The 72,089-nt window shown below is 38.2% G+C and overlaps 1 protein-coding gene and 1 long non-coding RNA gene across 2 annotated transcripts in view; one reads left to right on the forward strand and one right to left on the reverse strand.

Annotated features, from left to right (window-relative positions):
• Positions 1-26,306: 26,306 nt before the first annotated feature.
• LOC131395471 (5'-3' exoribonuclease 2-like) lies at positions 26,307-50,102 on the reverse strand. The gene is made up of 12 exons (XM_058527334.1): positions 50,051-50,102; positions 49,860-49,967; positions 45,704-45,748; positions 44,126-44,257; positions 39,520-39,635; positions 36,994-37,129; positions 35,379-35,486; positions 35,198-35,287; positions 34,460-34,532; positions 29,840-29,923; positions 28,542-28,639; positions 26,307-26,414 (listed from the first exon to the last, which is right to left on the reverse strand). The coding sequence occupies exons 2-12, from the start codon at positions 49,920-49,922 to the stop codon at positions 26,307-26,309; spliced, it is 1,053 nt and encodes a 350-aa protein (XP_058383317.1). The 5' UTR covers positions 49,923-49,967; positions 50,051-50,102.
• A 10,735-nt stretch (positions 50,103-60,837) lies between these two features.
• Positions 60,838-72,089, forward strand: part of LOC131395277 (uncharacterized) — a 13,323-nt gene continuing 2,071 nt past the window's right edge. The window contains exons 1-2 of the long non-coding RNA XR_009216350.1: positions 60,838-61,018; positions 70,760-70,864. This is a non-coding gene — a long non-coding RNA (uncharacterized LOC131395277). The remainder of the gene's footprint in view (positions 61,019-70,759; positions 70,865-72,089) is intronic.

The following is a 72,089-nucleotide window of genomic DNA, read 5'->3' on the forward strand; positions in this document are numbered from 1 at the left end:
AAATTGACATGTTTTTTCTTTTGCTTGAGGAAGACGGTCCCTGAGCTCACACCTGTGCCAATCTTCTTCTACTCTGTATGGGATGCTGCCACAGCATGGCTTGATGAGCAGTGTGTAGATCCATGCCCAGGATCTGAACCCGAGAACCCAGGGCCGTGGAAGTGAAGTATGAGAACTTAACAGCTGCGCCAACAGGGTGGCCCCCAGAAATTGACATTTTTAAAGTGCAACTTACAATAGCAACAAAAATCATAACATATTTAGGAATAAATCCTATAATATGCCTGTAGAATCTCTATGCTGAAAAATACAAAACACTGATGGAAGAAGTAAAAGAAAACTTCAATAAGCAGGGAAATGGTCTTAGTCTATTCGGGCTGCTATAAAAAAACCCACAGACTGGATAGCTTATAAACAAGAGACATTTATTCCCCACAGTTCTCGAGGCTGAGAGTCCAAGATCAAGGCGCCAGCACGGTCACATTCTGGTGACAGCCTGCTTCCTGGTTCATAGCTGGTGCCTTCTTGCTGTGTCCTCACACGGTGGAGGGGACAAGGGCTCTCTCTGGAGCCTCTTTTGTTATAAAGGCACTAATCTTGTTCATGAGGGCTCGACCCACATGACACAAGCACCTCCCAGAGGCCCCACCTTCTAACACTCTCAACCTTGGGGGTTAGGATTTCAACATGTGAATTTTGGGAGGACATAAGCATTCAGACCCCAGCAGAAATATACAGTGTTCGTGGATTGGAAGACTCAGTATTTTAAATATTAATTTTCCTTAAGTTGATCTATACCAATTACAATTCCAGCATATTTTTGGTAGAAACTGTGAAGTTGATTCTACAATTTATTTGAGTAGGCAAAGTAATTAGAATAGCCAAAACAATTTTGAAAAAGAGAAACAAAGTTGGAGGCCTTAAACTACCTGCTTTCCAGACATATTATAACATTACGATAATCAATAGTGTGCTGGTGAACGAATAAACACACAGATCAGTGGAACAGAAGAGAGAATCCAGAAACAGAACCACACATGTATGAGCAATTGATATTTGACAAAGTTGCTAAAATAACTTAATGGAGAAAGAATGGTATTTTAAAAAAGAGGCACTGGAAAAAATGAATATTCATATGCAAAAATATCCACCATAATATATAACTCAAAACAAAACAAAACCCCAAAATCCTTGGACCCATGTCTCACACCACATACAAAAATTAACTCAAAGTGAATCATAGCAGTAAGTGTAAAATCTAAAACTATAAATCTTCTAGGAGAAAATATTCATGACCTTGGATTAGGCAAAGATTTCTCAGGTATGAAACCAAAAGCACACCCATAACAAATTTTGTTTAGTTAAACTTTATCAAAACTAAGAACTTCTTCTCTTCAAAAGACACTGTTGAGAGAAGGAAAACAAGTCAAAAACTGGGAGAAACCATTTATGCAACACACATCTGTGAAGGCTTTTTATTCGGTGTGTATGAAGAACTCTTCAATCTGAATAACAAAACAAACAACCTCGTAAAAAATTGGCAAAAGATTTGAAGAGGCACTTCAGCAAAAATGATACACAAATGGAATGAAAGTACAGGAAAAAATGCTCAACATCATCAGTCATCAGAGAAATTCAAATTAAAACCACAAAGAGATACATGTGTGCACCTTTCAGAATGGCTTAAAAAATTAGCAACAATATCAAGTACTGGCAAGGATGCAGAGCAACCAGAATGCTCGTACACTCCTGCTGGGAAAGGAGAATGTTTCAACCATATTGGAAAACATTTTGAGAGTTGCTTGTAAAGTTAAAGAAATGTTGACCATGTAATCTTTCTGATCCAGTAATCTTATTCTTGGATATATGTCAAAGAGAATCAAAATGTTACGTTCCCACAAAAATCTGTATGTTGATGTTTATAGCAGACTTATTCACAATTTCCAAAAACTGGAAACAACCCAAACAGACAAACTGTAGATATAAATGTTCTTGAGCTAGTAAATAGGTGGCACATCCATCCAATGGAATATTATTCAGTAATGAAAAGGAATAAGCATTTTATATGTGAGACGAAATGGATGAATATCAAATACAATCTGCTAAGTAAAGAAGGTAAAGCTCAAAAAGTTGTTACATAGTGTGTGATCCCATCCCTGTGAGATTCGGGAAGAAGCAGAACTACTGATAGGGAGCAGATCAGTACTAGAGATAGTGACATTTTATAATGATGAAGTGGTCAATAGTTCAAGACATAACAATTAAAAACATATATGCATCTATTAATGGAGCATTGAAATACATGAAACTTTTAATAGAAATGAAAACAGACAATTCAACAATAGTTGAAGACTTCAATACCCCACTTTCAATAATGTATAGAACAATTAGACAGAAGATCAACACGGAAATAGACGACTTGAATAACACTACAAACCAACCAGATCTAACAGACTTCTACAGAGCACTCCATCCAACAACAGAAGATACATTCTCAAGTACATAGGGAACATTCTCCAGAACAGATCAAATGTTGGGCTATAGAACAAACCCCAATAAATTTAAAAGCAGAAAAATAATACAAAGTATGTTCTCCAACCATAATAAAATAAAATTAGAAATCAATAGTAGGAATAAATCTGGCAAATTCATAAATATGGGGGAATTAAACAACACATTCATGAATAACCAATGAGTCGAAGAAGAAATCTAAAGGGAAATCAGAAAACGCTGGTTCTTTGAAGAGATCAACACAATTGACAAACCTCTGTCCAGTCTGACCAAGAAAAAGAGAGAAGATTCAAATTACTTGAATCAAAAACAAAAGAGAGAAAACAACACTAAGATATCACCTCACGCCCGTTAGAATGGCTATAATCACCAAGCCAAAAAACAACAAACACCGGAGAGGATGTGGAGAAACAGGAACCCTCGTACACAGCTGGTGGGAATGCAAACTGGTGCAGCCTCTATGGAGAACGGTATGGAGATTCCTCAAAGAATTAAAAATAGAGATGCCCTATGATCCAGCTATCCCACTACTGGGAATCTATCCAACGAACCTGAAATCAACAATCCCAACGGCCTTATGCACCCCTATGTTCACTGCAGCATTATTCACCATAGCCAAGAAGTGGAAGCAACCTAAGTGTCCCTCGACTGATGACTGGATCAAGAAAATGTGGTATATATATACAATGGAATACTACTCAGCCATAAAAAAAGACAAAATCGTCCCATTTGCAACAACATGGATGGGCCTGGAGGGTATTATATGTTAAATGAAGGAAGCCAGAAAGAGAAAGACAAACACTGTATGATCTCACTCATATGTGGAATATAAACCAACACATGGACAGAGAAAACTGTATTGTGGTTACCAGGGGCAATGGGGGTGGGAGGTGGGCACAAGGGTTGAAGGGAGACATATATATGGTGATGGACAAACAAATATGTACAACCAAAAATTTCACAATGTTAAAAACTATTAAAACATCAATAAAAAAAAAGACAAAACTGAAGGGAAAAAAAAAAAAGACAGGACAAGATTACCAACCTTACAGAATCAAAAAGGATTATAAACAAATACTATGAATAATAGTACACAAATTAGATAACTTAGATGAAATACACAAATTACTAGAAAAACACAAACTACAAAAATGACTCAAGATATTCTGAATAAACCTATAATAAGTGAAGAGATTGAATCAGTAATCCACAAACTATGCACAAAGAAAAGCCCAGGCCTAAATGGTTTCACCGCTGAAATCTACCAAACACTCAAGGAAGAATTAATACCAATTCTTCAAAAAAAAAAAAAGAGGAAGAAACACTTTCCACCACATTTTATGGGGCTAATATTACCCCGATACCAAAATCAGACAAAGATGTCACAAGAAAGCAAAACTACAGGGGCCAGCCTGGTGGCATAGAGATTAAGTTTGCACGCTCCACTGTGGCGGCCCAGGGTTCACAGGTTTGGATCCCGGGTATGGACCGATGTACCGCTTGTCAAGCCATGCTATGGCGGTGTCCCATATAAAAAAAAATAAATAGAGGAAGATGGGCACGGATGTTACCCCAGGGCCAATCGTCCTCCGCAAGAAGAGGAAGATTGGCAACGGATGTTAGCTCAGGGCTAATCTTCCTCACCAAAAAAAAAAAGAAAACAAAACTACAGACTAATATCTCTTACCAACATGGATGTAAAAGTCCTCAACAAAATACTAGCAAACTGAATCTAGCAATATATAAAAAGAATTATACACCATGACCAAGTGGGATTTATCCTAGGGATGCAAAGTTGGTTTAACATCCAAAAATAATTAATGTAATACATCATACAAATAGAATGAAAAACAAAAAATCACAAGACCATCTCAGCAGATGTAGGAAAAAGCATTTGACAAAATCCAACATGCTTTCACGACTTAAAAAAAAACTCAATAAACTAGGAACAGAAGGGAAGTTCCTCAATATAAAGGGCATCTACAAAAAATCTCCAGTTAACATCATACTTAATGGTGACATACTGGATGGTTTCCCTTTAAGATTAGGAACAAGACAAAGATTTCCACTCTTGCCATTTCTATTCTAAATTGTAGCGGAGGTTCTAACCAGGGAAATTAGGCAAGAAAAAGAAATAAAAGGCATCTATATCGGAAAGGAGGAGGTAAAACTATCTCTATTTGCATGAAGTGATCCTGTATATAGAAAACCCTAAGGAATCTACCAAAAAACTATCAGAAGTAATAAATGAGTTCAGCAAGGTTGCAGGATACAAGATCAATATACAAAACCCAATTTAATTTCTATACATTTGCATTGAAAAACCCAAAAGTAAAATTAAGAAAACAATTCCATTCACAATAGTATCCAAAACCAGGAATAAATTAAACAAAGAAATCCAAAACTCATGCTCTGAAGTTGATTCTAAATTCATACGGAATTCTAAGGCAACAAGCTACAACTAACAAAACAATTCTGAAAAAGAAGAATAAATAGTGTAAGACTCATACTTCCCAATTGCAAAAGTTACTACAAAGCAACAGTTGTCAAGACAGTGTGGTACTGGTACAAGGACAAACATACAGATCAATGGAACAGAACTGAAAGACCAGAAATAAACCTATACACCTATGGTCAACTGATTTTTCACAAGGGTGCCAATGGTGCCGTGACAATTGAATAGCTATATGCAAAAGAATGAAGTTAGACCCTAACCTTATCCCATAAGCAAAAGTTTACTCAAAATGGATCATACACTTATATTGAAGAGCTAAAACTATAAAACACTTAGAAGAACACACAGGCATAAATCTTCATGACCTTGTATTTGGCAATGGACTCAGATCTGACACCAAAAGCAGAAGCAACTAAATAAATGAATAAATAAGTTAAACTTCATCATCAAAATTAAGGAACATGAGAAATGTAAAGTTCCTGCTTTAAAATTTCATCAGGGGCAAGCAACTAATTCAAATGGAATGCAGTCATCTAAAGGACATCTTTTTAATGAGAAATGCTATTACTAAAGGAGACTTGGGCTGTTTGAAATGATATTTAGCCCAAAGCAACAAGGGAGGTATTGCTACTCTGTCTCCCTGAGTCTCCAAACTTTTCTTTTTTTAGAAAATTTGATCCTGTCTCACTTTTAGATACTTGATGCTACAGGAATCTGAGAAGAAAAACGGGGAGAATTTTTTTCGTCTTGTAAGGTCAACTAGTTCCTGACCTTGAAGAAGGAACTCTCTCCAACCTTTGTTTTTCTTTTTATTCTTAGAAATGACCCCTAATTGTTCTCAACTTGGCAAAAATAAATTTTCCAGAGACTGTGAAGTCCAGGTGAGTTTCACACCATCATCAACTTGTGGACTGGGCATGAAAAGGGGAGACAGAATATACTTAAGTCTCTTGCAACATTTTTGAATATGTTGTGTGGTAGATATTTTTTCCAAACACGAACCCAAATGTACCATCCTTATTTATTCATTAGATACCCGCTAATTTAAAATACGACTTTTCAAAATGCAATATGATAAGTAAAACGTGGTGAGGCATGTATAGGAATTCTGTGTACTCTTCTGCAATTGTTTTGTGAATCAGATAGAGAAGTGACCATTAGCCTTATTGCACCCCTGGAGCTGGGCATCCCACACACACATGGATTTAGTTCTTACACTCTCTGCTCTCTTCATTTCACCTATTTGCTTATTTCCCTATCAGGAACAACATTTTTAGTTAATGCAGCTTTATATGTTTTAATAACTCATAGGTCAAGTCATTAAAATTTCATGTTTTTCTGAATCTCAGTTGAACATGCCTTTCTTTAATACTAAGTATGTTGAATGTCACAAAATATCACTCAAGTTGTCAATTCAGATACTAAATCTCTTATGACTGATTTTTTTTTTTTACATATAGACTTGGCCTGAGAAGACCTATTGGAAAATTGTACTAACTCTCTATAAATGCATAATTAGCTTTAAGTCAATGTCATGGTCACATGAACTCTCAGCCACTCAAAGTGTTGTCTGCCCAAGTTAAATACACATATTTCTATGAAGCCCAGATCTCTGTGGTATAAAGAAAATGTCCAAATCACCTTTCTTATGTGTGTTTTTCTAGGTGAATTCCACAAATTATTGGAATAACAGTAGATGGGTTTGCTCTGACTTAGGAGGCTCTCACATAGGTGTGGAAATGGGAATGCAACACTGTCTTTAAAGGTTTGAAATCCTTTCTAATATTTTAATATCTTTTCATGCTTGGTGATTCTCAAACTTGACCAAACATTAGAAAGACTTGGAGGGCTGTAAAAAATGTACTTATACTGAGTCTTGGTTGAATCAGAATCTGTGAGGGTAGAGCTCTATTGTCTGTATTATCTAACTTGCCAGATGATTCTAATGCACAAGGTGGTTGAGAACTATTACAAATGGCTCCTGGGATTTCCTCTCAATCCTCTGGATAGCAGGCCACATCACTGGAATCCTAGTTCATTTTTGAAGAAAAGGGGAGCACATACAGAATAATTATCCAGATCACTAATAAGACATGAGGTTCAGAGAATTTTTCATAATTAAAACTGTTTCCAAAAGAGGTCTCTGAGTGTACTGAGGATGGTATGCTTCTCTCTCCTTCCACCCCCCTTCCCTTAAAAGCTCCTCAACCTAGAATCCCACAGGCTTATATGTATTTTGCCTAATTCATTAGGTAAACAGGTGAAAACAGGTGTCCTTTGCTGCCCCAATACATGAAGTCACTGATATTTCACCAGATTCTTTAACCATATTGATTAACTCTATTCATTTTACTATATTTTTGATATAGTTGTTGTTTTACTCAATTGGTTAACAATGGATCTTTACAGTAAGAGAATAAAGGACAGAAGAAAGAGAATGGGAACAGGAAAAGCAACACATACAGGAAAAATAATGACAGAAAAGGTAGAATGTGGGACAGGAAGGCAGAGCAGCATTCATCCCTAGTTTTTCAAGAAGTGATCTGACACCAGCAGAACAGAGTTACTTCCTACCAGGTTTGAAGAATTGCATTGATTTCCCAAGCATTCACTTGCAATGCACCTATCATCTTGATATGTAGAAAGACAAGCATCCCCAAGGAAGGTGTTTGTTTAGTTCCAAATGCTTTAGAGAAAGATCTGGGCACAGAATGAGCAGTTTCAGACATCTCTTTCCATTTCCTTAGTGACATTATCTATATTTTATGGCAGGGGATAGCTAATTCTTTTGATCTCCTCACCAACATTACCGCCCATGGAACTACCTGAAAGAAAGAAGAAATGGCTGTGGTGGTAACTCTGCATCTTCAGAGCGTTCAATCGGCAGCATACAGTGTGGCTCAGAAACAAACCACAGAGGGCAGACGGAGGGTAGAGACACAGTTTATGGGTAAGCCCACACCAGTCACGCTTCCTCGCAAGGCATCTGCTTGAATGTATGTATTTCAAAATGGGTTGTCTTTGCAAAAAGAAATTCACGGCCCGCAATTAAAATAATAATCTTTCAGAACCTACACAGGCCAGGATTCCTGGATCATCCACAGAGTGTTACTTATGTCCTAGAATAATGAAATCATGGGTGGAAGGATTGTCACTGGTCACTCTCAGTCTAACCACATATCTAACATTCTTTCTGGGTATTTTCCCAGTTCATATTTCAATGGGGACCCTCAGCTGCTATCCTGGGGGGACTTATAACTTATCTAGTGCATGGTTTCTTGACTTTGGCGATATTGATATTGGGGCTGAAGCATTCTTTGTTGTGGGGGCTGCCTTTGCATTATAAAACAATTGGCAGCAAAATGGTATCTAGATGCCAGAACCAACTTTCTCCCCACCCCGACATCATGACAAACCAAAATATCACCAGATAGTACCCAGTTTTCCCTGAGGGGCACAAATAACACCTGGTTCAGAAGCACCGATATGGAGAAATAAGATGTGAGTACATGAAATAGTACCCTTACATGGCAGACATTATAATCAGTGTAAAAGGACTTTATTTCCCAGAGGATGGAAATCTTACTTTCAGGTAGGGCCGCCAAAGAAACTGTTCAATAAGATCAGAATCAAGGATGTGGTTAAGGAGGGAGAGGAGAAGGAAATACCATAAAAAATAAACTGACCCATCATGCAGTGATTGATGGATGGATATCTGCATAAATAAGTGATGAAAGCCATATAGAAGAATGTTAGCAACTGTAGAGTCTGGGTGGTGGGTATTTGGGTGTTCAGCGTGCAATCTGCCTGACCATTTGTGATAAAACGTCAGGAACGTATATATATATTTTTTTTTTTTGTGAGGAGATCAGCCCTGAGCTAACATCCGCCAATTCTCCTCTTTTTTTTTTGCTGAGGAAGACGGCCCTGGGCTAACATCTGTGCCTATCTTCCTCCACTTTATATGGGACGCCGCCACAGCATGGCTTACCAAGCAGTGCGTCGGTGCGCGCCCGGGATCCGAACCAGCGAACCCCGGGCCGCCGCAGCGGAGCGCGCGCACTTAACCGCTTGCGCCACCGGGCCGGCCCCAGGAACGTATATTTTTAAATAAAGGAAAATACCAGTAAAACAAAGCCGATTGCAAAAGTTACTGGGCTCAAGGAGTTTGTAATCTGATTACACATGAATGTAAGATAAGTACACAAATAACAACTCCTTGACCACAAGACAAAAGCATTTTAGAACTAGGAGTAGACCATTGTACCTTATTTCCAAGGTGAAGCACATGGTTCAAAAGCTTTCACCAACTCTATCCAATTTGGTCCTCATGACAGTCCTGTAGAGTGAGCAAGGAAGGTACTGCATTTTACAAGTGATGGAACGGATTCAAGGAGGTTGAGATTTAATCACTATGTGATACGCTACTAAAGAGGAAAATTTGGGACTCATTCTCAGATCCTCCTGCTCTGGATCCAATGCTGTTTCCACCCTCTTTGCCACAAGCCAGTTGCCGTTATGACCTCTCCAGCGCAAAGAAAAGGCTGTCATCTCAGGTGGCTGCAGCTGCTGTCACCTAGAATTGGGCCTCCAGGTATTTCTGATGCCCAGACACTGGCTGCTTCTCTCATGGAGCATCTTTGGCACTGATCCCGCAAGAGACCTGCAGGCAACTCATGATGCCCCAAGGCCACTCCCCCAGTTGGCATCTTAGAACCCTCCCCTCAGCCTCTGAGCTACTGGAACAGGATCCTCTCATCCTGGGAGGAGCTCTCTGGAATGAGGTTCCTTTCAACATGGGCTCCAGACTAGCTCCCATTTGCAGATCTGAATCTCCTTCCCTAGTACTCTGCACCTTTGCATCATGATTCCACTGCAGTACTCTTTATTCTGCTATTAGGCAATGGAATCTTCTGTCTCAACGAGGAAACACTTTACACTTCTCTAGGTTATTGTGAATAATGCCTCAATGACCTTGGGAGTACACATATCTCTTGAGATCCTGATTTTGTTTCTTTTGGATGTATACCCAGGAGTAGTATTGCTGGATCATATGGTAGTTCTACTTTTCATTTTTTAGGGAACCTACATACTGTTGTCTTAATGCCATATCAATTTATATTCCCCACCAACAGTGCACAACGGTTCCCTTTTCTCCACATCCTCACCAACAGTTCTTACCCTTAGGGTTCCATTTTCTTTTTTTAAATAATAGCTATCCTAAGAGGTGTGAAGTAATACCTCATTGTGGTTTTAAATTGCATTTCCCTGATTATTAGCGATGATGAGCACCTTTTCATGTACCTCTTTACTATTTGCATGTCTTCTTTTGAGAATTGTTTGTTCAGGTCCTTTGCCCATTTTTTAATTGAGTGATTGGGGTTTTTTTTTTATATTGAGTTGTAGGAGTCTCTTATATATGTTGGATATTAACCCCTAGATAAATGGTTTGTAAATATTTTCTCCTATACAGTAGGTTGCCTTTTGTTGATGGTTTCCTTTGCCACACAGAGCTTTTTAGTTTGATATGGTCCCACTTGTTCATTTTTGCTTCTGCTGCCTGTGCTTAGGCGTTAAATCCAAAAAAATCATTGCTGAGACCAACGTCAAGGAGCTTTTCCCAATTTTTTTTCTGGGAACTTTATGGCTTCTGGTCTTATGTTTAAGTTTTAAACTATTTTGAATTGATTTTACTGTATGGTTTAAGATGAGGATCCAATTTCATTTTTTTGCATGTGGATTTCTAGTTTTCCCAGCACCATTTATTGAAGATACTATCCTTTCCCCGTGTGTGTCCTTGGTGCCATTGTCAAAGATTAGTTGACCATATATCTGTGGGTTTATTTCTGGGCTCCCTATTCTGTTCCATTCGCCTATGTTTCTGTTTTTAGGCCAGTACCATACTGTTTTGATTACTACAGCTTTGCAGTATACTTTGAAATCAAGAAGTGTGTTGCCTCCATCTTTGTTTTTCTTTCTCAAGATTACTTAGGTTATTTGTGGTCTTTTACAGTTCCATAAGAATTTTAGGGTTGTTTTTTCTGTTTCCATGAAAAATACCATTAGAATTTTGATAGAGATTAAATTGAATCCGTAGACTGCTTTGGGTAGTACGTACGTTTTAACAATTTGATTCTTCTAAGCCATGAACATGGGATATCTTTCCATTGATTTGTAATTCTTCACTTTTTCCAGCAATGTTTTATAGTTTTCATGTACAGGTCTTTCACCTCCTCGGGTCCCCAGAGGCTGGCCTGGCACTGAGGCAGGTCTGAAGCCTATGTTCACACGGCTAGCCTTGTGCTGGGGACCACTGGTGCAGGCCTGTAAACCAGGTCTGCGGGGGCCAGCCTGGCACTGGGGTTCACTGGGGCAGGCCTGGAGCCTAGGTCAACAGAGAAGTTGGATGCTCATTTGACTCTCTTTTCCTCAAGAAGAGCTCTGGTGTGGAGGGGATCTCTCTCAGCTTTTTGGTGCAGGGGCTTGGGCAATGGGTGACCCAGGTAGAATGGAACTATCCTTCCTACCTTCTTCAGTGCATCTTTTCCTGTTTCTGTGCTCCAGTCGGGTGCTGTAATCTCTCATCTGGAATCAAGAGCTCTGAGAAAGGTTTTGCATGCGTGGTTGGTTCCTTACATCAGTTTTCTGTGAAGGGACACTGGCTGGAACTTCCTAGCCCATCATCTTGTTGGTGTCCCTGCTTGATATTTCATACATTTTTGATCTGATGATCTAACTTTGTTTTTGTCCATCTGGATTCAGCCCCTGATTGCTAATAGTCTTATCTAATAAATTCTCTAATGACTGCATAATTCTGGCTCTGCTTTTTTTCTAAACTGGTCTCCTTAGAGACCTCGTTAATCTGTCTGCTTCATTCCACACAGGAGCAGTGGTCTTTATTTCCTATTATTGCTTTGGATTCATCATGGATGACAGATTTATCTCTAAGGAACACCTAAATATTGATGAGGAGCTGGGCAAACTCTATCTGAACTCCAAGGTAGTGAGTGGCACAAGAGGATACATGAAGAATGGGTTCCTGGATGCTCCTGCTAACTTCATTTTTCAACATATACAGGTGGGCACAAGACAGGAAACTTTTAGCTCTTGGAATTTTCTGGTATCCACTCCAACCAACCCTATGATGGGCTTGTTGGATGGTGATGAACATGAGTGTGGTGAGATTCTTGAAGACTAGTAACTGAGTAAGCCATGCACCTGGTCTGATGCCACTTCCAAAAGATATTCTAACTACAAAAACAGAGCTACCTTCTGTTTTTTTTGTTGTTGTTGTTGAGGAAGATCAGCCCTGAGCTAACATCTACACCAATCCTCCTCTTTTTGCTGAGGAAGACTGGCCCTGGGCTAATATCCGTGTCAATCTTCCTCCATTTTATGTGGGACACTGCAACAGCATGGCCTGTCAAGCGGTGCATCGGTGCACGCCCGGATCCGAACCCAGGCCGCCAGCACTGGAGCACACGCACTTAACCGCTATGCCACAGGGCCGGCCCCAGAGTAGGTAATAAATAGGAAGAGAATTACAACCTGCAACAATATTTGTAATTACAAATGAAAAAGGAAGTTGTTCAAATTAGTCTTTTATTGCCTATAAAAGATAGTTTTTCCATTTGAAGAATTTCCTGAAATTTTTAGAACAACTGACTCAATATTTTCTTCAAGTCTCTCATATCCTAGAATAAATTTTAAATATTGGCACTGGACTTCAGATTTTAAGAACATGTCTCTCTCTCTCTCTCTTTTATTGAGGAAGATTGGCCCTAAGCTAACATCTGTTGCCAATCTTCCTCTTTTTGCTTGAGGAAGATTGTCCCTGAGCTAATGTCCGTGCCAGTCTTCCTCCACTTTGTATACGGGATGCCATCACAGCATGGCTTGAGGAGTGGTGTGTAGCTCTGCACCCGGCACCCAAACCTGCAAACCCTGGGCCACCGGAGTGGAGCACGCGAACTTAACCACGATCCACCAGGGCTGACCCAAGAACATGTTTTATGAAACAAATACAAGGGCATCTCACGTGTCAGTATATCCCACTAAGTATGGCTGCTACCTGTTTATTATTGCAAGAGCTGCTGGGTCCAGAGAGGGCATCATAGATATTTTATGCCAAAAAGAAAGAGTCCAGTGAAAACTGCTTTGATGAGAAACAGTAGGTCCATTTCTGACTCTTCCAGCAGCCTGACCTTGAGGCGAGGTGTTTTTTTTTTTTTTTGCTGAGGAAGATTTGCCCTGAGCTAACATCTGTTGCGAATCCTCCTCTCTTTTTTGGTTGAGGAAGATTAACCCTGAACTAACAATTGTGCCAATCTTTGGTCACTGCCACAGCATGGCTGACAAGTGGTGGAGGTCTGCACCCAGGAACCACACCTGCAAACCTGGGCCGCCAAAGTGGAGCTGGCCAAACTTAACCAGTATGCCAGGGGGTTGGCCCCTAGGCAAGTTTTTGATGTTCTGAGATTTAGTTTCCTCATCAGGGTTGCTGTGGTAACTTAATGATATAACATAGTTGATGCACTCAGCAGGTTTTCAACAAACAATAGTTCTTCTCCCCACTGTGGACGCAAAGCTCTCCCGTTGGTCTAAAGCTGGTCAGTCACGGCTGGTGGGCTCAAACCAGGGCCAGCTAACTCTTCTAGTAAAGGACTAGACGCTAATTATTTTCACCTCTGCTAACCGTATGGTCTGACAAAATGACTCAATGCTGCCACTGTAGTGAAACATCAGCTACATAACGAATAGGCGTGTTCCAGCAAGACTTCGCTTATGGACGCCGCAATTTGAATTTTGTTCGATTTTCAAGTGTCATGAAATATTGTTCTTTTATTTTTTCAACTATTTGAAACAGTAACACGAATTCTTAGCTCAGAGGCACATGAAAACAGGCAGCGGTTCACATCTGCCACGGGTCATAATTTTCCATCCCTTGGGCTAGACCTGTTCAAGTTATTCATACAAAGATAAGATTGGGGCTCATAGGACACAATTATAGTCGAGGAGTAGAGATATGAGGGAGGGAGCAAATGTGGGAGGGATTATTCAATCAACAATAGGGAGCAGCAATTATACCTGTGTTTTACCCTCAAATATACATAAATTGTTAACTCTAATAGATTTACATATATTGATATATATATTTACATATACTGACTGAAGTGATTGTAAAATACAATATAACAAGGTTATTATTCTCTTTTCAGACGAAAAATGAAATTGAAAGGCCTCTATGTGTCTACTGGCACAAAATGGCCTAGTTCAATGAAGGCTGTCATGTCATCTTTTGTATGTGACACAAACGGTATGTTCCTGCAGTCGCCTCTCCAGTTTTGCAGTACTTATGGCATCCAGAGTGATGAAAGCACGGTCGTAAGTGTATTACTAAGCAATTAGAGTCTGATAATTACATTTTTTATAAAATAAATCTTATTCCAAATTTATATTCAGTGAAGGATTTAAATATATATTTATTTTATTTAATTAAGACAATGTATGCTTGCTGGTTTTAAAATGGGAAATATACAAAATTGCAAAGAACAAGAAAGATCTCTACAATCCAGAGATAATGAAAATTGATTTAAAAAATAAATCCTGTAATTTTATGCGTGTATTCTTTTTTAAATGTGTGACCATACTCCATATCAGTGGTTCTCAACTGGGAGCAACTTTGCCCTCTCGAGGACATTTGGCAATGGCAGGAAACATTTTTTGTTGTCACCACTTGGTGAGGGAGAGTGCTCCTGGCATCTAGTGGGTCAGAGGGTTTGCTAAATATCCTACAATGCAGAGGACAGCCCTCCACGACAGAGAATCATCCCGCCCAGAACGTCAACAGCGCTGAGACTGAGAGACCCTGATCCATGTAGTATATATACAGCTTTGTAAATTTTCATGGACACTTTCTAATATCCATAAGTGGTCTGAAAACATAATTTTTTAAGTGCTGAATGGTACTCCAGATCAAGACTGTATAATAAATTAAGCAATTTTACCCTATTTACAATAATTGTAAATTTATTAAAGAATATGAAGGTCCAAAATGAGTTGATATCTCTTTTCTTTTGCTGGATTCAGTAAGCCCCTGTGATGACTGTGATCACCTATGTGGGGCTGAGTGTCTCTCTGCTGTGTCTCCTCATGGCTGCCCTCATCTTTCTCCTGTGCAGATCTATCCAGAACACCCGCACCTCCCTCCACCTGCAGGTCTCACTCTGCCTCTTCCTGGCCCACCTGCTCTTCCTCATGGGCACCAAACAAACCAATCCCAAGGTAGAAAAACTAACCATAGCTCATTCTTCTTTATGGAGAGCTTGCCAATGAGGAGAAAAGAGGTATATGGAGATGTGATGTGACAAGAAATACCCTGATGGCAAAATTCAAAAATGTTTCATTTGTTGCTGCCATTTGCAAAGCATTTTGTATAGGTCAAGTTGTGTGATTTACATAATTTAATTTAATTGGCTGCATTCATTGACTTTAACAAATATTTATTTAGGGCCAACTCTGGACCTAGAACTTTCCTAGGCACTAAGGATACACAGTTCCTGTCCTCATCCAATTAAAACCTAAAGAACTTGTTTTCACAGCAGGAGCAAACACACAGGGATTCAGGACCCCATAGGTGAGACACCTACCACTGTCAAAATTAAGAAAGACTCCCTGAAGGAACTTATGTCTAAGCTGTGTCCTTTAGTTAGTGGAAGAAGTTAGTGAGTGGAAGGAAAAAGTATTCCAGAGAGACCTGATGAAGGCCTGGATGTGAGCTGGGTCTCAACCTATTTGGGTAACCTTAGGTAGCTCAGTTTACCTGGAAGAAGGATTCTCACACTTTCCCATGTGTCAGACTCATCCAGAGGGCTTTTGAAAAAATGAGCCTTACACCTAGGTTTTATGATCCAGTAGGTCTGGCATAGAGTCTGAGAACCTATATTTATAACAAGCTCCCAGGTCATATTAATGCTGATGGTCCAGGGACCATACTCTGAGAGCCACTAACACGGAATATATGCTGGGATTGAGGAGGAGGCAATACCACCTTCCAGGTGTTCTGGGTGTTGTGTGGTATCTTAGCCTTTAAACCTGAATAAACAGAATGTAGAGAAACGTTCAAGGCTGAAAACTGCTCTAAGGTGGTGGCAACTAAGAAGGAAATTGAATGGATTTGAGTGTGAGAGAAGATGCAGAATCTACAGCACTTACTCACTGCTGGGATGTGGAGGATGAGGTTGGGGAATTTATCAGGAGTGACACCCAGAATGCAGGTTTGGCCAACAGAATGGATGGATGATTGTCTTGTTCACAGAATACAGTGTAAGGAGCTCATTAGATCAGATCCCTTTGAGACATGTTGAGATATCCTTGGCAGATCCAAACTGAAGTGGTGAGAGGACAATTCCCTCTATAGATCTAGTGCTCAGGCAAGAATACACCTGGAAATAATTAGCACACCAACTGGAGGTAATGGAAACCAGGGAGAAGATGAAAACTCTTGGGAATAATGACACAGAATGAGAAGGGTATTGAGGATGAAATTCTGAAGGACAGGCAAAACAAAGCAAAAAAAAAAGATAGAGCACAGCCAGGGAGGGAAGCGTTTTCAGTGTCAAATATTGCAATGGTTCAAGACAATAAAGCGTGAACAGTTTCTATGGTCAAACCCAAAAGTGACCATTGGTGAATCTGGTGAAAGCTGTTTAAGAGCAGTAGTCAGGCAGAAGCTGGGTGGTCCTGGGGGAGGGCTGAGGACCGAATGGGTTGTGGAGGGAAGAGGGAAAAGAAGAAGGCAGCACTCTTGAAGAGGGAGGAGGAGACTGGGATGAATTTGGAGCATAACTTGAGACCAGTGAGGTATTTGGTTTTAGTAAAATGAAAGAGACTTGATAATATCTAAATGCATTTAAGAAGGTGCCCAAGAGAAGAACCACGACTAACAACATACAGGGGGACCCAAGCAAGACTAAGAGGCAGGATAGAGAACAAAAATGAGGTTTTCACTTTGGAGGGTACTGGGAAAAGGGACTACATCAAACTAAAAATCTTTTGCACTGCAAAGTGAACCACCAACAAAACAAAAAGACAATCTAACTATTGGGAGAAGATATTAGCAAACCATCCATCTGATAAGGGGTTAATCTCCAAAATATATAAAGAACACATGCATCTCAACAACAAAAAAACTAAAAACCCACTTAAAAAATTGGCAAAAGACCTGAACAGACATTTCTCCAAAGAAGATATACAGATGGCCAACAGGCACATGAAAAGATGTTCAACATCATTAACTATCAGGGAAATGCAAATCAAAACTACAATGAGATATCACCTCACGCCTGTCAGAATGGCTATAATCAACAAGACAGGAAACAACAAGTGTTGGAGAGGATGTGGAGAGAAGGGAAGTGTCATACACTGCTGGTGGGAGTGCAAACTGGTGCAGCCACTATGGAAAACAGTATGGAGATTTCTCAAAATATTAAGGATAGAACTACCATATGATCCAGCTATTCCACTGCTGGGTATTTATCCAAAGAACGTGAAAACACCAATGCGTAATGATACATGCACTGCTGTGTTCATTGCAGCGTTGTTTACAATAGCTAAGACTGGGAAGCAACCTAAGTGCCCATCAAGGGACAAACGGATAAAGAAGATGTCGTATATATACACACTGGAATACTACTCAGCCATAAGAAATGAAGAAATCCAGCCATTTATGACAGCATGGATGGACATTGAGGGTATTATGCAAAGTGAAATCAGTCAGAGGCAGAAGGTCAAATACCGTATGATCTCACTCATTAAGTAGTAGACAATAACAACAACACACACATACAGACAGGGATTGGATTGGTGGTTACCAGAGGGGAAAGGCGCAGGGAGGAGGGCGAAAGGGATAATTAGGCACATGTCTGTGGTGATGGATTGTAATTAGTATTTGGGTGGTGAACATGTGAACATGATGGAATCCATGCAGAAATAGAAGTATAATGAGGTACACCTGAAATTTATACAATGTTATAAACCAATGTTACCACAATAAACAAACAAACAAACAGAAAACAGAAAAGAAAAAGGAAATGTAGAAGAATTTCTACACAGCGTTAACATATTTTAGTCAGAGACCATAAAATACATTATTTTAGTTCTTAGGCAGTATCTTAATCGGAATAAAGGAGGCAGAAAGTTAGGCTTATCTGGTAATAGAGTTTTACCAATTGAGTTTCATAAAAGAATTAAAAAGCAAGGGAGTTGCAATGAACACAGGGGTGCATGTACTTTTACAAATTGGTGTTTTCAAGTTCTTTGGATAAATACCCAACAGTGGAATAGCTGGATCATATGGTAGTTCTATCCTTGATTTTTTGAGGAATCTCCATACTGTTTTCCATAGTGGCTGCACCAGTTTGCACTCCCACCAGCAGTGTATGAGAGTTCCCTTCTCTCCACATCCTCTCCAACACATGTTGTTTCCTGTCTTGTTTATTATAGCCATTCTGATGGGCGTGAGGTGATATCTCATTGTAGTGCCCATCAAGGGACGAATGGATAAAGAAGATGTGGTATATATACACAATGGAATACTACTCAGCCATAAGAAACGATGAAATCCAGCCATTTGTGACAACGTGGATGGACATTGAGGGTATAATGCAAAGTGAAATAAGTCAGAGGGAGAAGGTCAAATACCGTACGATTTCCTTCATTAAGTAGTAGATAATAACAACAATAAACAAACACATAGGGACAGAGATTGGATTGGTGGTTACCAGAGGGGAAGGGGGGAGGGAAGAGGGTGAAAGGGATAATTCGGTACATGTGTGTGGTGATGGGTTGTAATTAGTATTTTGGTGGTGAACATGATGTAATCTATGCAGAAATAGAAGTACAATGATGTACACCTGAAATTTTTACAATGTTATAAACCAATGTTACTGCAATAAACAAAAAATTAAAAAAAAAAAAGCAAGGGAGTTGAATATAATTGCCAAGACTGGCTGAAGCAGTATAAGTTGAGGTCTAGGATAGACAGGGAAGGAGATGAACAAAAGAAGGAATAGACTAGTGTGGAGAAAGCACAAGGATCAAGCCCGATGTCTTGGCAAAGTTTAAGAACAAGGATGTTTGGTGTCACTGCACGTTTAAAAACCTGGAAGGACAAGTTTAGAAAGAAGAATGTCTGAATTTAATGGCAAGGAGTATGGTGTGGCCATGGAAATAGGTGTTCAAAGTGAAATGTAGATCATTGTAGGTAAGGGTCAAGAAATTTAGAAGCCAAGGCATTGGATACTGAATTTATCCAGGACAATGGCAGAAACTGGGCAGGCACTCAAATTGTAAAAGCAGAACAGGAGTCACTCAGTAATTAGGAAGTGCCAAGGATAAGAAAGGGTGAAGGATGACACAGCTGGAGCTGGATGGCAGGATTTTCTGTGCAGGAATAATAGACAGGAAAGTGTGTTAATGAGTAAAAAGAGAACTGACCCACTTTTAGACCCTAAGGCGCATAGTCTACATGGAAGAGATATCTACTTAAGATAGATGCAGGGGAAGTAGCATCTCCAAAGGAGAATCAGATTTGAGGGAAATCAAGGAGCTGGAGGAGAGTTCAGTAAAGATGTGGCAGGAAATTCACAGGGCCAGGGGAACAGGTTTGAGGGAAGTGAGGTACAAAGTGGTTGGGCCTGGGCTGAGGAAACATGGAGTCATGTGGGAATGAGAGCATGGAAAATAATAAATGAAACATTTCAAACAATGATCAAGTGTGATAGGAATGAGACACACAGGGGGATTAGCTGGCCACAAGTTTTCCAGAAGAGTTGTTTTTTGTAAACCTTTGTAGTTGGGGCAGGAATCACGTCTTTCTAGAAGAAGACTTCAGACTCAATGACAGCCCACCTAAGGAGGCAGACAACGGGGATTATTTTAGTTCTTAAACCTCTAACACATTGAATACTTTCCTTGTCCTGTGTCAATATTTTATAGTTACAAATATAAATTGTGAAATTTATTTGTAAATTTACTGTTTCTAAGTTTATATCTCTCTTCAGCAGTTCAAATGTGATGCTACAGTGGGAATAAAATTACATCCTAGATTTATTTGCCAACAAATCTAAACAAAAGAAGGACATTCAAAGAAGGCTAAGCAAACTTCTCCCACTAAATGTGTCCCGAGACAGCCCTGAGGAGTAGCAGGTGGTGTGCTCTTTGTGCCCATCAAGCACTCCAGTGACTCTCCCCTCCCCTCCAGGTGCTGTGCTCCATCATCGCAAGGGTGTTGCACTAGCTCGACTTGGCCTCCTTCACCTGGATGCTCCTGGAAGGACAGCAGCTCCTCCTCACCATTAGGAACCTCAAAGTGGCCAACTACACCAGCACAAAAAGACTCAAGAAGAGGCTTCTGTATCCTTTTGGCTATGGGATCCCAGCTATGATTGTGGCTGTGTCTGCAGGGCTCAAACCCCTGGATATGGCACACCTACACTGTGAGTGGGGTGCTGAACTCCTGCTGATGGGGAAATGTGTGTACACCTCTCTCCATGGGAAATCAAGAGACAACAACAGAAAACTATTTAAGACAATCATCATTATAATTATTAATATTGACATCCATAATATTAACAGCAGTGGTGCCAGCAGTTCTCACTTGCCGTTTCCTATGTCCAGGCTCCCTGCTAAACACTTTGTATATAATATTCCATTTGACACTCAGTATCCGCCTTTGAAGCAGGGCTTATTCCTGTGTCCCCACTTAACAGGTGAGGAAACCGAGACTCAAAGCAGTTGTGATTAGTTCTTGGTCAGTGAATTAGGTAAGTATCAGACTTGCCTACTTCTGGAAGATGTTCTCATTCAACTAAATTTTGCTGCATCCCTAAATCACTGTATTCACGACACGAAGCAACTTACTCATCTTCTTGGGCTTTTCCTCCTATCATCAATATCAGACTGTCAGGGGCCGGCCTGTGGCTTAGCGGTTAAGTGCGCGGGCTCTGCTACAGGCGGCCGGGTTCAGATCTGGGCGCACCGACGCACTGCTTCGCAGGCCATGCTGAGGCCACATCCCACATACAGCAACTAGAGGGATGTGCAACTATGATGTACAACTATCTACTGGGGCTTTGGGGGAAAAAAAAAGGAGGAGGATTGGCCGTAGATGTTAGCTCAGAACCGGTCTTCCTCAGCAAAAAGAGGAGGATTAGCATGGATGTTGGCTCAGGGCTGATCTTCCTCACACACACAAAAATATATATATATATATCAGAGAGTCAGGAGGAAATGGTTTGGCATTTAAAGTGCAAGCAGGTGAGTTCCCTGAATTACCACTCAAATGTACACTATCATATAGATGGAATCATTAATTTCTGGGGTGTTATCGAGTAGTAGAGGTTATCTAAACTCTCATTCAACCCCACCTCTCACACACATTTTATACATGAAAAAGCAGCCCGAGCAGTGGTTGAAAATGTCATCCTATTGAAATTCAGAGAAAGAAAACTCCTGTCTCCATATAAACAGAAATTAAATAAATTTCTCTAGATTAGTTACAGTGTTAGGAGGCCAATTCACTGATGTCAAGAAAGGTGCCTCATCTTAAATCCTATCCACTCATGAGAATGGCATCAGCATTCTGAATACATAATGCTTTCTAAATGTTTTAAAACTTAAAATTATTTTTTCTGATAAATGAGAATTTTTGTGTTGTTTTTATTCTCATGTACACTGTTAAATATATAGTGTTATGTGATAGTCTTTAGAAGCACTTGAAGTCCTCATCATTACTCTAAACATTCTTCCCAGTCTGAGGTTCTCCTCTGAATTAGCAAAAATCTGTGGATTCCTATTTCTATCTAACTATGTTGATAAACATTCTATTCTATTCTATTCAGAGCCTTTAATTATATTTGGGATTGCTTGTCTCCATTCTTGTGCGCTCTAGCTAATCTCTACCTTAGTTCTCGCTGCAATTCTAATATATTTTGCATTCAGAATTTTCTTAAAATTTCCCTGTGCTGTTCAAATTCAATAACCAACAAATGGTCTAAACCAAGTTTACATCAAGTCAAACTGCCTATGACAATCTATCCAGGTCCTTCATAACCCAGCCTCACTCCACTTATTCCCAGAATTTTTCATGATACCTTACTGAATCCTCAGGCGACTACCTACCAGACATCATCCAACCACATTCCTGTCCATCATGAACCTCGTGTGGCCACCGTAGTTGAACACTGAATGCATCTCTAATTATGAATTATTTTTATGGGAAACATACTGCATACGTTTTAGTATCCCTTAAGCATCTTACATTTATCCGAGGCAGTACTGAATAGTTCATATATATTTGCTGATTCTTCTTTGATCAGTTGCTGGCTCAACATAAAAGGAGTCTGTCTTCATAAACACACCCAGGACAAAATAAATAAAAATTTAAAACTTAAGCATGGTTGAAAATAAGGAAACTGAACAGTGCTTTTATTTGTATCACAAGTAGCACTTAAAACACTATTAGTAAGAAAATACTGTAGCAAGTCTCAATAGAAAAGGAAGAGAATGTACGACACCTTTTTCTGACTCAATTCACTTTAAGAATTAACCTTAGAAATGCTATTTTAAGTATCATTATTGTTTGAGAGTACTAGCACACTTCACAAAGAAAGCAGAAAATTCCAAATATCAAGTTTCACTTTTACTCTACCTTTCCCAGATACATTCCACGATTAAAGCTACATCAGCAACACCAAGGCAAACTGTTCTGGCAGGGAAGATGTCACAATTCATAGACTTGATATTTTAAAACACTTAAAGAGTTTTATAGGACTTAAGATGTATTTTTTGACATTTTATCAGAAGAGGTTAACCAGTGCAGCGTCCTATGAAGTATTACATGCGGTGAAAGTTAAACTCTCCCAAGTGTTTTCAACCATCGAGTCTGCTCCTGGCTGCATGTGCTCCGCCTCCTGCAGGCGTCTGGTTCTCAGTCATCTGCTCGGCAACCATGAGCCTGACAAACACTGCAGTAACAGTTATATTAAAAAAATCTATCTTCAGGGGCCAGCCCGGTGGCGCAAGCGGTTAAGTGCGCACGTTCCGCTGCAGCGGCCCGAGGTTCGCCGGTTCGGATCCCGGGTGCACACCGACTCACCGCTTGGCAAGCCATGCTGTGGCGGCGTCCCATATAAAGTGGAGGAAGATGGGTATGGATGTTAGCCCAGGGCCAGTCTTCCTCAGCAAAAAAGAGGAGGATTGGCATTGGATGTTAGCTCAGGGCTGGTCCTCCTCACAAAAAAAAAAAAAAAAAAAAAAAATCTATCTTGACACACATTACATTTTTTAAAAATCTCCTTGAAGAGATGAAACATTCTATCCTTTGCCTGATTCATCCAAAGGTGAATACAGAAAGTTTGAAAATACTCCCCTGAAGAAATAAGTTTAGGCTCTTAGAAGACTTTAGCAAACACTGGTTCCAACACTATGAACAAATGAGCTTTTACATGGATTTAAAACTATGCTAGGTGCGATGAGAGAAAAAGAAAAACCTAACAATGCTACTGACGAAAATAACAAATATAAAGATGACACAAATTATAGATTACCTTTTAGAAGATAAGAAAAGCAATGAAGGCTACAAAGGGGAAGAACATTCCAAACAATGGGAGGAAGGCATAGAGGTCAATGGGATACCGAAGGGACCCACCTGGGTAGCAAGGAACAAGCGTCCTTGAAGAACTGTGGGGATTCAGACACAGAGCTAGGGCTCTGCCAAATTATAAAAGGCCTTCCTTGAAAAAGCAAACGAGCGTAATTCCAGCAGCACTACAGAGCAACCAAAGATTTCTGAGGGCCAGTAGTGTTTAAGAAAGATAAGCCAATAGATTCAGGGGGAAGGTGGAATCAAATAAAGCAGCTGCGAGATCACAACAGTAATTCAGGAGAAGAAAATACAAAACAGGCTCACTGGGAACAGCCACATATGAAAAATAATTTGAAAGAAAAAAATATTCCACAACAGTGGTGTAGATAAAGGGAGTAATGTAGAGTGAGAAGCCAAAGCATATAATGGGCTCCCAAGTCTGGGCAACTGGGGAAACAGGAGGCCCAGGGACACAAAGGAGAGACTGGCAAGGAGAACTGGTGACGGGCATAGGACAAAGACGTCAGTCTGGAGCACTGAGTTTGAGGTAGAACAAAGGGGTGTGTGTGTGTGCGCGTGTGTGTACTCCTCCAGAGGAACAGAAAATTGTGCTTGCTGCACTGGGAAGATAACTCTTCTGTAATTTTAAAATCATATGCAGGTTTTATATATTAAAAGTTAACAAAGAATTATTCTAAAAATATTATGTCTAAGCAAATTACAATGGTGAAGAGCAAGATGAGGAAAAGTAAGGGAGATAGCTCAGTTCTATTCAAAGTGGAGTTACTAACACATTGAATGATTTATGGAATCAGAATTAGAGAAAAAAAGATCTCCTAGCTTACAGCCGACTGTATGCTCTAAGGATCCTTCTGTGAACTTAAGACACTTCAATAACGTCTATAATATACTTTCTCAACACTACAGGTAAGACTTAATGTAATGGGAAGAACCCATCTAAATTCAACCTGAGGAAACAACTTCTCAAATATGGAATGGAATACCATATGCAAACAGAGAAGGGAAAAAAATGCCAGGAGTCAAAATAGAGAGAAATAACTGGCCATTGGCACTGGAGGCTGCAGTCTCAGACACAACACTGGGATGTACAAGCCTCGAAACAAACACACAAAAAACTGCAGTAAACTGGATCTCAGCCTCAACATTACCCCTCAGAGAAAACACTGAAAATCCCTCATAAAGTCAAAGTTAACTTTGGTCTTTCACAAATCTCGGAAATTAACTCAGATCAATTTTATTATGAAGTTATTTTCAATAGAGACCTAAATATGCACCTAGATCTGGGATTTGTTTTATAAATTTAACAATCTTGTGAACAGTGGTATTTGGCAGTGGACGCCAAATAATACCAAAGGCCCCTTCAGGCTCAGGAAAAAAACCAACAACAATAACATCATACAAACAAAAACTCCAGGATCTGTCAATTTCGTAACTCTTCTCTTGGGCAAGTCTCTCTAACTAATTAGAAAGTTAAGTAGAATTAACCATTTCCAAAGGGCTGGGGAGGAAGGCCCTCGAAAACATGCAGAAAAATTGAGGAGCACAAGCAAACAAGTGACAATCCAAAGAGGGAACCAGTGGGATTCACTGGGCCGCAGCACCACTGCCAGCCACAGACCCCAAGCATTAATCGGCAGTGTCCACACCGGATCTGTCAGAGCCAGACTGTTCGTGACGGGCGCAGGAGCACAGCTTACAATTCTGAACTCCACCCTCAACAAAAGAGCCCAAACGCAAAGAGCCAGGACAAATTGTGGGTCAAGATAAACAAAACTGTGTGTGAAGATAAACAAAAGCAACTCATCTAGGAAGATTTTCCAAATTCCCCACAGTTTTCCTGAAATAAAAGACTTTCTAGAATCGCAGTTGCTATCTAATTCCATTCAAGACAGGAAAATAAATATGCCTATACTTCACAATGAGAAATCTAAGTAGAATCTAAACTATTTCTTGAGAGTGAAAGCAACAATGAGCGGGAAAGGAGGATTCAGGAATAGCCTTCCCAAGCAGGCTTCTATGAAACACTTGAATTACTAGACTGTTTGCCTTAGTCTTGCCTAAAGATTGAAGAAAATGACAACATAAACCCTGCCATCAAGATTAGTAATTATACACAATAATTACACAAATGAGTAGGTAAGTTTGTTGATTTTTATTCTAAAGTCATATTATATTTTACATGATTTTTGCTCAATAGAAAATGCTATTACCATTGAAGAAATGAACTATAAATAAGTTATTCAGATAGCAGAAATTAGCCCTTTAAGTTTATAATAATTATTGATAAAAATTTCCACAAATTCATTCTATCTCAACTTAACCAAGATCAAGTATATAACAGTCTGCTTTTTAAACTCTGCAGGGCCACAACTATAACATAATTAAAACAACCTGTTATAATACAGCGACGCTGTGTGGGCCTCTGGGGTGTAGAGGTCTGTTTGCTCCTATATAGCAAACTATCCCTAGGAACTCCTACTTCCTACCTCCCACTTTCCTAATCCAGGAAGAATTGGAAGTTGTCAGGGGAAACCAGAAAGCTGAGAAACAAGCTTGTTACATCAGTAACCTTAACAATACACATAATTTAAAGTCAAGAGGCTCTGCTCTGAGGTCTGCAATACAGGGACTCTCCAATCTCAAAGCACTGCTGGAATAATAGCTGCCATTTCCTCATGAATCGGAGGTCTTCTTAAACTTATTTGCAAGCTCAGAGCTGTGTTTTGGGCGAATGTCACGTATTTGGAAAAATGACCTGACTGCAGCATTCTGTGTCAGATCCTGAAACATGGGAACAGGAGAACACACTATTCTAAAGAGAAAGAAGAGAAGAATGATCTATTTGTAAATTGTAACCTTTTTGCTAAATGGAAGTAAGATGTTGCTTTAGGAAAGAGAAATCATTAAAATGCACCAACAAAATATGATCATTTATATCTTTAAAAAAGGACCCCATCTTCCTTGTTTGTAAGCTCATTAACAGAAAACTATTATGGGCAAAGGGCTTATACCAGAATTTGTAAAGAATACCAACAAATCATGAGGAGGGGTTGGGGGAACAGACAAGTGAATAGAAAAAGAGAATAGGTACTTCATAAATGAGGAAAACCAAACGGTTAATAAATATACCACATGGCCTTCAATTTCATTAGGAATCAGAGAAACACAACTGTAAACCACAAGGTGCCAATAGGCATCCACTAGATTGACAAAAACTAAGGCAGTGACAATTTCAAGGGTTTGCAAGAATGTACAGCAACAAGAGCTCTCACAAACAGTCCCTGAAATTATAAAATAGTGTAATCACTTTGGAAAACCACCCGACATTATCCAGAAAAGATGAAGATACATCTTTCATTAGCAAAATTCTATTCCTCGATATACACCCTTGAGCAGCAGTTCTCAAACTCTGATCTCAGAACCCCCTTACACTCTTAAAAACTGAGGACCTCAAAGAGCTTTTGTTTATGTTGGTTATGTCAATCAGTATTTACCTATTCAAAATTAAGGTTAATTTTAATTGAAAAAAAGAAATTAATTAAGAAATCTGAAAATCTTTTAAAAATACTAATTTAAAGATAACAGTAATAGATTACACAACATACACAGATATTTAGTCAACATAACGTTTTTTTTATGAAAAACTATTTTACAAAGTAAAACAAAAATAAATGAGAAGTGTCACTGTTTTACATTTTTGAAAATTTTTTTAATATCTGGCTTGATATCTATCTTAATAGATGGGTTCTCTTATCTGCTTCTGAGTCAGTCCCTTGAGATATCACATTACATTTAGCCTCTGGAAAACTCCACTGTACACTCAAGAAAGAAAGAGAGCAACAAAAGGAAATAAGATCATAACATCTTAGCATTATTATGGAAATAGTTTTGACCTTGTGGATCTCCCTAGGGACCTCCAGGGCTCCCTGCACTTGGCATCAAAGCCCAGCTCTTTAACATAGTAGCTCTGTCAGACATGTCACAGCTCAGACATGTCACAGCTCTGACAGAGCTACTATGCTGAAGAGCTGGGCTTTGATGCCAAGTCTTTTTTAGCCCAGCAGATTTCTGTTGTTGTTATTTTGTTTCCTCACTATTACTAGAAAATAAAACATTTAGGCAACAAGGAAAAAGATGCTAACTAAACTTCCTCCTAGTTGACCCAATTAGACACAAATGAGTGCTTACTGATCTGGAAGAATGGCTTCTTCATCCAAAGAAAACTTTCCTTGAATCCCATGACATAGTTCAGGTGGTACACCCACTGGCTGTGGAAAAGTGCATTCTTGATTATATATCCAAAAGAATGGAAATCAGGGACTCAAACATACACTTGGACACCGATGTTTACAGTAGCATTATTCTTAACAGCCAGAAAGTGGAAACAACCCAAGTTCTCATCAACAGATGAATGGATAAACAAAATGGCGTATGTACACAAAATGGAGTATTATTCAGCCATAAAAGGAATGAAATTCTGACACATGCTACAACATGGATGTACCCTGAATACATTATGCTAAGTGAAATAAGCCAGACACAAGAGGACAAATATTGCATGATTCTACTTATATGAGGTACCAAGAAGAGGCAAATTCATAGGGACAGCAAATAGAAGAGGGATTACTAGAGGCTGGGAGGAGCGGAGAATGGAGAAGTATTGTTTAATATTGTTTAATGGGTATACAGTTTCTATCTGGGAAGATGAAAAAGTTCTGGAAATGGATAGTGGTGATGGTTGCACAACATCGTGAATGGACTTAATGCCACAGAATTTTATAGACTTAAAAACAGTTAAAATGGTAAATTTTTTTCTACTTTACCAAAAATTTTTAAATGCATTCTCAATTAATTAACCAAATAATTATACTAACTGAAAACACTTCATGATGGCAGAAAAGACCATACCTCTGCGGCACCTGTCTGATACAGCTCTAAAATGAAGTCGTGCAGTGGGTGATGTTTCCCCACAAATAAGACATCGCCTCCAAGACTATTTCTTCTAGCTGGGGGAAAGTAAGAAAAGAATAAAGATCTAACGATTCTACCTACAAAAGCAACTTTTATGAGACTAAAATAGGAAGCACCTAAATTTTAAAAACTTAATTATAAAGTTTACAAAAAATAATAGACCTAAACGTGTGATGCATCTCTGTAGAAGAAACAAAGCTTTGACAATAAAGTTTCGAAGATCAATGACTATCAGAAAAAATTATCCCTAAAAGATACCTGAATATAGTCTTGCAAGATAAGGGACAAAGTTTTCTTATTTATACAGAACTTAGTTTCTTACTATAAGAAACATATAGACATTCTCTGAGGAAATACAAATAAATTGCATCATCTAATAACAAAGATTATTCTATGGATGGTTCATAATTATTTCTATAGGTTTATTATACTAGTATTAAATAAATTTTCCAACAAAGCCCAGCTTTACAATTTCCCAATACTTTTAACAGTCAGTATTAATGACAAAATGCCACTTTCTGTGTAAAATAACATTTCAAGTTAGCAATATGAGGGCAAATGCTTTTGTTTCAACCTAACCTTTCAAGCAAAGTTATTGTTATTTGGTGGGGATGAAGGGAAGAAGGGAGATGGAGGAAATTAATAACACCCTCCGAACATGCAAAAAATACTTTTGTGTATGCATATTATACAAGAATCAAAGTCTTGGGCCTGCCGGGTGCTGTAGTGGTTAAATTAGCACAATCCACTTTGGTGGCCCAGGGTTTCACAGTTTCGGATCCTGGGCGCAGACCTATGCACCACTTATCAAGCCATGCTGTGGCAGGTGTCCCACATATAAAGTAGAGGAAGATGGGCACGAATGTTAGCCCAGGGCCAATTGTGCTCAGCAAAAAGAGGAGGACTGGCAACAGATGTTAGCTCAGGGTTAATATTCCTCACCAAAAAAAAAAAAAAAAAAAAAGAATCAAAAAGTCAGAAGATATTCTTGAAGTATTGCTTTTTAATAAACTTAACAAACACTTGTAAGTTAAAAAATTTTATGTAATTACTATGCAACTTATGGATAATAAATTTTAAGAAGCAAAGTTAACTTTTGTCATAAAGAAGTAAAATCAATGATTTATGCCGCCTTTATGGGAAATTTGACAAACGAAAAAAAAGGTCTAATTAAGGAAATGTAAAGTCTCTATTACACAGACTCAATGTCGACCAAGTGGAAGTATGATCCTTACTCTCTTCTGGAGTGAGGTCTGGGTATACCTCTTCTAGGGCAGCTCGCAGCCTTCGCTCATCCACGAACGGCAACAGAGCAACACCTGGGGAGACAAATGCACACCAAGCGGCCCAGCTATTAGGATCTCCTAAATTTCAACTACCGTTGGTCCATATAAACATTTTTAGTAGAATTTCCCTGCTGATATAAAAACATTTTGGAACTGAACTCTATTTAGCCAAATTTCAGATAGAAATACTTCCCCGTGGTGGTAGAAGAAAAAATTCTATTTGTTTTCCATCTTTAAAAGGGTTCATATGGAAAACCACGTTTGCTGAATCTTTACTCTGTGATGACAAAATTTTTAAATTAAATGCACAAGTGGCCACCTGGACACCGGTCTATGTTCTCACCTTACTTATTTACTAGGATGCCTTCGGGCAAGCCAGTAATCTCCTAAGGGCTTGAGCATATCCCTTTATCTTTCTAGGACTTGGTTTCTTCTTTTGTAAAAAGAGATCATTCAACCAAAATACTCAGAAGGTCTGTTCAACTGGAATATGTGGAACGTCTCTTTCAGCTCTAAAATTGCATAGTATTCTGTTTACATTTTAAAACCTAATAATTAGGGCCGGCCCCGTGGATTAGTGGTTAAGTGCACGCGCTCTGCTGCTGGCGGCCCGGGTTCGGATCCCTGGTGCGCACCGATGCACCGCTTCTCTGGCCATGCTGAGGGCGCATCCCACATACAGCAACTAAAAGGCTGTGCAACTATGACATACAACTATCTACTGGGGCTTTGGGGAAAAATAAATAAATAAATAAAATTATTAAAAAAAAAACCTAATAATTAATTTATATACAAAAAATTTTTAGACTTGTTTAAATAACTTTGTCCCCGGGAGGGCATGTAGAATAGTGGCTGTTCATTTTTAGGCTGAAAACTGTCCTCTGGAGTGTGCTGGAATTAAGGTCATTATTTGGACCTACACGCATAATTTTCAAAGAATCACACTGGAATACAATTATCTATTACTACAAAAACATGCAAAGTTATTGAAACATATATATTCTGCTGTATATTATTATATATATTATAAATAGTATTTTGGCTAAATAAAAATTTTAAGGTAAATAACAAGAAATGCTGACTAGAGCCAAATAATTTTAAAACCACTGCCACTCAAAACTGCTGTATTTGTGACTGTTCCCCTTAAAATGATGAGAAATGAAAGGTTTCCAAAGTTGTCTTTAAATAATTTAGCTACCATATTTTCAAAATTAGGAAACATGTTCAATTTGACTACCTAGTAGGGGAATATATAGATTTTTTAAAGTTAAAAAGAAACTAGGTTCTAGTGTGAATTCTGAAGGTCCAAAAAGTGATTTCAAGGATTATTAACATCCATCATCTGAGTAAGGCTATTTATCAATTACCGGTAAACACTTATATAGAAAAAACCTAGGCAGTGGTTAAGTTTTATTTAGTCATACACTTAACAAAATCTGTATCATGCAAAACTACATTATCTGGCTTCTGTTTTCTACCTACTAGATTTAGGATTTAAACAAATCATCAGAAAGACTTCCCTTCAATATCAACTCCAGAATCTAACTCCAAACAGTCAGCAACCTGCAGTGCTAATGACAGCAATAAGGTTATTAAGCTTATGCTTAAGCTTAAGGAAGACAAACCAGTCTTCCTGGCCAGGGTAGGAAGGAATGTCTTATACCCAGATGTGATGACGGTCGTGCCTGAGGGTGAGCTGACAGTAAAAATGACAACAGCAGCTACTTTTTCCTACTTTTTTCCCACTAATTTACTATGTTACATGCATTAGCTCATTCAATCCTCTCAACAACACAGAGGCAGCCCAAGTACTAGTAATACTTAACTTAGGTAAACACAGTGGTCATACTCTCCAGGTTCAGATCTCAGTGCTGCCACTGTGTGACTTGGATCAAATTACTTAAATTCTCTGTTTATGTAGAAAATACAGTATTTGAAATGACTATGCTATATTCCTTTAATACATACTAAGCAAATATTATGAAAACACAACATTGCAAGAACATATGTTCAATAAATGTTGAAAAAGTACCCAGATATATTTTATCTTCTATCATTTTAAGATGTATTCAACTTGGGCCGGCCCTGTGGCTTAGCGGTTAAGTGCACGCGCTCCGCTACTGGCGGCCTGGGGTTCGGATCCCGGGCGCGCACCGACGCACTGCTTCTCCGGCCATGCTGAGGCTGCGTCCCACATACAGACACTAGAAGGATGTGCAACTATGACATACAACTATCTACTGGGGCTTTGTGGAAAAAATAAATAAATTAAAAAAAAAAAAAAGATGTACTCAACTTAGACAAGAACTTACTTATTATCATGACTTCCGATAAGTTTTAAAGACATATGCAGAAATGACTATCTCCTAATAGTACTAAATTTTACCTCAAGAAAGATGTGTTCTTGCTACAGTCTAATAAATAAAAATATTTGTATAACACATAAAAATATAGAAATATTAAAGGTCTGAGTTTAAACCCATCCTAAAATTCATCTGGAATCTCAAGAGACCCCAAATAGCCAAAACAATCTTAAAAAATAAAAATAAAGTTGGAGGACTCCCACCTCCTGATTTCAAAACTTACTACAAAGATACAGTCATTAAAACAGTTCGGTACTGACTGGCACAAGAACAGACATATTGACCAAGTGAATAGAGAGCCCAAAAATAAACCCTCACATACATGGTCAAATGACTTTCAACAAGGGTGCCAAGACCATTCAATGGGGTAAGGGCAGTCTTTTCAACAAATGGTGCTGGGAAAATGGACATCCACACACAAAAGAATGAAATTAGACCCTTACTTTATACCATATACAAAAATGAACTCAAGATGGATCAAAGACCTAAATGTAAGCTAAAACTATAAAACTCTTAGAAGAAAACAGGGAGGAAGCTTCATGATATTGGATTTGGCAATGATTTCTTGGATATGACATCAAAAGCACAGGCAACCACCACCAAACAGACCAACAAAAATTAGACTTCATCAAAATTAAAAACTTTTGTGCATCAAAGGACACTATCAACAAAGTGAAAAGACAACCCACACAATGGGAGAAAATACATGCAAATCATATATCTGATAAGAGATTAGTGTCCAGAATATATAAAGTATTCCTACAATACAACAAAAACCCAATTCAAAAATGGGCAAGGGACTTGAATAGATACTTCTCCAAAGAAGAGACAGAAATAGCCAATAAGCACATGAAAAAAAGGTTCAACATCACTAATCATTAGGAAAACGGAAAGCAAAAACAGTGATCACCACTGCACACCCATTAGGATGGCTACTATCAAAAAACAGAAAATAACAAATCTTGGCAAGGACGTGGAGACACTGTAACTGTTGTGCATTGTCTTCCTTTTCCTCTGGATGATTTATACTACATTGATATACTCAGCAAGTCATCTGCATGCTTATATATTTACTTATTTATTTAAAAAATCCAGGCAAGGACTTATTTAACAAACACTTACATAAATATATTTACTTATTTATGTATTTATACTATTACTTTACTGCCTCCCATTCTCCTGTGTCTCTTCTCCTTCCAGTTTAATCAAAACATCCTCCACAAAACACGTTCAAAAACAACCTAAGGCCCCAATCCACTGACATATAACAAAATATGACCACAACACTTACACAACCCCAATCAATAGGTTGCAATTCTCATTATCATTCCATTAAAGTAATATGAAATTTCTGTTACTACATAACCAAAAGTCAACCCTAAAATCTCATAAAATAATGATTTTCAATTTATAAATTATTATTTATCCCCCTTTGCGCCACAATTCTCTTTGAGTCATTTTACTGGTCATCTGCATCACAGGGAATAATAAAGGAAAAAGAGTGAAAACATGATTTTACCAAACTGCTTATTATCCTAGAAAAATATATGGTGGAAGAAAAGGTTAAAATAATTTGCTGAAAGGGGCTTAGGTGTGAAATAATCGTTGGCTCACTGTGTGAGAGACTTCTCCACTGTGTTTTACATTCAGTCATCCTCACACATTTGGTGAGTGATCAACAATACCTTAAATTTAGTACTAATTTTATATTGTCATTCTTACAAAATCTGTGAACAGAAGGAATGAGAAAATAGATATGTAAATAATAAACAAACTTTAAGTAATGATTAATGCCAAGTATTTAAACTAAATTTCTAATACTTGTTTCAAAAGTTTCCATGGAGTATAAGTGAATCTCCACATGGACACTTCATGTTTCTACAACTCTCAGCAACCTCACAAGGTGTCAATGAGCTACTGATGGAAGGAGCATGTCCCACATCCCATTAATTAATCACAAAGGAGACAAAAGATATAATCATTAATCTATTTCAACTCAATTTACTGTTTATCAAAATGCTACTATTAAAATTACTGTTAATCATTGCTAATCCCAGGTTAGATGAAAAAATATCAAAATTTCACATATAATCTTTAAAATACTTATCTTTTACAGAAATTCTTTCATCCCATAAATCATGTCTGCTTACAGTTTACCAAAAGGAGAAAATTATTTTAACAAAAAGGAATAATGTCTAAATTTTACCTTGCCAGGCATATTTCTTCCCATTTAAATCAATAGCAAAATCTTCAGGGTAGAAGTCAATTATACTAGAATCCTGTATCAGGGAGAAAAGCAAAGATTCAAAACAAAAGTCACATATTTCTGTTATAAAGAATTTGATACAACTTTCATTCGAGTTATCAGGCCTGATAAGAAAATGAAGTTTCATTCCTTTTAAAAAATGTTATTAAGATATCCCGGGCCTAGTAAAAACAAAATTAACAATTTTATTTTAAAAGATGAAAATAAAAAGGCCTTATTATAAAAGAATTTTAGAACTGACGACTGTGGGCCCAAGACAGTGAAGAGTTTATTAACTCTAATAATTCCTACTTCTCAGCTGGGTGTCACTCTTTCTAGCTAGGACACAAAACACATGCAGTGGTGACTGCAGCTAAACCAGCCTTCATGCTCTGGTACCCACCACACATGGCTGGAACCAATAAAAATAATGACTTACAGGTATGCTGAGAACAAAATGACTGTTATAAGAATTTCTCCCAAACACATATCAATTTTATTTACTGGGTAGGGTACTGACGGCCAAGGAAAGCAGGGGAAAAAAAGTAGTAAAAAATATACAGAAGAATCCAAATACTTTTACTTTGTTTCTGGACTTCACTATTGTAACTATAAGATGCAAAAACAATTGTGACTAGTGCTAGCAAAATGTACGACAAAAATCCAGTTATCAACACACTCAAAAACCAAGACACTCACAGGATCACTCATGAGCTTCCGCCATGATGGAGGTAGGAAGTTACCACTTGCAGCTGGAAAAACTCCCATAAGTTGTTCCAGTGGTGTAAACTGCAAGAAAGAAAAAAAGTTTAAGGTAAGACACAATTTTTATCTAAGCCAAAATTCTACAAATGTTATGGCTCTAAATACTCAAGCTTACTGGTTTAGTACCCTTCTCAAAATCAGAAGGCATGTCTGCAGTACCTTCCAAGTCTGAAGCAAATGGTGCATAATGAAATGGATAATACCACTTCCAGGAAGCACAGCCCTAAAGTCAGTAAAAACAAACAAAAAACAACAACAAAAACAAATCTATGTTAATGATGGACACGGTAAAGACAAAAAAATGAAACTATCAACCTATAATATTCTACTGATAAAACATATGACTTTTGGTATACATTCCATATATTAATTTTTTTCCATGAGTCCTAAAAGATGTTTGGATTAAATCTAAACTTTTACTTCGTATCAACGGCTCCTTGATTTACAAAATACTGCAAAGCATCTTTAATAATCAGTAGTTAATACTAAACTTATATTAACAAACACAATTTGGTGAAGATTTTTATCCTTAAAATGTGTTTGGTGACATTTCTTTCCAACTCGAGAGCTGCTATCATCACATAAAATGAAGAACAACTGCAGCTGACACTCACTGAGTGTACAGGTGGGTAAGGGACATCACTAGAAGAGTGACTGAGAGTAAAAGAGCCAAAAGTTTCATTTTACAATTCCCTATTATATTTTCATGTGACAACTTTCTCTTTACTTTAAAAATATTTAAGTAAACCAATCAAAAAGAAAAAACAGTAAGTTATACTCAAAGAAAAGAGAAGCCTTCCTGAAATGAGTTTTGACTCTGCGCCTAGTGAATTAAAATCCTGAGGGTCAGAGCCGGCCCAGTGGCACAGCAGTCAAGTTCACACGTTCCACTTCAGCGGCCCAGGGTTCGCCGGTTTGAATCCTGGGCTCGGACCTACTCATCGCTCATCAAGCCATGCTGAGGCGGTGTCCCACATACAAGAACCAGAAGGATTTACAACTAGGATATACAACTAGGTACTGGGAGCTTTGGGGAGAAAAATGTTGAGGGTCGGAGTAAAACACGAAATGAGAATATTTTACAATTGATACTTAGTGTATTAAATTACTTTCTACTTTCCAACAAACTTCACCTATTCCCAAGTCACATCAAATTTGCTTCACTCCCCAAGCACGAAACCAGGTATTATCAGTGCTACAATCCCCTATATGTCCGCCTAATCTCTCACCAATCTGACATCTCATTTATCAAAAGCTTTAAGTCAGATACAGATTACTCCAATGAGAATGCACTTCATGTAACATCACACTATATGGAGGAAATGGGAGCATTCAAATTCCTTTCAAATTCTTACCAGTTATTTTCCAGGCTTTTGTCCTTTGTTCAGTCATTTAGCGACTGTGTATTAGTTACTGTTATTTTTTATTCTAATTAAACAAAACAATAAACTTTAATAATTTTAAAGACCAAGTACTCTCAACCACAGTATTTAATGCTGAAATTCTTTAGCATAACAAAAATTAGCTTCGTTTATATATTAACACCTAAGGAGCTTCAAAGGCTTTACAAACAAATCTTATTTAAAGTAATGAATTTCTTTATAGGAAGCTTGAAAATATGAGTCTGGGTTCCATTTCAGAATATAGCTCAACAACACACACTATTATAGAAATAACTATTTTCTTAAAGTGATTAACTAGAGATTTAGAGGAAAATATTCATTTTGTACCTGGTAATAATATCGAAGAACCCAGCAGAGCCCTTCAACGTAAGACTGTACAACTTTACGACGGAATTTGTCATTAGCTGCATCAACGTCAAATTTGTTCTTGTAGTACCGCTGCTTCCATCCAGCTTCCCAAAGCCTAAAAATCAGGCAAAGCCAGTTCATGTTGAATTAATACACTTTCAGTAACTGTCAAATTTGTTCTTGTAGTACCGCTGCTTCCACTCAGCTTCCCAAAGCCTAAAAATCAGGCAAAGCCAGTTCATGTTGAATTAATACACTTTCAGTAACTACCTACCAATTTATCATCCAAATCAATTTATACTTAATAGCCAGGTAAAATGTAAATGAGTTAAACAGTAATATTAACATAGCTTCATTTAATTATTTCTAAAAAGTCCACTTTCACGGGATTTATTATCAACTTAAAGATAGTTAAACGTTAAAAACTCAAACATTGATTCTAGAAAGATCATTACAAAACTACAGTAAAAAAAAAAGAGAATAATCATTTATTAAAGTAGATACACAACACTTGTTTGCTCAGATTTTCATACTGTTTTACATGTTTTTTTGATTGTAGAACAATTCTACAACTACGTTTTAAGAGGCAAATACTGACGATATTTTATATAGTTCAAGTTCCTCAGTTTGTTAAAGTATATCTAAATTACACAAAGAAAGTCAACTAAATTACTTTTTTAAAAAAGAATAATCTAGAAGCCAGGCAGAAATTATGTATATACCTACTCTCCCTATCCTTGGGCCTTCTCCCTCATTCAGCAAAGCGTTGTTGGCATAAGTGAAGGACACGGACACACACACACATTCTGGTAAAACTTAGAAGGAGGTCATCAATTCACTAAATTTTCATTAATCACTGAAAATACAATGTGAAAAACCACATTTTCACTCAAAGTATTTTTTATTTTTTGAAGTACTCATTTCTCAATCTCTGAAAGATTTAAAGATGCCAAAGAATACTAAAAAAAAAATCAAGAACGATCAAGAACATCAGGATGATTCTCCATTAAGGGCTCTTTTCTTCCATGTGCCAGATCTTACTAATTAATTGCAGTCATGTTTCAGAATACACCATATCAATTTTTTTCATTTACTTTTTTTTTTGAGGACAATCAGCCCTGAGCTAACATCCAATGCCAATCCTCCCCCTTTTTGCTGTGGAAGATTGGCCCTAGGCTAACATCCATGCCCATCTTCCTTTACTTTATAGGGGATGCCACCACAGCATGGGTTGACAAGCGGTTGAATCTGCGAACCCCAGGCCGCCGAAGCGGAGTGCATACACTTAACTGCTGTGCCACCGTGCCGGCCCCTACACCATACCAATTTTAACTTTGCCCCCACGCAAAAGATTTACAGAACATCAATTAGGAGAAATATCTTCTATCCATAATGTTGAATATCACTATTTTACAGAAACTATTAATGAAATAAATGCTAAGAACTCCAAGCATTTCTTGATAGAAGCAATTCTACTTTGATTATCTTCAGCACCAAAATTAAACAATAAAGTACTAAAAAAATCAAATTAACTATTAAGCTGATATTGATCATGATGGCTACATGGTAAAACAAAAAAATATACTCCAAGAGTTGCAGAAGCAGAGGATAAAAACTCAGATCAGGTAAATGCTCAATCACAAGTCACCACAGATCTCTGAATCTGACATCAAAAGATGTTGGGAAAATACAGAACCAGACATCACACTTCTGAAGTTTCTAATCATAAATACAAACACATCATCCACATCCTATAAAAGAAGCATGAGCTGTGAACCACTACTGTTTAACTTTGAAATAAATCATTTTGCAAAATTCTAAATGAGTTACAATTATTGAGGTTGTTGGCCCTTTGCACTTGAGCCCAGGGTTCAAATCCAGATTTAATCACACAAGAAGCTGTTAATCTTATTATATAATGATCTCAAACTTCTGTATAAATTAAAGACTCCAATTTTCAGACTATAAATTTTAAGTATATAGCTAATGAGAAACTTCTCTGTCATGAAATATAGTTGTGCATATGCAAGTTCGTGGTTTTTAAAAATACATTTATCTCTTAACCGAAAGCCTTCTGCATATTTCATTTTAAAGAAGAAACTTTTCAATTGAGATGATTAAAACAAACTATATCAAGTAACCAAATGTAACTGAACTTTCTGGGTTAAGCAGCTTGAAAATTTAATCTCATAACAGTAACATTCAGATCACATAGAGCTAAACACTTCATGTCTAGCCGATCTAGTGCCTGGTCTCAGAGGGAAAAGTGGCTTGGAGGACGAAAACCAGCATGCATACTAATCTAGATACTTAGGTTTAACAGCTATAGCTTACACATCTCACTGGAATTTACTGACTATCCTAACCCTCCACATTAATTACTGGAGGATAAAAAGATCACAGGCAAGCATCTGAAGGCACTGCTGCTCTAAGCTAAACAGCATTAATTAGACGGCATCTATTTCAGCAATTTGCTAACAAAGTGCTACCAAAAAATGGCTTCACCTGACGTTATCCTCTGGTTCAGGTTCACTGTCACTGTCTTCTGCTTTTCGCTTAATTCCTCCTATCGGAGACGGGCCATCAGAAGTGAAACTCGTATTAGGAGATACTGAAGGACTCTGTAGACAATTATGACATTACAGAGGAAGGATTTAATTATTCATTTCACATAAGAAGTTACATCCAACTACTGTTACCACCATGCTTCACAGTAATACATTTTCTTTAAAGCTATTAAATAGATATGGTAAATATATTTAGAAAGTATAAAGACTGATCTTGGCCTACTCCACCTCTCCAAAAAAGAATAATATAGTACCAAGCCTCCTACGCTTAAACTCAAAAGAATTTGAACATTAGGGTAAAAACTGCTTCAGAAGAAATAAGAAAAACTTAATTTCATAGATTTTTTTTTTTAATTATAGGACTTGAACATTTTCTTCCTTTGGTGGTTCCCTCGTGTTATGAATTTGTGATCACTTTCCACCAATTAACTAACAAAGCTGTAAGGGGAAAAATATATATATATGTATATAAATTAATACATAAAATACTCAATGCTGGTGAGAATAAAGTTAGATGTAAGTGGTTCAACCTAGTACAACCATTCTAGAAAGCAACAGTTTAATGAGACTCCGCCAGATATCTGTTAAACTATTTTATACATGTTGTTTTAAAATTCATTGTACAAATAAAATCTATTAGTCATCTTAGAAAAATGCAGCTTTTATTATTATTTCAAAGACTTGAATACCACTTTAAATTTACCATTATCTTCCCTTTGTACCTAACTCAATGAACATAGTAGCACCCTAAAGTATTTTAATATTTAACTAAAAAATTATGGGCAGCTTGGTGGCATAGTGGTTAAGTTCACACACTCCGCTTCAGCGGCCCGGGGTTCACAGGTTCAGATCCCGGGCGCACACCTACACATCACTCAGCAAGTCATGCTGTGGTGGCATCCTACATACAAAATAGAGGAGGATGGGCATGGATGTTAGCTTAGGGCCAAACTTCCTCAGCAAAAAGACAAAGATTGACAACAGACGTTAGCTCAGAGCCAATCTTTCTCACACACACACACACAAAAATTAAAATGTTCTGCAACTTTAATGTTAAATGACCAAAAACCTAAGTGGCAGAAAATGTTTTCATGGTAAAGTTTTTCTTCTGTTATTCACAGTATATTAGATATTTCGAGTAAATTATTTTTAAATCGAGAACTCAGGAGCCTATTTTAATGATTCTGTAACTAAAACCTCAGCATGAAGGTAGTTCACACCAAAGGCCAAGAAAAGTTACAACAAAGCAAAACTATATTTCACGTAGAGCTCACAACACTTTCCTTTAATAGACATATAATATCAATTTTATTCATGATACTGTATGGCTAATACTATCAAAAAAAAGAAAAGAAAAGAAAAAAGAAAACAGGGGCCAGCCCTGTGGCCTAGTGGTTAAGTTTGGGGCCCTCTGCTTCAGCGGCCCGGGTTCAGTTCCCGGGCACAGACCTAAAACACTGGATGGCAGCCACCTATATACAAAATAGAGGAAGATGGGCACAGATGTTAGCTTAGGGCAAATCTTCCTCACCAAAAACAAACAAAAAAAAACAAACCACAAAGAATAAAAATAAATCCAGGAAGGCACTGTTGTACTTGGAAAATGAGATGGGTATTTTCAGTCAGACACATCTGAGTCTGAAATACCAAGTCCAATCTTTAACGGCTGTATGGCCTTGGGCAATTTATTTAACCTCTGTCAACCTCAACGTCAAACAGGGACGATAATGTTCTATCTCTTTACAGGTTATAGCAAGGAGTAAATGAAACAATATATGTAAACCATCAAAGCTGCCTGCCTGGTGCATGGCGGTTAACCATTCAGTAAGTCATCCCTATTAGTTTTTAAACAACACTAATCCATTTCGATTAAATTAGGAGAGTGATATTCCTGTCAATCATCTAAGTACAGAGAAGTTGCAAGCAAAGCAATCTTTCCCAAATTCACAAACAAGATATAAATTATCTTTAGACAACAAAAATAATATACCTTCAAAGGAAGAAAAGAAGAAAAGAAGTTGTTTGCTCTTTAATGCTAAAGATCTGCTGCTCTTTTCTGCTCTATCTCTACTAACAAAAGTATTCAGAAATATTCTTTCCTAAACATACCAGAGTCATACCAATTCATTCAAATTTCTTTTTAAAAAGCTGTTTTTGCAATCAAAGTTTATTAAACTGAGAATGGTCGCAAATATAATGAAACTACACTTCAGAATGCAAAATTTAAAAACATATTTATGAGGAAACAGAAGCTATCTAATAAAACACTAACCATGTTGACCATCAGTAGATACCAGTCAAGCACTGGAGCCCAGCACACCCAAACAGCTCAGAAAAAATAACACAGCAAAAATCCATAACTGTAAAGCCTTCCTTTAAATAAACTGGTCATTTGGCTTCATGATTTCCTTAAATTCAACACATTCTAGATGAAAACTCCTCTATGCAAAGATTCCAGTAGAAATAACTGTGTCAAGGAGAATTAAGACAGGATCAAATAAGCAACCTAATCACCAATCTCCCCATTCCTATTCCCATGGCAGACATTATTAATCAATATAGTCTAATCCTGTGGAGCCTGAATATTGGAATCTTTCTCAAAGCAATCATAGCTGGCAAAGTTTAAACCTACCTGCCTCCCTGAGATTAAGAAAAAAGCATTTTATCATCAACGTGGTCTTAGCAATACTAGTCACTCTCAGTTCATTCTGTGAGGACGGTAGTCACTATAATCTTAAATGATGGACATCAGCTTTTTCCATTCTACACAAGCATCTCACTGCAAAACCTTTGACTGACTCTCCATAGCCCACTCTGTTAATGGTGTGAGAAATAAGACAAGAAAGCAAAAACAGAACAAAAACACAACAGAAACCCCAGCCGCTTCTCTCAGAAGATGCAAAATCTCTTGCCAAATTCCTAATCTAAGGTCCTAAAACTTCTAAGTGTGAATTTATGGGAATATAAATTCAACCAGTCTCATGATATGGCAAAAATTTCACATATAGGGTTGCCTTGTGATAAAGGATTTGAGCATCAATAGGATAACTATTAGAATAATGAAATTTAAATATCCCAACTTACGTAATTTCCTTGGATATATCATAGCAAAAGTTTACATAGGATATTGTACCTTATATAACATCTTTCCTCCCTCTACAACACTCTCTCTTTCTCTCGTGCCTACTAGCCTGAAATAAGCAATAGCTTTGATTACCTTTTGTCTGTGTACATTAGTTCACGGTCTGTTCCCTTACCCCTGCTGCTGCCCTGCCGGGTGCTCTGAGCTCATGGTCTCCTGCCATTACAGGAAGCTACTGAACAGAGCATAGCCTTGCTGGCTGAGACGATTTGCTTCTGCAGTCTGGATTACAACGTTCAAATAAGGAGGAATACCATGAGGCAAATCCATTCAGTTCCTGAGTTTATAAATAGGGAGTAACCGAGCCAGCCCTGATGGCCTAGTGGTTAAAGGTCGGCGTGCTCAGGGCTGGCCCCGTGGCTTAGCAGTTAAGTGCATGCGCTCCGCTACTAGCGGCCCGGGTTCAGATCCCAGGCGTGCACTGACGCACCGCTGGTCCGGCCGTGCTGAGGCCGCGTCCCACATATAGCCACTAGAAGGATGTGCAACTATGACATACAACTATCTACCAGGGCTTTGGGGGAAAAAAAGAAGAGGAGGAGGATTGGCAATAGATGTTAGCTCGGAGCCGGTCTTCCTCAGCAAAAAGAGGAGGATTAGCACAGATGTTAGCTCAGGGCTGATCTCCCTCACAAAAAAGTTTGGCGCGCTCCACTTTGGCAGCCCAGGTGCGGTTCCTGGACGCAGAACCACACCACTTGTCTGACAGTAGCCATGCTGAGGTGGCGGCTCACATAGAACTAGAAGGACTTATAACAAGAATATACAACTACGTACTAGGGCTTTGAGGAGGGGGAAAAAAAGAGGAAGACTGGCCACAGATGTTAGCTCAGGGCAAATCTTTCCCAGCAACAAAAAAAAGAGCTCTAAAAAAAATGTGGATAATGAGAGCTACCTTAAAATATGTATTCAGATATATTCCACGTCTGAGTTGGAGAGTGAGAGTTTAGGCAGTGAGGAGTACCTGTATTTAACAAACTGAGGAATGCTATTCTGCAAAATGCCCATAACTGATCCCTGGGAGGAAAGGGGAAATACGGTAGCAAAACCACCCTCTTCTCTTGCTCTAGCTATGAGACATTTGGATGTCCTGTCATGCTTCTAGCACCAACACTACCCAGTACCTTTGGGGAAGCAGGAAGCACTGTGGCCCGACTGCATTAGAGAAACACTGCAGCCACTTAGCTATCCACATTTACATGTATGTTCTTTTCTTTCACATCATTTAGATATTTTCATATTAATAAGGATTTAACAGAGTTAAAAATATCTCAAGGCAAAAGAAATTGAGAAAAACTATAAAACAAAATAACTCCAGGCTAAGTGATAAAATTCACACACAACTGTAAGAGGCATCTGAAAGTCACCACTCTTCAATGCTACATAAAAATAAGTTACTTACAGAATTATTCTGCATCCTCATTTCATAGGCTGCTTGTCTCGGATTATTGGCTACTTGAGAACCTGGTGAATTTCTTGAACCCAAGGTATGAGGGGTTAATATTCCACCAGGAGTGAAAGCTGGTTGATCTCTCTAACATAAACAGAAATGAATGTAGAAATTAAAATTAAATCACAACACAGTTAGATGACAGGAAGAAATGAAGGCAATGGAAAAGAGTCCCTGCTGTAATCTCTTTAAAGACGAAATGGATTTCCGTTAACATTACAAGGTTGTCTACAGTTTGATTTGATGGTAACTTACCCTGTAAACAATAGTCTGTAATATTTAATAACTCTGCTATGAAAGTACATATAATACACTTTTCTGATACATAGAAGCTATTCAAATCTCATTAGGTTATTCCCTTATGTTCACTTACAATTTCAAAACGCATTCAAGACACAATTTTAGGCAAATAAAGATAACTATTAAGGTAAAAAAATAAGCCAAGAGTTTGATTTATACTTAGGAAATACAACTTCTATTTATCCTTCACCTTGATGGAATTTAACTCTTTGTTTCCAATTAGTTAGAGCTATGATTATAGCTACAGTAGGTGACAGTCATGGCTGACTGATAAAAGATATTTTTTAAACAGACACTGACTGAAAGAAAATAATAATACATAAGGTAGACATCAAACATGCCCTTCCCTATCTAAGTGGTTTTGAACCCACCTGCAACAATCAATAACTCTACTTTTCTCCCTTATAGGTTCCTGAAATTGCTCGATTCTAATAAAATATAATAATAAAAGGTAGTCCCCAAATTCCATTTGTTTAAAATCCAGTAAGGAAGACAAGAAAAACAAAAACTTAAGAAGTTAAGTGAGTATAAAGTGTTATGCAATTAACTAAGAAAACAAATATCACAAGCGAGAAGCACTAGAGTTAAAAGAAATGACTGCTCAACCCGGATTACAAGCAGAAGCAATAGGGAGGCCTCGTGGAAAATGTAAGATGGGAGGGAGCCGTGAAGTCAGAAACCCATTGAGAGGGACCAAACAAAGGCAATGCTCTGAGTCAGGAGGGACTTGGTATATTTAGAAGACAACTGGGGAAAGCAGGGTGAGAACTTGACCAGATCATAGTATGCTCTGCACGCCAGACTAAGACAGAACTGGATTCTGTGGGAACTAAGGAGTCACTGGTAATTTCTGAGCAGAGAAACAACAAAGTTTCCAGTGTTGTGTTCTAGGAAGAGTAACCTGACAAGGATATAGACAGAGTGTAGTAACTTTCAAGAAGATACAAAGAGCTAACTATTTTTATTACAAAAACAATACCCAATTACCGGAAAAAATTCAAATAGCTAAGTGCTACCCGGCCCCTCTGGCCCATCAAGTGTATCCCCTCAGACTCTAGAGCTTAGAAAGGACTTCTTTAAAACTGACACCAGCATTCTTTCTCCAGGTAAGAGGCAGCTGGGTAGACATTACGTCCCTAACAAACTACTGGATAAGGAATAAAAAGCTATCTTCCTCCCAAATTGTAAATGTATGTTATTGCCAATCTGATGAAATTAATTAAAACTCACCTTCATTCTCTTTCTCTTTTCTTTCTGTCGTCTTCTAAAACTGTCCTAAAAGTATAAAATCCACATATTCTGTCAAATAATTACACAAAAATGTAAGAGTTAAACATTACCAGGAATGATTTGGGAGACAAAGTTTTAAAGGAAGACCCCAGAAACGTAACTAATTAAACTAGGCAATGGACTATATGTTCAAAATGTTGCTTATCAGAACTTTAGATAGACAGAGATCATTCTAAATTGAGTTTAGATACAATTTAATTATGCCTCTTAATTTTTTTCAGATATTTTTTGATATCATTTCAGGAAAGAATGCAAGAGTCATAACAAAGACCCTCTGTTTTACCCTGGAGCAAGTAGCCCACCAATACGGAGAAAATACAAATAAGTAACTCCCCACTTACTTTGGGCCACTCAAAGGCCTCCTTTACCCCAGAAAGCATTCCTCCCACGCCCAAGTTTCTGTGAGCATCAAGGCACTGAAACGACAGCTACGGTGGCCAGGGCTGCTGCTGTGGACTGAAACAGGGGCCAGCAGGTCCTGTACTGACCGTCATTCTATCAGCAGCTGCACTTCCATCACTTCCAAGTCAGTACTGCCACCTGCAATATAACACCCTATTGAGATCTGAAATTTGTGCTTTGTGCCAGGAGAGGGGCTGAATGCTGGATACATGGTGGCTGACGACCTTAAAACCTCCTAAGACAGCAACACCACCAATTTCTTTAATCAAGCTTTTGCCCCATCTTTAAATTTATCTAGGTCACCAATGACCCACAGACTGTGAGATCCATTACACAGTTTTCAGTCCGTATCTGACCGTGACTCTTCCTTCTTGATCCGTGCTCTTCACTTGGCTTCCAGGACACTACACTCACCCGGTTCTCCTCTTTCACTCTTGCTGAATGCCCTCACTCCTCAACTTCCCAACACCTTAATACTGGCGTTCCTCTTCACCCAGTACTTGGACCTCTCACTCTCATGGGAGTAATCATCCAGTCTCACGGCTTTAAACACCATCTACGTGCTGATGACTCCCCAGTCAGGACCTCTCCCCACTCAACATCTCCACTTGGGTGTACAAACTTCACATGCCCCAAATGGCATCCCCACCCCTAGCTTTGTGCCTCCCAGTCTTCTTTATCACAGTAGCTCAGACCATTTTTCAATTGCTCAGACAAAATGCTTTGGAGTCATTCTTAATAGCTTTCCTTCTCTCACCCCTAGCATTTAATTCACCAGCCAAATCCACTAGTTTTACCTTCAAAACATGTTCAGAATCCAATTACCTCTTATCAATCTCCACTGCCACCATGTTGGCTCCCTTGGATTATCGCAAAAGAGTCTAATTGGGCTCACTGTTTCTATCTTTGCCTCCATACAGTTAGTCTCAACAGGGCAGCTAGAGTGATCCTTTTATAATATGTGTCAGATCTTGTCACTTTTATACTCAAAACCCTCCACTGATGCAGAGTGAAAGCTCAAGTTCTTATAATGACCTATAGGGTCCTACCAGATCTGGCCCTCCACCATCTTTCTGACCTCCTCTCCTACCCCTACTATTTCCCCTTTGCTTCCTCTGTGCCTGCCACACTGGCTCCTTGCTGTTCCCTGAACATCCTGGGTAAGCTCCTGCCCTAGAGCCTTTGCACTGGCTATTCCTTCTGTCTGAAATGCTCTTCCTGCAAACACCTGCATGATTACTCCCTCATATCCTTCAAAGTCATCTGTCAGTGAGGCCTTCTCTAGTCATCTTTTCTAGAACTGCAATGCCCTCACGTCCACCTTCCCAGATATTTCCTCATCTGCTTTTTTCTTCACAGCACTTATCACTCTCTAACACATTACACACTTTACTTAGTTTTTGTGTTTATTGTCCATCTCTCGCGGAAGAATATCAGCTCCGTGAGGTCAGGAATTTTTGTCTGCTTTTTTCTTTTGTTTTTTGTTGTATCAGTAACACTCAGAATACTATTTGGCACACGGTAAACACTTAATAAATATATGCTGAATAAATGAAGAAGATTTGCAAGACAAAAGGCAAACATCAAAGCTCATAACATAAAAAGCATCATATTTCTGACCTAACTGCTCAACTTTAATAATAAATATTGATGTATTCCTCTTTTACCATGTATTCTGCTGGTCAGTTAAATACCTATTTCTAAGGGTGGTAGTTACACATAAGCAAAATAGGTACACCTGGTGGGACTTTACTGATCTTTAATTTTTGTGTGCTGTGAACTTCTTTGGAAGTCTGTCAAAAGCCAGAGACACACTTCCTGGGAAAATACACATACCTAGATACTATTATATTGAATTTCTGAGGGTTCATAAATTTCACCGATGTCCAACTATGCTGACAAACATCATATGATGTCAGGGATACCAAAAACGATCCAAAGCTTTAAAATGCCCTCTCTGCCAGGCCAGCTGGAAACTTTAGTACTCAAATCTGAAGCACTCTGGTATCTATCAAATCCCATACATCCCACTCTAATGGCAAATATCACCAATACTTAATAGTACAGAGTAACCTAAAACCACATAAAAGGACTGTTCTAACGTGAGGCTTTTACACCAAGTACTACACCGTCTGTGTAGTTTTTTCTTAAGCCTAAATAGCAGCAGGTCAGGTTGAGCCACCATAATTGTTGAAAGCTTAGTTAAAAATGGCTGTCCTGATAGACATTTGATATCCTAGACAAAGTCAGTTATGCTATTTAAATTTTACATGTGAAAAATTCTTGCTATCACAGAACATTACCAAGTACCAAAGGCTTTAAAAAGAACACTTACAGTCTACTCACACTGGTATATAAAATGGTACCCAAGGTTCTAAAAAAGAGATCACTAGCTATAGCATACAAAGCTGAAGAAAATATAAAATCTTGTCAGATGCAATGACATGTTTTAATCTGTTAGGAGATAATGAAGCAATGTAGCAATATTATTATGTTGCTATTTGCTCAAAATAGCCATATGACTTTTTATAAAATCAGTTTCTAAAAGGATTTCCTTCACTCTCTTTCTAAAAAGCTACTATCTGCTCATTTTACCCACTGCTTGCCTCCCTTGCCACTCTTGCACAATCACCCTGCAACCTACTCTGCCTCCAGGCTACTGCCCCTCCACCCCACTAACTCTTCAGGACCTCTGAACCCCTGGCCATGGATTAGGGGCCTATCTCACTCTGACGCCTCCGGCAGCACCAGTGGCTTCTCATCTCTTCAGGGATTTCCTCCCACCTCTCTAGAACTGACTCCCCTTTCTCCTTAACATCTATGCTTCTTAAGGTTTCTGTTGGAGGCACTTGAACTCCATACAAAGCTCCAGGGATTTCAACTTCACACTCATGAGGTGAAGTATTCTGCTAATGTTCTCAAATCTCCTTCCAAAAGACTTCTGCCCTGAGCTTTACACATATCCATCTAACTGCTTCACGGACTTTTCTCCTCTCAGGTGTCCTGTGACACCTCCAACTCTGTATCTCCAAAATGAACCTCAATTTCTACCTTGTCCTCACCCCAACCTGCTCTACCCCCACTGCTTGCTGTCTCATGAACGGCCCAACCACACTCCCAACTGTCCAAGCCAGACTGGACTTCTCACCTAAGCACTCACTCCATCATATGTCATCAATTTCCAAGTGCTTTATTATTTTATTTCTTTCTTTTATGTTTAATTGCTTACTCAGAGCTGCAACCCTCTGCCTAGCCTGATGCTATCTAACCCAGAGGCCCCTACACTCCACTACCAGAGTACAGAGTTTCTAGGTCTTCACCTGACTTCCACAGCATCAACATTTCCTATAAAACATGGCATCCACTAGTTCATTCCCAGCATTCTCCCAGTCTTGGAACCCTCATTTCACATCCCGTTGATCAGACACGTGTTTGGATTTTTATCTTAATCAGGATTATGAAGAGAGAAAAAAACTACAGTGCAATTCACACAGCGTGCAATACACAGTTCCACACAGCAAGCATCACAGCCTTTATAAAATAATCAAAGCACTGGCCACTCATGATTACATTGGCGTTTGATACACTATAATAATATAACAATGCATTCAAAGAGGTTAAAAGTACAATCACAGGATCATCACAGCATATTAGAGACAGGAGCAATTTAGCTACTGCAATAGAAACACTTTACCTCATCATCCTTTCTCTTTTTAAAAATGCTATCCTCAACTTCACCAACTGCTAACATGATCATCTGTACTCTTTGCAGATTGACATAACCACTTTCTGTAAGGTAACCCTGTAAGTGATAAAATACATGTAAAATGATCTTCTTATAAAAGCAAATACTTCTGTTTTGAAATTATTCAAGAATGAACTCACCCCAGTTTTGTGAACCACATTTTTGTATATGTTAACCAAACGGTCAATTGCACCTTCCGTGCCACCAGGAAACAAACATTATGTATTAGGACCAGTACGCACTGTAAGCAAGAAGGCTACAACAGTAGTTTAAAAACCCACACAAACACACATACCGAATCTCTAACAATGGCAGGTGAGGAAGGAAGTCATTTCCCACAAAGAAGCACATGAAGACCCAGTCATCAGTGCTCCTCTCGACATCAAATGTGAGCGGTAGGCTGGCCATGGTGAGCTCTCTTTCCAAATACTACAACCAAAAAGGAATGCTGCCATTAAAGCTATGAAATGGCACTCTGCTTTAGAGGGCTGATTCCAATGATTATTGCTACATACCTCAGGAAGAACATCAAGACGAAGGAAGATAAACTCTCCTTCTGCACAAGGAAGACTATCTGCAAGTTCATCATGCTGCAACAAAAGGACTAAAGATTAAACAAGTCTACTCTAAACCCTGTAATTTGTTTCCAGCCAAACGAACATTATAGCTTTTTTTAAAGCAAGATCCATTTTAATATTACAAGTACTAAATAAAAAAAGAACTCACCAAACCATTTTAAAAATAAAAATTACCCATAATCCCAATCATACCTAGACCAGGGATCGGCAAATGTTTTTTGCAAAGGGCCAGATAGTAAATATATATATTTTAGCCTGTGCGGGACACACAGGGTCTCAATTGCATATTCTTTCATGTTTTATTTCATTTTTACAACCTTTTAAAAATATAAAAACCAGGGCCGGCCCCCTGCATAGTGCTTAAGTTTGGCATGCTCCGCTTTAGCGGCCAGGGTTCGCAGGTTCGGATCCTAGGCGTAGACCTACACCACTAGTCAGCCGTGCTGTGGCGGCAACCCACATATAACATAGAGGAAGACTGGCACAGATGTTAGTTCACGGCTAATCTTCCTTTAAAAGTAAAAAATAAAAAAAAAAGTAAAAACCATTCTTAGCTCACAGGCCAAATCTACAGGGCTGGAGTTTGCCAATCTCTGACGGATAGCCAACCAGTATTTTGATGTGTATGCCTCTAGACCCTTCTCTGTGAGCATACAGTATATTTCTTACCTGCTCTTTTCACTCACTATGTCTTTTAAAGAGGTACCATATTCTTAAAACAGATAGAAACCTCTTTAGAGACTGGATATAATCAAGTGAACCCAAAATATGCAGAAACTAGGAGTAACTTAAAAGTATCAATGAGTTTAAAGTATCAACAAGTTTAATATATTTGATTTGTAGTTCCTTTTAAGAATAACCATTTGAAACATTACTTGTACAAACAAATCATGTGCCATGGACATTATTACCTATGAGACTTAAGCCTCGTATACTTACAAGCTATGTTAGAAAAAGTGGAGAGTAGAAAGAATGAGCACATGCATGCTTTTGAATGTGTCTTTAAAGAGTTTTCAAAGACACATTTCTATGAGAGGGAACAGAGAAAGTAGGTAAAAAATCTAATCAAAAATAGTCTTCTCTTTATTTTAAAAATGAAGCAACCTGAATATATTTAATGCTGTTCAATTACACACTTAAAAATAGTTAAAATGGTATATTTTGTATTATATATTACAACATAAATGTACCTTGAAAATATAATGCTAAGTGAAAGAAGCCAGCCAAAAAAAACCCTATACTATATGATTCTATTCATAGGAAAGTCAGAATAGGGAAATCTATACAGACAAAAAGTAGCTTAGTGGTTGCTTAGGGATGGGGTAAACAGGGTAGGGGATAAAGGGATGGTAGCTGAAGGGTTCAGGCTTCTTTTTGAGGTGATGAAAATATTCTAAAATTTACTGTGGTGATGGTTACACACATCTGCGAATATATTTAAAAAACCCACTGAATTATAAACTTTAAATGGGGGAATTGTATGGTATGGAATCACATCTCAATAAAGCTGCCTCAAAAATGTAGTAGCCCGCTACAAAAAAAAACATCATAGTGAAGAAAGCAGAATGTAGGGTCAGGGAGCAACATCGCTTTTGTTCATTATTAATCCTTCCTGCCCTTAAAGCCATGCCTGTCTGTTTGCAAAAAAAAAGGACTAAATGAAGTAGACGAGTGGAGTGACAGGAAAAAAGCAGGGTAGGAAACCTGGATTTCACCACATGAAAAGAGCACAATTCTACACTATGCAATGTCACCAAAAATTAGACATAAAAATATCCTCACTTATACCTGCACATACAAACTACTAAAAATTAATTTACCAAATAAATTTCTGAAACATCAAATGAGTCTGTGTTAAGGCATTGTTTGAAGAACTTAACTTGTATTAATTGATTTAACCCACACAACCACCCTAGGTGGTACATACATAGCTGATCTTCATTATTTACAAGTTTCATATTTGTGAATTCACCTACTCACTAAAATTTTTTTGGAATCCCAAATCAGTATTTGCAGCATTCTCATGGTCATTCGCAAACATGAGCAGAGCAGTGAAAAATTTCAGTCTATCAACACACACGTTCCAGTTGAGGTCAAACAAGGTGACACTCTGCCTTATTTCAGCTCTCATACAGAAATGACCAGAGGATAGAGATCGTAGGGAGCAGTGCGGTGTAATGTAAGAAGCTCCAGTTCTTTCGAGTTTAGGAGAGTTTAAGTCATTTTCCCAAGATCAGAAAGCTAACGAATGGAGGACTGTATGAGCCAAGGACACAAAGTGAAGAAATTGATGGTTGAATGAATTAATAGTTAAAAGGCTAAAAAAAGAGATAAAACGAGATCATAAAAAATACTTAAACCAAAAGAAGAAGAAATGGAGAAGGGAAACAAAAAACAGATGAGACAGAAAACAAACAGTAAGATGACAGATTTAAATCTAACCATATCAATAATCACATTCAACGTAAATGTTCTAAATGCCCCAATTACAAGGCAGAGATTGTGAAAACAGTGTGGCAGTTCCTCAAAAAGGTAAACATGGAATTACCATATGATGTAGCAACTCCACTCATAGGTATATACCCAAAGAAATGAAAGCAGGAATCACTCACAGGTATACACCCAAAGCATTGATGTGGCATACAGATACTTGTCCACCAATGATCACAGCAGCATTATTCACAACAGTCAAAAGGTAAAAATAACCCGTGTCCAAACAAAATGTGATAAACACATACACATGGGATATTAGTCAACCTTAAAGAGGAATGAAACTCTGATATATGCTAAACATGGATGAAACTAGAAAACATGCTAAGTGAAATAAGCCAGACACAAAATGCCAAATACTATATCATTCCACTCATCTTAGGTACCTAGAATAGGCAAATTCATAAGACAGAAGGTAGGGGAGAAGGGAGAACGGGGAATTATTGTGTAATGGGTATAGAGCTTCTGTTTAGGATGATGAAAAAGTTACAGAAATGAAGAGTCACAATGGTTTCACAATATTGTAAATGTACTTAATGTCAATGAATTCTAAACCTTATAAAGGTTAAAATGGCAATTTTTATGTTGCGTATATTTTGCCACAATAAAAAAAAAGGGCAGAGATCATCAAACTATAAAAAAGCAAGACCCAAGTGTATGTTGTCTACAAAAACAAACACTTCAAATATAAAGACACAAACAGGCTAAAAGTAAAAGGATGGGAATAGACCATGCTAGCACTAGTCAAAAGATCTGGCTACATTAATATGGGACAAAGTAGACTGCAGAGCAAAGAATATTACCAGGGATAAAGAGGACCGCTTTATAACGATAAAGGAGTCCATTCATCAAGAAGACATAACAATCCTAAGCATTTATGTACCTAATAAAAGAGCTTCAAAATGCAAGGAGCAAAAAACAATGGAACTAAAAGAAGAAACAGACAAATCCAAAAAATTATAATGGGAGATTTCCACACCCCTACCAATAATTGACAGAACAAGGAGACAGAAAATCAGTAAATGTTGTTCAAGTCTTTCATATCCTATCAACAAATGTGATAACATTTATAGAACACTCCACCCAATAACAGCAGCACATAGATCCTTTTAAAGTCAAAATGAAACATTTACCAAGACCATATCCTGGGCCATACAACAAATCAGATAAGCTTTTAAAAGATTCAAATTATGCAAAGCATGTTCTCTGACAGGGGAACTAAATTAGAAATCAATAACAGAAAAAAAGTCTGGAAAATCCCCCAAATAATTGAAAATTAAATAATACTCTTCTAAATAAGCAATGGGCCAAAGAAGAAGTCAAAGAGGATATCAGGAAATATTTGTTACTGAATGAAAATGAAAACACAACATGTCATTATTTGTGGCATAGAGTTGAAACAGTATCTAGAAGGCTGTTTATGGCACTCAACACCTTTATTAGAGAAAATGCAATGTACCAAAGCAATGACCTAAGTTTCCACCTTAAGAAATAAGGACAAGAAACGCAAGCTAAACACAAAGTGAGCGTAAGAAACAAATAAGAGCAGAAGTTGATGAAAAAGAAAACAGAAAAACAACAGAGAAAAAAATCAATGAAACCAAAAGCTAGTTCTTTGAGATCAGTCTAGCCAGACTATTAATGGAACAAAAGAGAAAAGACAAAATTAGTATCAGAAATAAGAGAGGTGACATCACCACATTTGCTATCAATAGTAAAAGGATAATAAGGAATACTATGAACAACTTTTGTCAACACATTTGACTACTCAGATGAAATGGACAAAACATGTGAAAGTTAAAAATTACAACAGCTCATTCCAAAAGAAACAGACAATCTGAATGGCTCTATATCTACTAAAGAAATTGAATTTGTAGACAAAAACCTTCCCCCAAAACTTCAGGCCCAGAAAGCTTCACTGGTGAATTCTACCAAATATTTAAGCAAGAAATAACACCAATTCTAGACACACCCTTCCAGAAAACTGGGGAGGGTATATACCACGCAGCTCAATCTGAGGCCAAGGTTACCCAAAAACTAAAACTAGACAAAGACATTTCAAGAACACTACAGACAAATATCCTTTTTGAACATAAATGTAAAAATGTAAATGAAGAAATCTTTAGCAAAATGAATCCAACAGTATATAAAAATAATATAGCATGACCAAGTGGGATTTACCCAAGGAATGCAAGGCGAGTTTAACATTTCAAAATCAATGTAATTCATCATATTAAAAAACTAAAAACAGAAACCATGGGATGAATTAAAACTATAAAACATCTCTAAGAAAACACAAGAGAGAATCTTATTGACCTTGGCTTTGGCAAAGATTGTTAAATACAATACAAAGAGCGGAAATATAAAAAAAAAATATATAAAACAGACTTCATTAAAATTAAAAACTTCTGTTCTTTGCACTGGTAAGACGTAAAAAGGTAAGCCACAGAGTAGGAGAAAATACCTGCAAAAGATATATCAACACGTAAGAAACTCTACAATTCAATAAGACAAACAACCCAACTTAAAAATGAGCAAAAGATCTGAATAGACACCTTGCTCGAGAAGATATACAGCACGCAAATAAGCACCTGAAAAGATGGTCAACACCATCTGTCATCAGGCAAATGAAAATTAAAACGACAATGAGATAACACTAGACTAGAACAGCTAAAACTAAAAAAGACTAACCAGACTAAGTGCTGGAGAGGGAGTGGAGCAACTAGAACCTGCACACATGCTGGCGGCAATGTAAAATCGTACAACCACTTTGGAAAATAGCTTGGCAAGTTTTTAAATAATCACACACCTACCACACAATTCAACCATTTCACTCCTGAGTATTTTCTCTAAAGAAATGAAAGCACATGTCCACACAAAGACTTGTACACCAATGTTCACACAAGTTTTTTTGTTTAATAGCCCAAAACTGGAAACAATCCAAATGTTCCTCCATCAGGTGAAGGAACAAACAAAATGTGATACACGCACAACACAGAATACTACTCAAAAATAACAAGAAATGAACTATTGATATATGGAAGAACATGGGTGAATTTCAAAATAATTATTCTGAATGAAAGTAACTGAGCCAGGTAAAACAAAGAGTACATATTATATAATTCCATGTACATAAAATTGTAGAAAATGAAAACTTATCTACAGAGTCAGAAATAAATCAGTGGTTGACTAACGACAGGCAGCACACAGTTGTAGGGAGGAATAACAAAGGGCCAGAAGGCATGTTTTAGAGGTGACGCTCATTATCTTGATTATGGTGATGATTTCATGGATGTACACATATCTCAAAATGTATTAAACTGTACACTTTAAATATGTGCAGTTTGTTGTAGGTCAATAATACCTCAATAAAGCTGCAAGAGGAGGAGGAGAGGGGGGAGAACAGAGAGACGAAAGAAAAAGAAATCACTCTAGGAGGACCAGGATCCAGAGTTCAGAGAGGGCAGTGTAAAAGGAGGTCAAGAAACAATCAAGGAGCATTCCTTAGAACTGAAGAACACAAGTTCTCAGCCTCAGAGTCAGCCAAGCACCGATCAAAATAAACTGAAATTTAAAAAAATTCTATAGCTAAGTACATAATCATGAACACTTAGACTACCAAGGATAAAGATCTTGAAAAAGTTCAGAAAAAAAAATAGATCAACTACAAAAGAACGAAAGCAGAACATAAAAATTAAGAGCATGGCCTTCCTGATTTTGACAATGGCTCTGCCATGTATTCAGCCAAGTCACCCTGAGTACATTACTTAACCCCACTGTGCTTCAGTTTTCTCATATGTAATAGTAATAATAGTAAGTAGTAGTAGTCATGTGGTTGTTATGAGAATTTAATAAATTAATCTATAAAGTGCCTAGAACAGTGCCTGGTATGTGTTAAATACTACATAAGTATCGGTTAAATAAATAAATCACATTAACATTCAACTTCTCATCAAAGGGCCGGCCCGGTGGTGCAACCAGTTAAGTGCTAGCACTCCGCTGCGGTGGCCCGGGGTTCGCCAGTTTGGACCCCGGGCGGGCACCGACGCACCGCTTGGCAAGCCATGCTGTGGCAGCGTCCCATATAAAGTGGAGGAAGATGGGCACGCATGTTAGCCCAGGGCCAGTCTTCCTTAGCAAAAAGGGGAGGATTGGCAGATGTTAGCTCAGGGCCGGTCTTCCTCACAAAAAAAAAAAAAAACTCATCAAAAATACTGGATGACGTAAGTCAAAAGAACAGCACTTTCAAAGATTTGAGGGAAACTAATTTGCAAGCTCAAACTTGATGCCTAGCTAATGACCACTCATGTGTACAAGGGTAGAACAGATTCAGAAAACTCACAGCCCGCACGGCATTTCTTAAGAATTCAATTGAGAATAAAAACCCAGGAAGGATTTAGGCCAAGAAAGATGATCAGAAAATAGTACCCTCAACTGAAGAAAGGAATTTTTAAAAATCTCAGGAAGCAGCTTTCCAGCAAGCCTTAAAGAACCAGGTGTGACAGCAACAGAAATAAAGACCTCAAGAAGGAGTCTCCAAGAAGAAAGAGGACTTGATAGAATACCTAATAAACAGCGAGTTTGGATGTGGAACCGTATAAAGAGGAAAAGAGAAACAGAACACCAAGAAAAAGACAAAAGTAGCACAAGAAAAGAAACAGTATCACAGCATAACTTGAATCTGGAAAGTGACAAGAATTTACAATACTATTTGATTTTTCAGCTTTTAAAACAATCCCATATATAGCCAAAGCCCTGACAATTTAATTTGGGATGCCAACAAGGCAAAAGGACAGCTGGCAAGCTTGGGGTGAAGAGTAAGAGCAGCAGAGGTAGAAAAGCTAATACCTAACCTTAGAAAGTGAGAAGTCAAGGGATACTTTAAATAGAAGACGTAATAAAAAAGACACATTACTCAAAGTTATAAAGCTTACCAAGAGAAGAAATAAAGACAGTGATTTACTATTAGGAATGGGGCAGGGGATGCCGCATGAGTGACGCAATCCTCTTCCATCATAGCTAGAATTCAATAGATAGATCCAAAACCAATAAATCAGGCATAATCATGATATCTAGAGACAGAACCAAAACAGTTAAAAATGGTTATCTCTACAGAGTAGAAATGGGATGAGATGGAAGTCAAGTTTGATGGAAGTTTTAAAAACAAAGGAAACCAGCATTCAGTTTAACACTTTCTCTTTGGGAAAAACACAAGGAATACTGAAACTGCCGTCAAAACAAGGCTTTCGGTTCCTCCTGGATAGGAGCTAAGTAAAAATCAAGATCTCACCAACCTCAGCAAAAGAATGCAGTTCACTGTGACTGACGGGCACTTCCTTCAGAAACGAAGGGGCGAGGGGCATGAAGCGCCGCTGAACCTTCCCAATCCAGAAATTCCAAGCACAAAATCGAACTCGGACGGGATCACGGGAACGATAAAGAGAAAACTCAATAATGGCCAGAAGTCGACATACACTTTAACAAACAAACAACAAAGTATTTAAGTGCATCCAGGAACTCTGAAAATTTCAACAAGCTTTCTGTCCAGCAGTCGGGGCACCTAGAGAAGGGGGCACTTATGAGACTTCTATCTCGTCCTAGAGGTTTCTCAGATGCTGCTTTCACCGTAGGATCTAAAACAGCAACAAAAGTCCTTTCACACCAGGAGAAAACCTTTCGAGCACGGGCAGTAAACAACAAAAAGCTCGCCGCGGGGGGTGACTTTACAAGGCTGTGAGAGGCTGGGCTCAACACGTGCGCCTCGCTCTCCAGCTAACTCAGCGGACCAGGCGTGCGCAGCCCAACACCTTCGAGCCTGTTCTGAAACCCGAAACGCGCTGCGCCGAGAGGAAACAGCCTCGGGCGGGGCCTTCCGGGCCGGAAACAGCGGGCAGGGAGGAGCCGCCCTCCAGCGAGCACAGACCCCGCTCGGCCCTCGCCCCGCAGAGGCCGCTCTCCCAGGGCCCCGAAAACGAGTGTCGGCGACCAACCGCGTGTCGGGCCGCGGCCGCCCGCGGGGCCCACAGAGCAGCGCGGGCCCCGGCGCGGCACCCCGGGGACAGGCGGCGGGTCCCGAGGGCCGCGGCCGAGACGCGCTGGGGCTCCGGGCTTGCCGCCAGGCGCCTCCTCACCTTCTCTTCCACGCAGTCGACAATGATGGACGGGGACTTGCGGCTGAGCCAGCGAGAGAAAGCCGGGCCTCCCATAGCAGCGGCGCGGCCCCCGACGAACGTAACCAGACAGACAGGCGGGAGCCGCAGCCGCGGCACCGGGACTTCCTCCCACGTGCACGCCGTCGACGGAAGTGATGTCACGGCGCCGCCGCCGCAGGGGAAGCCGGGAAGGAGGCTCCGGGCCGGGCTGGTTGTCGGATTCCGGGTTCTACGGCTGACCGGGTGGTGGGGGCTGCGGCTGGCCTCGCTTGCGGCGTTAGCTTTCAGTGGTGCCAGCCCTGAAGCCCGAGGTGGACCTCATGTGAGTCGCGGGGAATCCCGGGCTGCGCCGGCGTCTTGCTTCCCCAGCCCTCGGCTTCCACTGGGGCGGGATCCCCGTGCTCCACAGGCGCCCGGGGAGGTAGGTCTTCCTTGCCGGTTTGATCACCTCCTTTTTCTCACCCATCTCAATTCAGAGTAGAATCAAAGCATCTGAACACACTCATTATTTCTATGTCCTGGTTTCTCCCGGTTTTGTGCCACAGTACGTACTTGGACCATGAAAAGGAATATTTTTAGGTATTTTACACGAATGATGGCTGGTTTGGTTTGCGTAACTCCCTTTAGTTATAAAATGGGATCTAGCCAGCATTTAGCATCTAATTCAACTTTCCAGCTACATTTATGAGTATAAAATAATTGCTGATATCACTCTCCAGCATTTATTTGAGCGCTTACCACGTACTAAAGCTTTGGCTAAGGGATTATCTCATTTAATTGTCACGTGAACCTTCTGAGAGTGTTACATATTATCATCTTCATGTAACAGATGAGAAAGCCGAGCTGTAAAGGGGTTAAGTTACTTGCTTATTCATACTGCTGTGTTTCAGTCCAAGTAAAGATCATTTAATGCTCTGACCTTACACTAACAGGATGCTTTTATCCTTTATTTTCTGATGGCTTCAAATCCTTTTTTTAAGCATATACAAAGAGATCTGGAAGAAGAGAGATTTATGTCCATTTGTTCAAGCTTGGAAGTGTTTCTCCATGGAATCCCCTCTTGGCTTGACAAATCACGCTCAGTCTTCAAGGCTCACCTCAACAGGCCTTTATGAAAGTATTTCTCCGTGCTACCTGGTGTGCAAATATTTACTGCCCCTTCCTCTGTGGTCTGATGCCACTTTAAACTTCTTTAAACTGTTTAAACTGCTGGTGTGGAAATTAAGAGAAATGGTTAGCCCATGTTTTACTTAAGGACAGCCAGAACTATTCCGGAGTATTATGTCTATTGTGAAGTCCCTCACTTCTGGAAACAGGCCCTCCTCATCAAGTATTTGGTTCCCCTAGGAGGTGCTGTGTTCTTGTAAGACCACACACAAGGTAGGTGATTGAACAGCTGGGCACATTGGGCCATTGAGAGTCCTTGCCCAGCATTTTTGAACTGAGAACCATAGGAAGGCAAGGCAGTCCCTCCCAGATAGCTGAAAGCTGAAAGAGAATGGGACTTGCTGCCAGTCCGCAATGAGAGAAGCAGATTTAAGTCCCTGGTTCCAGTGGTTTTTGAGTACAGCTAAATCCCTCTTCCTGCAGTTTGGTTGGTAAACTTATTCTTTAATTCTATGAGCCAGTAAATTCTCCTTTTGTCCCACGCTAGTTTGGGACAAAACAATGGAGGCCAGAAGGCAGTGGGATAGCACATATAAAGTGCTGAAGGAAAAAACTGTTAACTAAGAATTCTATATTCAGGAAAGGTACTGTTCAAAAATGAAGAAAAAATAAAGACTTTGCCAGATAAACAAAAATTGAGAGAATTCATTGCTAGTAGACCTGATTTACAAGAAATACTAAAGAAAGTTCTTCAGGCTGAAAACAAGTGACCCCAGTAAAGGTAATTATACATATTTTTTATCCTTTCTATTCTTAACTGATTTAAAAACCAATTGTATAAAATAATATCACACAACGTATCACGGCTTCAAACGCACAATTTAATATAAGTGTAATATATTTCCTAGTAACAGCCCAAAAGGAGGTGGATGGAAGCAAAGTTGCAATGAGCTAAGGAAATGACTGCAGATGGTAAAATGATAATTATAACAAAGCAATGTAAAAAAAGGGAAAATGGGAATCAAGCTACATAGCAGTAAAGGTTCTACATATTACCGAAATTAAGCTAGTACAAATCTAAAGCTGATAAGACGTATATAGTAAACCCTAGAGCAATTACTTAAAAAAATTCAAAAAAAAAAACTAAAAAACAGATCACTAATGAAATTAAAATGCTACATTAGAAAATACATATAGAAAACAAAAACTAAAATGGCAGATGTAAATCCAACTCTATCAGTAACATTAAATGTGAATAGATTGAACAATCAAAAGGGAAAGATTGTTAGATTGGATTTAAAAAAAACACGATCCAACTATATGTTGTCTACAGGAGACACACGAGATTCACAGAGACAAAAACACTGAAAGTAAATGGATGGGGAAGAATATCATGCAAACAGCAACCACAAGAAAGCTGGAGTGGCTGCACTAACATCAGACAAAATAGACTTTAAAACAAGAATACTAGAGAGAGTGACATTTTATAATGATGAAATGGTCAATAGTTCAACACATAACAATTAAAAACATATATGCATCTATTAACGGAGCATTGAAATACATGAACCTTTTAATAGAAATGAAAACAGACAATTCAACAATAGTTGGAGACTTCAATACCCCACTTTCAATAATGTATAGAACAATTAGACAGAAGATCAACACGGAAATAGACGACTTGAACAACACTACAAACCGACCAGATCTAACAGACTTCTACAGAGCACTCCATCCAACAACAGAAGATACATTCTCAAGTACATAGGGAACATTCTCCAGAACAGATCAAATGTTGGGCTATAGAACAAACCCCAATAAATTTAAAAGCATAAAAATAATACAAAGTATGTTCTCCAACCATAATAAAATAAAATTAGAAATCAATAGTAGGAATAAATTTGGCAAATTCATAAATATGTGGGAATTAAACAACACATTCATGAATAACCAATGAGTCGAAGAAGAAATCTAAAGGGAAATCAGAAATCGCTGGTTCTTTGAAGAGATCAACACAATTGACAAACCTCTGTCCAGTCTGACCAAGAAAAAGAGAGAAGATTCAAATTACTTGAATCAAAAACAAAAGAGAGAAAACAACACTAAGATATCACCTCACGCCCGTTAGGATGGCTATAATCACCAAGCCAAAAAACAACAAACACTGGAGAGGATGTGGAGAAACAGGACCCCTCATACACAGCTGGTGGGAATGCCAACTGGTGCAGCCTCTATGGAAAACGGTATGGAGATTCCTCAAAGCATTAAAAATAGAGATGCCCTATGATCCAGCTATCCCACTACTGGGAATCTATCCAACGAACCTGAAATCAACAATCCCAACGGCCTTATGCACCCCTATGTTCATTGCAGCATTATTCACCATAGCCAAGAAGTGGAAGCAACCTAAGTGTCCCTCGACTGATGACTGGATCAAGAAAATGTGGTATATATATACAATGGAATACTACTCAGCCATAAAAAAAGACAAAATCGTCCCATTTGCAACAACATGGATGGGCCTGGAGGGTATTATGTTAAATGAAGTAAGCCAGAAAGAGAAAGACAAACACTGTATGATCTCACCCATATGTGGAATATAAACCAACACATGGACAGAGAAAACTGTATTGTGGTTACCAGGGGCAATGGGGGTGGGGGGTGGGCACAAAGGGTGAAGGGAGACATATATATGGTGATGGACAAACAAAAACGTACAACCCAAAATTTCACAATGTTAAAAACTATTAAAACATCAATAAAAAAAAAGACAAAACTGGAAGAAAAAAAAGAAAAAGAGAGGACAAGATTACCAACCTTACAGAAACAAAAAGGATTATAAACAAATACTATGAATAATAGTACACAAATTAGATAACTTAGATGAAATACACAAATTACTAGGAAAACACAAACTACAAAAATGACTCAAGATAATCTGAATAAACCTATAATAAGTGAAGAAATTGAATCAGTAATCCACAAACTATGCACAAAGAAAAGCCCAGGCCTAAATGGTTTCACCGCTGAAATCTACCAAACACTCAAGGAAGAATTAACACCAATTCTTCCAAAAAAAAAAAAAAGAGGAAGAAATACTTTCCAACACATTTTATGGGACTAATATTACCCCGATACCAAAATCAGACAAAGATGTCACAAGAAAGCAAAACTACAGGGGCCAGCCTGGTGGCGTAGAGATTAAGTTTGCACGCTCCACTGTGGCGGCCCAGGGTTCACAGGTTTGGATCCTGGGTATGGACCGATGTACCGCTTGTCAAGCCATGCTATGGTGGTGTCCCATATGAAAAAAAATAGAGGAAGATGGGCACGGATGTTACCCCAGGGCCAATCTTCCTCCGCAAGGAGAGGAAGATTGGCAACGGATGTTAGCTCAGGGCTAATCTTCCTCACCAAAAAAAAAAAAAAAAGAAGAAAGGAAACAAAACTACAGACTAATATCTCTTACGAACATGGATGTAAAAGTCCTCAACAAAATACTAGCAAACTGAATCTAGCAATATATAAAAAGAATTATACACCATGACCAAGTGGGATTTATCCTAGGGATGCAAAGTTGGTTTAACATCCAAAAATAATTAATGTAATACATCATACAAATAGAATGAAAAACAAAAAATTACAAGACCATCTCAGCAGATGTAGGAAAAAGCATTTGACAAAATCCAACACGCTTTCATGATTTAAAAAAAAACTCAATAATCTAGGAACAGAAGGGAAGTTCCTCAATATAAAGGGCATCTACAAAAAATCTCCAGTTAACATCATACTTAATGGTGACATACTGGATGGTTTCCCTTTAAGATTAGGAACAAGACAAAGATTTCCACTCTTGCCATTTCTATTCTAAATTGTAGCGGAGGTTCTAACCAGGGCAATTAGGCAAGAAAAAGAAATAACAGGCATCTATATCGGAAAGGAGGAGGTAAAACTATCTCTATTTGCATGAAGTGATCCTGTATATAGAAAATCCTAAGGAGTCTACCAAAAAACTTTTAGAAGTAATAAATGAGTTCAGCAAGGTTGCAGGATACAAGATCAATATACAAAACCCAATTGAATTTCTATACATTTGCACTGAAAAACCCAAAAGTAAAATTAAGAAAACAATTCCATTCACAATAGTATCCAAAACCAGGAATAAATTAACCAAAGAAATGCAAAACTTATACTCTGAAGTTGATTCTAAATTCATACGGAATTCTAAGGCAACAAGCTACAACTAACAAAACAATTCTGAAAAAGAAGAATAAATAGTGTAAGACTCATACTTCCCAATTGCAAAAGTTACTACAAAGCAACAGTTGTCAAGACAGTGTGGTACTGGTACAAGGACAAACATACAGATCAATGGAACAGAACTGAAAGACCAGAAATAAACCTATACACCTATGGTCAACTGATTTTTCACAAGGGTGCCAATGGTGCTGTGACAATTGAATAGCTGCTATATGCAAAAGAATGAAGTTAGACCCTAACCTTATACCATAAGCAAAAGTTTACTCAAAATGGATCATACACTTCAATTTCAGAGCTAAAACTATAAAACACTTAGAAGAACACACAGGCATAAATCTTCATGACCTTGTATTTGGCAATGGACTCTGAGATCTGACACCAAAAGCAGAAGCAACTAAATAAATGAATAAATAATTTAAACTTCATCATCAAAATTAAGAACTTTTATGCTTCAAAAGACACTATCAAGAAAGTGGAAAGACAATCTAGAATGGGAAAAAATATCTGCAAATCATATATCTAATAAGGACCTTGTATTCGGAACATATATTAAAAAGCTCTTGGGGCCAGCCTGGTGGTGTAGTGGCTAAGTTCGCGTGCTCCACTTTGGCGGCCCAGGGTTCATGGGTTCTGATCCAAGGCACAGACCAAAGTACCGCGTATCAAGTCATGCTGTGGCTGCGTCCATATAAAGTAGAGGAAGACGGGCACGGATGTTAGCCCAGGGCCAATCTTCCTCAGCAAGAAGAGAAGGATTGGCAACAGAAGTTAGCTCAGGGCTGATCTTCCCCACCTCCTCCCCCAAAAAAACTTCTTACAATTCAGTAATAAAAAGACAACCCAATTTAAAAATAGGCAAAGAATTTGAACAGATATTTCTCCAAAGAAGATATACAAATGGCCAATAAGCACATGAAAAGATGCTCAGTATCATTAGTCATAAGGGAAACGCAAATCAAAACCACAATAAGATACCACTTCATACCCACTAGAATGGCTAAAATTAACAAGTTAGATAACAAGTGTTAGTGAGAATGTGGAGAAACTGGAACCCTCAAACACTGCTACAGGAATGTAAAATGTTGCAGCCACTTTGGAAAATAGTCTGGCAGTTTCTCAAATAATTAAACATAGAGCTACCATGTAACCCAGCAATTCTACTCCTAGGTATATATCAAACAAATGGAAAAATGTCCACACAGAAACTTGTACATGAATGTAACAGCATCACTCATAATAGTCAAAAGGTGGAAACAACCCAAATGTCCATTGACACACAAACAGATAAACAACATGTGGTATATCCACACAATGAAACATTATTTGGTCATAAAGAAGAATGAGATACTGACATATGCTACAACATAAATGTACCTTGAAAATATAATGCTAAGTGAAAGAAGCCAGCCAAAAAAAAGACCATATACTATATGATTCTATTCATAGGAAAGTCAGAATAGGGAAATCTATAGAGACAAAAAAGTAGCTTAGTGGTTGCTTAGGGATGGGGTAAACAGGGTCAGGGGATAAAGGGATGGTAGCTGAAGGGTTCAGGCTTCTTTTTGAGGTGATGAAAATATTCTAAAATTTACTGTGGTGATGGTTACACACGTCTGTGAATATATTAAAAAAAACCACTGAATTATAAACTTTAAATGGGTGAATTGTATGGTATGTGAATCATATCTCAATAAAGCTGCCTAAAAAATCTAGCAGCCAGCTCCAAAGAAAACCATCATAGTGAAGAAAGCAGAATGTAGGGTCAGGGAGCAACATCACTTTTGTTCATCATTAATCCTTCCTGCCCTTAAAGCCATGCCTGCATGTTTGCAAAAAAAAAAAAGGACTAAATGAAGTAGACGAGGGACAGGAAAAAAGCAGGGTAGGAAACCTGGATTTCACCACATGAAAAGAGCACAATTCTACACTATGCAATGTCACCAAAAATTAGACATAAAAATATCCTCACTTATACCTGGACATACAAACTACTAAAAACTAACTTACCAAATAAATTTCTGAAACATCAAATGAGTCTGTGTTAAGGCATTGTTTGAAGAACTTAACTTGTATTAATTGATTTAACCCACACAACCACCCTATGTGGTACATATATAGCTGATCTTCATTATTTACAAGTTCCATATTTGTGAATTCACCTACTCACTAAAATTTTTTTGGAATCCCAAATCAGTATTTGCAGCATTCTCATGGTCATTCGCAAACATGAGCAGAGCAGTGAAAAATTTCAGTCTATCAACACACACGTTCCAGTTGAGGTCAAACAAGGTGACACTCTGCCTTATTTCAGCTCTCATACAGAAATGACCAGAGGATAGAGATGGTAGGGAGCAGTGTGGTGTAATGCAAGAAGCTCCAGTTCTTTCGAGTTTAGGAGAGTTTAAGTCATTTTCCCAAGATCAGAAAGCTAACGAATGGAGGACTGCATGAGCCAAGGACACAAAGTGAAGAAATTGATGGTTGAATGAATTAATTGTTAAAGGGCTAAAAAAAGAGATAAAACGAGATCATAAAAAATACTTAAACCAAAAGAAGAAGAAATGGAGAACGGAAACAAAAAAACAGATGAGACAGAAAACAAACAGTAAGATGACAGATTTAAATCTAACCATATCAATAATCACATTCAACGTAAATGTTCTAAATGCCCCAATTACAAGGCAGAGATTGTGAAAACAGTATGGCAGTTCCTCAAAAAGGTAAACATGGAATTACCATATGATGTAGCAATTCCACTCATAGGTATATACCCAAAGAAATTAAAGCAGGAATCACTCACAGGTATACACCCAAAGCATTGATGTGGCATACAGATACTGGTCCACCAATGATCACAGCAGCATTATTCACAATAGTCAAAAGGTAAAAATAACCCAAGTGTCCAAACAAAATGTGATAAACACATACAATGGGATATTAGTCAACCTTAAAGATGAATGAAACTCTGATGTATGCTAAACATGGATGAAACTAGAAAACATGCTAAGTGAAATAAGCCAGACACAAAATGCCGAATACTATATGATTCCACTCATCTTAGGTACCTAGAATAGGCAAATTCATAAGACAGAAGGTAGGGGAGAAGGGAGAACGGGGAATTATTGTGTAATGGGTATAGAGTTTCTGTTTAGGATGATGAAAAAGTTACAGAAATGAAGAGTCACAATGGTTTCACAATATTGTAAATGTACTTAATGTCAATGAATTCTAAACCTTATAATGGTTAAAATGGCAATTTTTATGTTGCGTATATATTGCCACAATAAAAAAAAAAAGGGCAGAGATCATCAAACTATAAAAAAGCAAGACCCAAGTGTATGTTGCCTACAAAAACAAACACTTTAAATATAAAGACACAAACAGGCTAAAAGTAAAAGGATGGAAATAGACCATGCTAGCACTAGTCAAAAGATCTGGCTACATTAATATGGGACAAAGTAGACTGCAGAGCAAAGAATATTACCAGGGATAAAGAGGACCACTTTATAATGATAAAGGAGTCCATTCATCAAGAAGACATAACAATCCTAAGCATTTATGTACCTAATAAAAGAGCTTCAAAATGCAAGGAGCAAAAAACAATGGAACTAAAAGAAGAAACAGACAAATCCAAAAAATTATAATAGGAGATTTCCACACCCCTACCAATAATTGACAGAACAAGGAGACAGAAAATCAGTAAATGTTGTTCAAGTCTTTCATATCCTATCAACAAACGTGATAACATTTATAGAACACTCCACCCAATACCAGCAGCACATATATCTTTTTAAAGTCAAAATGAAACATTTACCAAGACCACATCCTGGGACATACAACAAATCAGATAAGCTTTTAAAAGATTCAAATTATGCAAAGCATGTTCTCTGACAGGGGAACTAAATTAGAAATCAATAACAGAAAAAAGTCTGGAAAATCCCCCAAATATTTGAAAATTAAATAATACTCTTCTAATAACACGTCATAAAATTTTTCGTTTGATTAGAAATTTGTCAACTATCCTTTTTTTCTATAACTGTTCAGCGTAAGGAGCCAGCACAGTTTACTTAAAGCATCCCTCATTTATGGACATTTCAGTTATTTCTGACTTGTTTTTTTTTTGCTATTATAAACAGTATTGTCTTGAACATCCTTGTAGGTAAATTTTCTTCCACATCTGTGGTTATTTAATCATAACACTAGGCATGAAACTGCCTGACTCAAAGGGTAGGTTGGATTGTAACACTTTTAGTGTATATTGCAAATCGTTTTCCAGAAAAGTTATTTCCATTCACAAGAGTGCTTGTTTACCTCCAGCCTTGCCAGCATTAGGGTTTATCATTTTTGTTGTTTTGCTGATTTAATAGATGAAATACACTATCTCGTTATTTTACCTTCATATATATTATTCTATCATACAGAGGTGGGACTTTTTCGTATTCTTATAGAGCATCTGTGTTTCTTAATTTCACCATTCAACTAATGTTCATTTTAAGAACCCACCCAAACCAGACATTGTCTAGGTTTTATTGTCGGTAACCTAATGATGGTCCCTTGTTTGTTTTCCCGTCAGAGTCCAATCCTTCATCCATCTTAAATATTTTTTTCTAAAAATTACTTTTTAAAAATTAGTGCAAAAATTAGAATAAAGTTAATGTATGCCATGGCAAGAATAATTAAGCATTAAAAAAGGAAACACCTGAAAACTAATTCCTTCTCTCTTCCCTGACTCCTCAGGTCCCCAGATCTCTCCCACCTCAAGCAACCATTATCACCTGAATTGAGCTTCCTTCCAGAATATTCTATACTTACACATCCATCTTCTATTATATAAATGACAGGATACTGTACATATCATTCTGCGCTTGGTTTTTTCCACATAATAGGTAGCTTATTTCATATCAGTACTTAAGGTTAAAAACAACTAACAAAAATGTTTATTTTGTGCCAGACATTGTTCTAAGCACCTTTAGGTCTAATGCTATCTCATTAATTGGTAGAACAAGCTTATAGGGTAGGCATTGTGTTGTCATCCTTATCTCAAAGTGAGGAAACTGAGGCACAGTGATGTTAAGTAACCTACAAAGGCCGCAAAGTTAGTGAATGGATCAGAATTTAAACACAGGCAGTCTGACCCAGAGCCTTACCCACTATAGTATATTGTCACTCTCATCTCATTTTAAAAAACAGTTGTATAATCTGATTTCTGTCTCTATGGATTTGCCCATTCTGGACATTTCATATAAATGGAATCATATGCTATGTGGACTTTTGTGACTGGCTTCTCTCACTGAGCATCATGTTTTCAAGGTTCATCCATGTTGTAGCGTGTGTCAGTGCTTCACTCCTTTTCATGGCTGAGTAATATTCTGCTATATGGATGGACCACGTTTTGTTTATCCAGTCATCTGTTGATGGACATTTGAGTTGTTTCTAATTGGGGGAGAAGGAAATGGGGGATGATTGCTTAATAGGTATGGGGTTTCTTTTTGGGGTGATAAATGTGTCTGGGAACTGGATAGTGGTGATGTTTGTACAACACTGTGAATGTGCTAAATATCATCGAATCGTACTTTAAATGGTTAAAATGGTGAACTTTATGTTATGTGAGTTTTACCTCAGTAAAAAAAAGAAGACTTCATGGTATTTCATTGTATGGCTTCATTGTTCATTTAACGTGTTCTAAATTCTTGGACACATGGGTACTTCTAGCCTTTCATTACTAATGAAAATATTGCATTAAATACATGTGTCCACACATCTTTGTGCCGATGTGTATCTGTAGGCCAATAGCCTTTTGAATGCCTATAGGATTCGATTTCCCTACACCTAGGCTTGGAGGCTCCACCCCACGTTTATTTCCATCTAGGTGGTGGGTCACATGGTGGCAGCCTCAGACCATTCCTGGGAGTGTGTCCCATGAGGACAACAGCCACCTCCCAGAACCTTATCCTCTGCAAATCTTCTCCTCCAGGTTATTGACTTCAAGGCATTTGCCCAGTTCTTCATCTTGGGGAGCTCCTGGGTGTTGGGCATTTTCCGGATTGGACCCTTGGCTGGTATCATGGCCTACCTGTTCACCATCATCAACAGCCTGCAGGGGGCCTTCATCTTCCTCATTCACTGTCTGCTCAATCGCCAGGTATGTAGCTGCTGCCCTCGCTGTCCCTGATGCCCCTCCTTCCAGGGGACATGCCTGTGCCAGCATACTTCCCTGCATCTGGGAGTGATTCATCTCCCCCTGATGTGTCTCCATCTCCAGGTACGGGAAGATTACAGAAGATGGATTACCAGGAAGACCACACCCGGATCCCAGTCCCAGACATCAGGGGTCATACTGACATCCTTTGCCTTCACTTCCAAAACGGTGAGAGACTGTGTGTTTTATGAAGGTTCTGGTCAAACAGAATGCTTGCTTCTTAGCAATCCCAACACCACCATATGTTGAGCGTCTACTGTGAGTTAAGTGTGTCCATGTACATTAGTTCATTTGATGGAGGGTAGGGTTTAAGAGTGGAGGTTCAGGAGCCAGGCTGCCTAGGTTTAAATCCCAGCTCTGCCTCTTAGGAGCTGTGTGATCTAAAAAAGATAAACTCATGGGGGCTGGCCCCATTGCCTAGTGGTTAAGTTTGGTGTGCTCCGCTTTGGTGGCCCAGGTTCGGCTCCCAGGTGCAGACCCACACCACTCGTCAGTGACCATGCTGCTGCAGTGCCCCACATACAAAATAGAGGAAGACTGGCAACAGATGTTAGCTCAGGGTGAATTTTCCTCAAGCAAGAAAAAAAGATAAAATCGTGACTCATACAGATATAAAATGAGCATACATTAATTTTTGGATTTTATTCCACTCATCAATCAGTGAAAGAACCAGGCAGATGTTATAACTGGCTCAAAAGAGAACACAAAGAACAGACATATATGTATATAATATATAATATATACAGTGTATATAATGTATACATAATACATCATACACATAATGTATACAACGTATACATAATACATAAAACACATATAATGTATAGAACGTATACATAATACATAATATACATATAATATGCATACAGTGTATACATGATATATATTATATATTGCATAATATATATGCAATTTATCCAATGTATATCATGTATACATAATACATAATACACATATAATATATACAATGTATACATAATACATAATATATATCACATAATACACGTATGTGTCTGTTCTTTGCTGTTCTCTTTTGACCCAGTTATAACATCTGCCTGGCTCCCTCATTGATAATTATATATACATAATATATATAATATAATGTTTAATTATATAATATATAATTATACGTATAATTATTAATATTATAAAGTACATATAAAATTTCATATACCTATATGTTATATATGTATTACATATATATGCATTATAATACCTATGAATTATAATACATATATATAATTTCAGGAATATTGAAATGAATGTGCAAATGGACGCAAAACTGTTTTTTCCATGGAATTATTTTGCATCTCTGTCAGTTATTTAAAATTTACAGAATTGTAAAATATCTCCCACATAGATCAGAATTGGACAACCTGGAGATGTGTGCTCT

This window comes from Diceros bicornis, chromosome 31, assembly GCF_020826845.1.
Source record: "Diceros bicornis minor isolate mBicDic1 chromosome 31, mDicBic1.mat.cur, whole genome shotgun sequence".
Lineage (NCBI taxonomy): Eukaryota > Metazoa > Chordata > Mammalia > Perissodactyla > Rhinocerotidae > Diceros > Diceros bicornis.

Coding starts and splice junctions, on each gene's coding strand:
- LOC131395471 (XM_058527334.1), bottom strand. CDS start 49,922: ATGATCATGTTAGCAGTTGGTGAAGTTGAGGATAGCATTTTTAAAAAG. Junction 44,258..45,703: donor AAAAGAGAAAGAGAATGAAG/GTGAGTTTTAAT, acceptor TGTTTATGTTAG/AGAGATCAACCAGCTTTCAC. Junction 28,640..29,839: donor AGACCTCACTCCAGAAGAGA/GTAAGGATCATA, acceptor ACTTTCCCCCAG/CTAGAAGAAATAGTCTTGGA.